Genomic DNA, 72,089 nt, shown 5'->3' with positions numbered 1-72,089 from the left:
AGTTCGCGTTAGGTTTATTGAAAACTCGAGCTTTAAAAAGCCGCTGAATAATCAATTTCTCCAAACTCCTAAGTTTTTAATCCTTATCCGAGTAAGCTAAACTTTCTCAAAAACTCTCCTCGATTATGTGCCCCCCAAGGAACCAGAATGCATAAACGTTCTTGGTTGTAATAATAAAACAAAGAAGTGGTTATTTAATAATCCATCTGTTATTGAATTTAAATGACTTTTATAAATAAGCCTTACATATATGGTAACACTATTGATAATACTTTTTTAAATGGAGAGCATTCCAGATCCGTGGGACTATTTCCCCATTTAGCCGAGCTAGCTTGAAAGTTCATTCGTGCATGACCTCTATGATATGATACGATCCTTCCTAGTTCGGGCCTAACACACCATCCTTGGGATCTTTATTTGCCAAAAAGAACCTTCGGAGAACTAGATCGCTTAATCCGAGTTTGCGTCCCTTGACCTTTGAATTGAAATAACGAGTGATCTTTTGTTGATAATGGCGAGCTGTAATTGTGATGCCTCTCGTTTTTCTTCGATCAAATCGAGGGATGCCCTAAGCAGCTCATTGTTATGATCTTGATGAAATGTCCTTTGTCTGTGAGTAGCCACCATTGCCTCAATTGGAAGCATAACCTCGCTTCCAAAGGTTAAGGAAAAGGGGGTATGTCCTGTGGAGGTTCTATGCGAGGTCCGGTAGGCCAAGAGTACTTGTGGGAGCTTCTCGGGCCATAATCCCTTGGCTTCATCTAATATTTTCTTCAGGCTTGCCTTCAGGGTCTTATTTACAGCCTCGACCTGCCCATTGGCTTGTGGGTATGCTACCGACGAGAAACTCTTAGTTATGCCATATTTTTTCACAAAATTTTGTGAAGAGATCACTATCAAACTATGTTCCGTTGTCTGACATGATCTTTTTAGGGAGTCCAAATTGACATATTATATTCTTCACAATGAAATCTAGGACTCTTTGATGTGATGGTTGCCAGAGGCTCAGCCTCTACCCACTTCATGAAATAATCGATCGCCACTACTGCATACTGAACCCCTCATTTTTCCATTGGTAGGGAACCTATCAAGTCAATTCCCCATGCTACAAACAGCCAATGGGATGAAATCATGGTTAGCTCGACTGGAGCAGCTCGGGAAACTATGGCAAAACACTGGCATTTGTCGCACTTTCGCTCATACGAGATCAAATCCTTTGTTAAGGTGGCCAAAAATAGCCTTGTCTCAGTACCTTCAGAGCTAGGTTTTCCCCCCCAGCATGATCTCCGTAGAAGCCTTCATGTATTTCTTGTAAAATATTTTTTGCTTCCTCGGGCAGAACACAACGCAGGAGGGGCAATGAATGACCTCACCAATATAAGATTCCCTCCACAATTACATATCGTGGAGCTTGATAAAATAGTTTTCTCGTGTCTTTCTTGTCATCAGGTAGCTTTCCAGTCATGAGGTACTCCTTTATAGGAGTCATCCAGGTCGGTCTTATGTTAATCATTCCGACCTCCACCGTTTCTCCCGTTACACTCGAGCTTTCTAAGAACTCCACTAGAACTACATTCAATATTTCTACTTCTTTGGTGGTTGCAAGTCGAGCCAGAGCACCAATGTTGGAATTCTGCTTGCGGAGTATCTGCTCAACGGAGCTAAACTCAAATTCAGACAACTCGACCTTTACCTTAGCTAGGTAGGTCGCCATCTTGATGCCTCAAGCTTGGTATTCCCCCAATATCTAATTTACCACGAGCTGGGAATCACTATAGCATTGGATGGCTTTTGCCTTAAGCTCTTTTGCCACCCTCAACTCTGCCAATAAGGCCTCATACTCTGCTTCGTTGTTGGATGCTTCAAATCCGAACCTGAGAGTTGTATGGAACCGATGTCCTTCAGGTGAGATCAAGATCATCCTAGCTCCTAATCCGTTCTCGTTTGATGATCCATCAATGAAGATTTTCCATAATTCCTGCATTGGCTCCCTTATTAGCTCGTCTTGAAAACCAGTGCACTGAGCTATAAAGTGAGCAAGGGCTTGACTCTTGATTGATGTTCATGGCATATATAATATCTTGAATTGGCTATGTTCGATGGCCTATTTTAATAGACAGCCTGACATTTCAGGCTTTTGCAACACCTGCCTTAAAGGTTGGTTGGTTAAGACGTGAATAGAATGGGACTGGAAGTATGGCCTAAGCTTCCTTGAAGCCAAAATGAGACAGAATGCAAGCTTCTCTATTAGTGGGTACCGTGATTCAGCTCTGAGAAGCCTCTTGCTTACGTAATATACGAGTTTCTACGCTTGGTTTTCTTGTCGAACTAACACGGCATTGACTGCATTCTCTGTCACGGCCAGGTAAAGAAATAGACACTCTCCAGACGTCAGCTTTGATAGTATGGGGGGTTCAGCTAGATGCATTTTCAGATCAAGAAATGCATGTTCGCATTCTTCGGTCCACCCAAATTTCTTGTTTCCCCTGAGCAAGTTTTAGAATGGTAGACACTTGTTAATGGATTTTGAAATGAAGCGGTTTAGAGCCACAACCTTTCCAGTAAGACTTTGTACTTCTTTACGCGACCTGGGCAAAAGCATTTCTAGCAGCGACCTAATTTTTCTAGATTCGCTTCTATCCCCCTTGTGTTGACTATAAGCCCTAGAAACTTTCCTAACAAAACTCTGAAAGTGCACTTCTGGGGATTCAGCTTCATGTCGTACTTTCTCAGTATGCCAAAACATTCTTCCAGGTCGGATACATGGTTATTGGTAGTCTTTGATTTTATGAGCATATAATCGACATACACCTCCATGTTTCTCCTGATCTGGTTAGCGAACATCTTTTTGACCAACCGTTGGTATGTAGCCCCGACATTTTTTTAGCCAGAATGGCATAACTTTGTAGGAATATACGTTATGCTTGGTCATGAAACTGATATGCTCTTGGTTTTTAGGGTTCATTGCGAACTGGTTATATCTAGAATACACATCCATGAAAGACATTAGCTCGTGATCGGCTGTGGCGTCTACCAACTGATCAATTCTTGATAGTGGGAAACAGTCCTTGGAACAAGCCTTGTTGAGGTCGGAGAAATTGATACAAGTTCTCCACTTCCTATTTGGCTTTGGGACTAGCACGGGGTTAGCAAACCAGATCGGGTTTTTTGCTTACCTGATAAACCCGCATTTTAGTGGGCGAACTACTTCTTCTTCTAACGCTTCATCTCATACTGTCCCTAAAAGCATCTGTTTTTGGACTTTGCAGGCATGCTCTTGTCCAAGTTTAAGGTATGAATTATTATACTCGGACTGATCCCCACCATAACCAAGAGTTCACTGTTTATTTCCTCGAGCTCTTCTATGGCTTTAAGCTCAGACCTGTCTTCGCCTACCCGCAGATCAATGTTGTCACGTTGGGCGACCTCACCATTTTCTTCTTGAGGTTCTTCCGTGGGTGACTTCCATTCCCTGAGACTCCTCACCTCCCTCACTTATGATCATTGCCTACTATCCGGGTTATGATTTTCCCTTCATATAAATGCTATAGCATTCTCTTGCGGCAAGCTAGTTTCCTCTTACTATGCATATCCCCAAGTTTGAAGGGAATTTCATTGTCAGATGTCGAATTGAAGTGATGGCTTCAAATTCCATTAGTGCATGTCGGCCCAAAATCGCGTTATATGTGGCCGGACAATCGATTACCATGAATTTGAGTATTTTAGAGACAGCTCGTGACTCTTCTCCCAATGTCACTACTAGTACGATTGTCCCTATGGCTGTTGCTCCTTCATTCGAAAACCCATACAGAGTCATTAAGGTCCCCTTCAAATCAGGTACGGACAATCCCATCTTTTCCAGGGTGGACTTGAAAAGTAAATTTACAGAACTTCCATTATCCACCAGTATTCTCCGCACCCTTCAGTTAGCGAGTTGTACGGTTACCACCAGTGGATCATTGTGTGGGAATTGGACATGGCTAGCATCCTCTTCCATGAAAATGATTGGTTTTTTTCCAATCGTTGTTGTTTCGATAACCGCTGCTCCAGGAAAAACTCCACACCGTTATGAGCTTTCAACTCATTGATACACCTATTTTGGGCCCTGCTGCTTGTGCTCGCCAAATGAAGTCCTCCAACAATAGTGGTTATATCTCCTCCTACTATCGGGGGAGGGTCGACCTGATTCGTTTGAGCTCTAGGTTGAATTATCGGAGCTTCTGGAACTGGCTGAGGATTCTGCCTGGCAGGTTGATTGGGAACTCAAATGAGAGTCTTAATTTCATCCTTCAGCTGTCGGCAATCATCAATGTTATGACCGATGTCATTATGGAATTGGCATAACTTTGAAGGATCTATCTTCGCCATTTGGTGCCTTAAAGTTTCTGGCTTCTTCCATTGGGGGAGATTAGAATTAGCCAGGAAGATATGCTCTCGGGTGTCTGTTAGGTCGGTGTAGGTGGCGTAAATGGGCTTGAATTTCTCCATAGACTTGTTTTTTTTTGTCCCGTTCTGGTCGCCCTCACCATTCCTCTTCCTCTTGTTATTTCCCACGTGGTTATTATGGGTAGCGGGTTGAGCCGTAGCTGCAACATCTATCACCACTCCAATGGGTTGGACATGGGCATGGCTGGTTCTTGCGACAGAAGCTCGTGCCTCCTCCAGGTTAATCCATTCCTGAGCTCGGGCCAGAAATTCGTCTACACTTTTAACTCCTTTTCGTTGGAGTTCTTTCCACAGGTCGCCTCCCACCAGGATTCTCGTTCTCATTGCCATGAGCTTGGAGCTATCATTAACGTCCCTCGCTCGCACAACAATATTGGCAAATCTTCTTAGGTATGCTTTTAGTGTTTCACCAGGTTGCTGCTTTACATTGGGCAATGAATCGGCTTCAACACAAGCTGCCTGTGAAGCTTGGAATGCTCTTTTAAAATCGGAAGAAAATTTATTCCACGAGCTTATCGAATGCTTCTTATATTGCTTAAACCAATGTTTGGCAAGTCCGACTAGAGTTGTAGGGAACAAGATACATCTTAGATCATTGGTCAAGGTTGAGGCTTCAGGTATGATGCCTACCATGGCTTTGAATTGTTTCTTGAACTCTTTTTCTAATTGTTCCCAAGACGAGATCGAATGCCTTCGGAACTTGTCGAACCAGTTTTTTGCTGGTCCCGTGAATGTGGTTAAAAGCATGCACCTGAGCTCGTAACTGATGTTGCTTGCACACATTATTGTGTTAAACGCGCTCAGATGACTGTACGAGTCTGAGGTCCCGTCAAAAGGGGCCACGTAGGGTATCTTAAATCCATAAGGAAGCAGACTGTTTGATATATGTGGAGAAAAATGCTCGAGCTCCTCATTGGAGTCGTCTGCCTTGTCCTTATTTCACTCATCTTGAAGGAGTCTGAATGCTCTTTCAAGTTGGTTAATTCTCTCTTGGATTATATCCAATGGAGGTTGAGCTTGGGCTTGGGGCAGCTGGCTATTGTTTGTAATAGCTCTAGCTCTCTGCCCTAGTACAAGGTTATATTGATTCCCGTATACTGGTTGCATGGGCTCTTTTCGGCTATTCAAATGTGCTCATCAATCTAGGATTGAAGGGTTAGCCTGCCACCAGTTTTTATTCAAGTGATCTCGAAGATCAGGGTTCTCATAATTCCCAGTATTCCTGAGTTCGGTGTTGTATACACTCATCGACCTGCTGAGGTCCAAAATTCCACTTATGAAGCTAACATTTCTCTCAGGCTATTGTGTGGCTCGATGGTTGCGAGGTGGGTCTTCCATTGATCCCCTCGCTCCAATTGTTTATGACCTCGACATATGACTTCCTGCTGGATGGGATGCCCTATGCCCTCGAGGAGCTTCTTGTTCACCTTCGTGTCCAGGTTGAGCCCTATGGTTTTTATCTTGGCTACCACTCCGAGAGGGTCTTTGGGGTGCTCGTTCCCCTGCCCGGTTCCCATTAGGAGTTGGCTGGGGTTCCTCTCGAACTGGAGATGGGTGCCTTATTGGCGACGGAGGATGCCTTATTGGTGACGAGGGGGGGGGGGGGGGGGGGGCTTCCATAGTTGGCCCTGGAAGGTCTAGAATTGGATCAGACTAGCCCCGTGTTATTTTCGACGAGCTCAGGGTTATTATTCCGAGCTACAGAGGGAGCTCAGTTATTCCTCATTCCAGCAGTTACACTCATCGTTAGGTTGCCAGTAGTAGCATTTTGAGCGTTTCTCCTAGTACGACTATTGCCGGTGTTTTCCCTAGGCCTTGGCTGAGCTTGTTGGGCCCTTTGCTTGGCCATTCTGGCAGTCGTACTCTCGTGTGGACGCCCTCTGGTCCTCCGAGGAGGTGCCTGTGCCTCAGCAACTTGCCTAGCCAATTCCTCATTACGCCGTGTCTCTTCGGCCAGTTTTTCGCACAATCTACGCTTCTCTAATTCCACAATGGGCATGTATCTTTCAGGATTATAGTATAAATCCTCATCGGGCCTGGGGGTTGGAGCAGGTGGCCCCCTGGAGTCAGATGATGCACTTCCTTCATCTGGGCCCTGATCTGCCATAGGTTACTTCCCAGGTCTTTGTGGGTAGTTCTCAGTTTGAGGAGTTCGTTCCTCAGGTATTTGTGGCAATGGTTTCCCACCAGTTCCAGGATTGTTCATAGCGACCATTAATGTTGTGCATGAGGTTTTTGATCAAACAATGCATAAATTTGTTTAATGCTCTCAATGAAAGCACCAAACTATTGACGTCATTTTTCGTCAACTTAGATAAGAATAACACTAAACAATGATTCAGAAAAAATAAAAAGATTCACCAGCTTTTTACGTGGTTCGGCAGTTAAAATCTGCTTAGTCCACAAGTCAATATTATTACTCTCGCTACTCCGTCAAAGCTTCTTCAGAAAGCAATTTGGCAGAGTCCTCTCCAGTACAATTTGTGTCCTTACAAATGAAATACTACAGGTTATTTATAGACATAGTTAAAAGAATATCTTCCCATTATTTCTGGAAGTTACAATCAAACATTTAAATTTGAAATAAATACAAATAATGCATTAATTACATAATATCCCATGATAATATGGATTTAATATCTGATAACAACAAATCCCTAGGAAATAAGGATTTACTAACAGTCATTCCGCATGCAAAACGCGCCGCTGAGTTCGATTATCAGGCTGATGCACTTTCGAGACCGATCGAGAATTCGAGGTCGTCATTCCGCCTCCTCCTCATCTAGGAACTTGGTCGAATACGTTCCTCGGAGAAGATCGGTGCTTTCGAGCCTGCAAATCAGACTCGAACAATGCAACTCATGCTCAAGTGCCATTAACTGAGCAGATATGGGGTTATGTCTATTTATACAAGTGTACAACCAACACTTGTTATTTATGAGCTTACTCTTTTCGAGCCTACATTTCGAGGTTGTTTATTTATTCTCGAAATTTGGGTGTAACAATAATATTTGTTGTTATTTAATATCAATATATATTTAGTTAAGATACATTAATTAAAAAAAAATTATATTTTCCTTATAAATATAAATGATTAAATTTTTAATAAAAATTAAGATTATGTATTATATATTATTATAATAATAATATTTTATAATATAGAAGATTTCTCAATGGTTACTACCCATAGACGGGTACTAACAATTATGATGATGTGACAATATAATGACTTGGTATAGCAAGTCATCAACAAGTAAAGATTTTTTTTCTACATTAATTTCAAATTTTCATATATAATGCTTAAATAATTTTTTTTTAATTCTTTAATTTAATAAATATGTGACCGCCATGTAATCAGGTAGTCTTTCCAAAAATTTAAAAAAATTAAAATTTATTTTTAAAAATATTAATTAACAACTATAAATATGAACTATTGATCTTAATCTAATGGTTAATATTAAAATAATCATTTATGGTAGTAATCATTAAGAGTGTTCTTTATAATATTTGAATTTATATTAATATAATTATAAAAATATAGTTTTATATAAAATATTATTATAATAATATTATAATTTTATTATATTTAAATTTATATTAATATAATTAATACATATATATATTTTTAATAACTTTAAAAAGTATATTTGGCTAAAGTTAAAAAAAATGTTAAATTTTTACACACATTTTATATAGAAAAGATATATATAACAGCTCTAGTTATTCCAATTTTCCGTTACAATAAAACAGTCGTCCACCCACTATTTTTGAGCCCAACAAAAGAAGGAAGGAAGAAAGAAGAAAAAGCAATACCAAATTAGCAAGTGGCAACCCTACCTAAAAAAGGAAAAAATATCAGACTACAGCTAAAATGTATTTTTTTTAAAATATAAAAATAAATAAATTGCTTTGGTACCTAATGCTTATCCCGCAATCAACGTCGATACGCTGTCACGTGCGAAGGCAATATGTATCAATATCAATATCACAAATATCAGCCACGTGTCATCCAAAAATGCGTTGGATCCCACGATGGTTTCGTTCTGGACTAGACTTTGCCTTTTAAGAACCATCCACCGCTCATCTTTTACTCTCTCTCTCTATATATCAGCCAAACTTTCAGATCTCCCAATCTACAGATTAAAAAAGTAAAAATACAACCCCTTCTCTCTTTCTTCTCCTCCAAGAAAATATATATAAAATGTCAGGGTTTGAGCACCAAGTGAAGCAGAGAGCCCGGGAGCTTAAGAACTTGTTTAAGAAGGGAGTCAGGGTCGTTGGAAACTCTTGCAAGAAAGGCTGGTTCAAGGTCAAGCACATCAGACGCTGATTCCTACTTCTTTCTTCTTCGCCATGCCTACGCCTCCCTGATCTCTTTCGTCGATCACATTTTTAATGTAAAAAAAAAAAAAAAAGTATGAGAAGAATATATCTGTTACTATCTTCTTTCTTTTAATTTTTATTTTTTTGGACTGAACTTTTTATTTATTTATTATTTCTATTATTATCTCTTTCTCCGATCATGGATTGTTATCTCTCTTCTGATACTATGAATTATCCGCTCTTGTAATTGTTTATTCATTTCTGGATTAATGATTATTATAAGTTTGATTTGAATAGATTTTGTGTTTTTAAGAGTATTATTTCTGATCAAATAGTTTTTTTCTTTAAAACAAATTGTTTCCTCGTTTCTGGGAAAATGAAACGGATTCAGTTTTATCAGTTTGCTGAGAGAAGCGGACAATCCTCCCAGATCAATTAGATTTGCTAAGAAAAGGTCTTCGGAAGTTGGGATCATTCTTTTCCTACTTTAGTCATATGTATTTTTAATTAATTTTTGTAGTAGGGACAATATAATCAGAGAGATTATGATGTTATACATATACATGAGAGTACTGCAATAAACCTATATTTTTTTTATATATATTTCTTTCACTTATTCATAATTAGTTATTAAATAAATTATCATCCGATCATGAAGCTATACACAACGAACCTAAGTAGTTTTTTTTCTCTTTTTAAAACTACGAAGAAGATATCTTTAGCCAATCTAGTAAGAAAACATCTTTACCCAATAGGCCATTCTAGTGACAAAACATTTACCATCTTCTTCTCTTCTGCATACGACAGTGTTTTTTTTTCTTTTTCTTTTATTAAAAAAAATATGGTATCTTTATGAAGTTGTAATATATTGGTATTTTCAAAAATCAAGAGATTACAATGTATTAATTATTATTTAACAAAAAAAAAGTATCTTAAAGGACCTTGCCAAATTCTATTAGATTATTAATGTCTTGTGTCCGATCAGTCAAATACAAGTTATTGCTCTATGGTTCACCAACAGGTGAGCTTTTCCCTCAGCGAGGTCTTTGTCAAGGAAATCCTTTACCTTCTTCATCTTTTGATTATTTCAGAAGCTCAATTTTGATTGTTACAGCATGTTGAAGTAGCACGATCTTTTTGAGGTTTTGCTCTTAGCTGGCAAGGACCCTCTATTTCTCATTTACTATTCGTCGATGATTCATTACTAATTGCAAAGCTACTCCACTTACCTGTCATACACCAAGTACATCTTGCGTCTCTACTAGATCAATTATGACAAATCTGTTGGGAATAAATTAAGTGGACTAGTATAAATTCATCAATTTATTGTTAAACATTGATATATATTTAGGCCTGATAATGGTATTATTGGGGACCATAATGAGATGGTATTATTTTTTTAAATATATATAGGTGGTCTTTTTGGACACACACTACAAAACTATGTGACCAGGGTTTACATGCACTTTTTGATCAAAGACTCAAGGCCTAATAAACATATTAATTTATTACTCTATATTTGGTATATGTCTATATACACGATATATAGAGAAGAGTTTTTGAAATAGAGTGAGAGTTTTTCAGATGGAGTTTTATAGAGCAAAGTAGTGTGATGCTAAAAAAGAGACTATCTCAGTTTTATCTTCTAATTATTGTTCTTGATTATTTACAGGGTTAAGATGACATTTGCTCAAGCTTTAAGCAGTAATGGTGGATGTGTGTATTTACTAACTCATATCTATTTTGGTATACCTAGAAAACTAAATGCATGTTGTTTTGATGAGGTTGTTTTATGTTGAATTCTCTTAATAGTTTGTTTGTTTGTTCATCTATATTTTATCAATTGGTACCAGAGCCATTACTTTTAGTTTTTAGGTTGCCTAAACTATATATATATATATATATATATATATATGTTGCCAATTTTTTTTTTATGAAATTCAGATTTGGGGTTTTATAAATAAAAATGAAACTTGGATGATATAATAATGGTGATTAGAAACTCATTTGTACCATTTTCCCCAAAATTTTCAGAGTTTTTTTTTTCTTTTAGTTTTGAGTTGGTCAAGAGAGCTTCATAGTTTTGTTCATGTTTTTAGAGAGCATTTTGATCCAAATAATTCTCATGAATCTCTTGACAATGATCCGGGGATCATTTTTGTTTTTCTGTGCTTCAAATCGTGGTCGGACTGGCATTTTTTCCGCCGGGTCACGAATCGGATCACACGACCCAACCCACCTGAAAAACGGGTAAGGAAGAAACTGGGGACCGAGAAAAACAACATGTTGTTTTTGGTCTATAGGACCCAAACGACATGTCGATTACAGAGAAGAAGAAAAAAACGTGAATCAATATTCTAGACTCTTTTTTTTTTGGGTTACTTTTGGGCCTATTACTACATGTAATCAACTTTTTTCTCACGTGTTTATTTATTTGTTTGTTTAATTATTAGTATATTGCATGATTTAATTAAATTTTTTTGTTTTGTTTAAAATTAATCTTTCTTGATTATTTTTATTGTGGCAATTTTGTGAGTAATCATTATTAATTAAATTTGATTTTATTATATTTCAATTTCTTTTTTTGTGAGATATATAATAATTTTTTTGTAATTAATATAATTAAGTGCTTAAATTCTTGCCTCTCGTAAGGATTAACATGTCAATTATGAATATCTTGATTGATATTGATATATTCCCACATTTCGTTAAATAAAATAAATAAATAAATTCTAAGATTCGTATGAATAATTTAAATTGCATAGTCGATAATTCTATTGTTTGGAAGTTTTCTTAGAATGGTGAAGGAAATTTATTGAGCATTATGAATCACACAATTTATTTTATCCTGTCGATAATAGATTGATGTATTTGATTGTAATGTATTGATAAATTATCCTTACTTGTAAAATGTTCTATTTTTACTTATAGAACTTTAGCATATAATGATCATTTTGATTATTTATGGATCATTCAAGTTGGAGTTGGAGTGCAAACAACATGATTATGTTGATCAATGTAAATTGATAATTGTTCTATAATTATTACTCTTATAGAACTTTAGCATATAATGATCATTTTGATTATTTATGGATCATTCAAGTTGGAGTTGGAGTTGGAGTACAAACAACATGATTATGTTGATCAATGTAAATTGATAATTTTTACTCTTCTGTTCCTTCAGCTTTGAGCAATCATAGACTCTCGTCTATACTGATGCTTAATGGGACTAATCATAAAGAGTGGGTTAGATCTCTGATGATGAATTTGTCAATTATGAAGATTGACACAGCATTGAAGGAAGATGCTCCTCCTAAACCAACTGAGGATAGTACAACTGAACAGAAAAATTCTTATAAGGAATGGAACAATTCAGTAAGTTGGTGATCTTGTATCACATGGATGATGCTATTCGTGATAGTATTCCTGAAACTGAGAATGTTAAGGAACTCCTCAAGGTCATTGCTGAAAAGTATGTGGAGTTTCCCAAGTCTGAGTGGGAGCACTACCTAGGTAAGATCCAAGATACTGTTTATGTTTATGATGGGGTTAGTGGCATAAGAAACCATATAAGTCAGGTGGTGTCTTTCCACATGAAGTTGAAGGGGCTTGGCCTTGATTTAGGAGATAGTTATCTAGTCTGGCATGTCATGAGGTATCTACCTCCTTCATTTGACTCAATTCGGTCTAGTTACAACGCTCAGAAAACTCCTTGGACTGTAAGTGAGATGACTGCCATTCTCTCTAAAGAGGAAGATGATATAAAAACTAGGAAGGGGAATTCAATTTCCATGGTGACTTCGAAGGATGCCCCTAAAGAAAATCCTAAGGAAAATCTCAAACAGAAAAAGAAGAAGAACTTCTATAAAAAGCCTTATGGAAAGCCACACTTCAAGAAGTCTAGTTATGATGGAAAGACTGCTGGATCTTCTAATGCACCCAAAATTGAGCGTTTCATTGGGAAATGCAACTATTGTCATAAGATGGGACACAAGAAAGACACTTGTTTTAAGTTGAAGAGAGCCTTAGAGATAAAAGGTAACAAAGTTGTGATGGTTTGTTTAGAATCAAATGTGATTGATGTGTCTTCGAATTCTTGGTGGTTAGACATTGGTGCTACAATTCATGTTACTAATTCTTTGCAGGCACTGACAAGAAGAAGGAATCCAACTAGCTTGGAGGAACATGTGTACATGGGAGATGGTACTAAAGTCAAAGTAGTTTTTTTTTGGACTGCCAGACTTCAGCTATCAACTGGACATATTTTGGAGATATATGATGTTGCTTACATACCCTCGATTAGGAGAAACTTGATTTCTGTATCTATTTTGGATAGACTAGGTTATAGTCTTTCTTTTGGAACTGGAAAAGTTTGTTTGTACCATAACTCCCTTTTAATAGGAAATGGATGTTTACAAGGAAATTTATACAAGCTTGATTTGAATGAAGTTTCATCTCCCTCTTCCTCTTCTCTTAATGTTGTTGTTGGTTCTAAACGTGTGAGATGCAATGAAAATTCGTCTATGTTATGGCATAGACATTTAGGTCACATTTCTAAGAAAAGAATAGAAAGATTGGCAAAGGATGGTGTTTTGCAAAATCTCGATTTTTTTTATTTTGATACTTGTGTTGATTGTATAAAAGGAAAGACAACTGCCAAGACTAGAAAGAGTAAAATTAGCAGATGTGTAGATTTACTTGAAATGATTCATTCATATATTTGTGGTCCTTTTACTCCTCTTGCTATGGGTGGTTACAAATATTTCATCACTTTTATTGATGATTTTTCACAATATGGTCATGTTGAGTTGATTCGTGAAAAATCTGATTCCTTAGAAGCTTTTCAAGTTTTCAAGAATAGGGTGGAACTATAAAAGGATAAGAAGATCAAGTCAATCCATTCTGATAGAGGTGGTGAGTATTATGGGAGATATGATGAGACTGGTAGAAACCCTGGGCCATTTGCTTAGTATTTGCAGGATTGTGGTATTTTTGCAACATACACAATGCCTGGGACCCCTGAGCAAAATGGTATTGTTGAAAGAAGAAATCGCACGCTTCTTGACATGGTGCGATGTATGCTTATCCATTCTTATTTGCCAGAATTTTTGTGGGTTGAGGCTTTAAGGGCTGCTGCTTATATTTTGAACCAAGTACCAAGCAAGTCGGTTCCAAAGACTCCGTATGAGTTATGGTCTAATAAGAAACCCAGTTTCCGCCATTTTCATGTGTGGGGATGCAAGGCAGAAGTAAGGCCTTATAATTCGCAGTCTAAGAAACTTGATCCAAAAACCATTCGTGGTTTTTTTGTTGGTTTTTGTCTTGGATCAAGAGGTTATAGATTTTATTGCCCTACTCACACTACTAGAGTGATTGAATTAGATAAAGTTTACTACTTTGAAGATGAGTTTGGTGAAAGTCAAAGGCCAAGAGAGATATTGTTTAGGGAAGAGCGTGTCTTAATCCCTATTCCTATTCCTGTTGTTTCTGATGCACCTACAACTGACCAACCTCAAGTAGAAGCTCACAATGAACCACATGGTGAGGAAGTAGAAGATATTCCACCTATTGGTCTTGAAGAAGTTGTTTTAAGAAGATCTCAGAGAATGCATAGACCTGCAATACCGAATGATTATGTGGTTTATCTTCAGGAATGTGAGTATGACATAGGAGATGTGTTAGATCCCGTCACTTATCAAGAAGCAATCACTAGTTCACAAAATGATCTATGGATGGAGGCTATGAATGGTGAAATGAATTCCATGTCCAGGAATGAAGTATGGGACTTAGTGGAATTTCCTAAAGGATATAAACCCATTGGTTGCAAATGGGTGTTTAAGACAAAGCGCGATTCAGATGGTCAAGTGGAAAGGTATAAAGATATACTTGTGGCAAAAGGTTACAGCCAAAGAGAAGGTGTTGATTATAAAGAAACTTTTTCACCAGTTTCCACTAAAGACTCTTTTAGGATTATCAAGGCAATTGTGGCTCATTTTGATTTAGAACTTCATCAGATGGATGTAAAAACTGCTTTCTTGAATGGAGAATTGAATGAGGATGTGTATATGACTCAACCAGATGGCTTTAAGGTGTCAGGGAAAGAAAATATGGTGTGTAAGCTTCAAAAGTCCATTTATGGGTTGAAACAAGCTTCAAGACAGTGGTATTTGAAGTTTCATAGAGTTGTCACCGCTAGTGGTTTCAAGGAGAATGTTGTTGATCAATGCATATATATGAGGATGAGTGGGAGCAGTTACATTTTTCTTGTACTATATGTTGATGACATTTTGCTCGCATCTAATGAGATAAATCTTTTGTTTGAAACAAAGAATTTATTCTTTAGCCATTTTGATATGAAGGATCTTGGAGAAGCCTCGTATGTTTTAGGTATACAGATTCTTTGTGACAGGGCTAATGGTGTTCTTAGACTATCCTAAAGAGCATATATTGACCGAGTACTGAAAAGGTTCAATGTGCAATCATGTTCTCCTATGAAAGCTCCTATTGTGAAGGGTGATAAGTTTTTTAGAGATCAGTGTCCTCGGAACAATGAAGAAAGTATTCATATGAATGTCATCCCATATGCATCTATTGTAGGCAGCCTGATGTATGCTCAAGTTTGTACACGCCTTGATATAGCCTTTGTAGTTGGCGTGTTGGGTAGATACTTGAGTGATCCTGGATAGAGCCATTGGAAAGCGGCTAAGAAAGTCATGATGTTTCTTCAGGGTACCAAGGATCTTATGTTGACATATCGGCGATCTAACCTTCTTAATGTGGTTGGATTTTGTGATGCCGATCATGCAGGTTGTGTGGATGATAAAAAGTGTACTTTTGGTTACATTTTTATGATTGCTGAAGGAGCTATTTCGTGGAAAAGTGTCAAGCATGCACTTATAGCTACTTCGTCAATGCATGCAAAAGTCATGGCATGTTATGAGGGTACTTGTCATGCAGCTTGGCTGCGAAAATTAATTTCAGCTTTGGGAGTTGTAGACTCCATTTCTAGGCCACTGAAGATGTATTGTGACCATGCTGCAGCTGTGTCTTTTTCCATAAACACTTGGAGCACTACTCGCTCCAAGCATATGGATATCAAGTTTTATTTTGTTAAAGAACAAGTTGCAGAATCTCTCATTACCATAGAACATATGCCTCCAGCCAACATGTTAGCAGATCCACTAACTAAGGGTTTGCCTATTTGTGTGTTTCAAGAACACGTATCTCATATGGGATTTTTGAGATCTTAGACCCTTTTTTTTGTGTTAGTGAGAGCTAATTTTATGTTATATTGTTTGTGATAAACATGTTGGTGTTTTTGTAAGGATTGCTTGTAATTTTACTTTATACATTACATGCACAATGTACGTATTTTGTTCACTATATTTTCCATAATGCCTTGGTTGCATTTTGGCTTGGTTAAGTGACAAATCAATGAGATATATTCCGTCTTTCTATCTCTATTGTTATTAAATACATTATTTTTGTTATGGTTGTTATCTTTTGTGAATCTTGTAAGCCTAGATTGTTAAAATAATTATATCCTGTCGATATGATATTTTACGTTATTGTTTCGGCTTTGTGTTGACTGATAGAGATTCATTATACAATGTGATGTTTGCTTTGTTTTGTTTATACTGTCCAAGTGGGAGAATTGTTGGAAATAAATTATGTAGACTAGTATAAATACATCACTTCATTGTTAAACAACCATATATGTTTAGGCCTGGTAATGGTATTATTGGGGACCATAATGGGATGGTGTTATTTTTCTAAATATATATAGGTGGTCTCCTTGGACACACACTACAAAACTATGTGACCAGCCCATTGGGTTTACATACACTCTTTTGACCAAAGACTCAAGGCCCAATAACGATATTAATTTATTACTCTATATTTGGTATATGTCTATATACACGATATATAGAGAAGGGTTTTTGAAATACAGTGAGAGTTTTTCAGATGGAGTTTTATAGAGTGAAGTAGTGTGATGCTCCAAAAGAGACTATCTCAGCTTCATCTTCTAATTATTGTTCTTGATTATTTACAGGGTTAAGATGGCATTTGCTCAAGCTCTAATCAGTAATGGTGGAGGTGTGTATTTACTAACTCATCTCTATTTTGGTAAACCTAGAAAACTAAATGCATATTGTTTTGATGAGATTGTTTTATGTTGAATTCTCTTCATAGTTTGTTTGTTTGCTCATCTATATTTTATCAAAATCTTGTATGGAGTCCAAATGCTTGGAGTGACATCTAAGAGCTTTTTTCCCAGGAATTAGGAATTAGGAATTAGGAATGGAATTAGGGGAAAGCAATGAAACTTATCTTGGACTTCCTAGTTTTAGTGAGTGCTCAAAAAAGGAATTGTTTTAGCCAAGAAAGCTTGGCAAAAAATGTGCATTTTCAAAGATATGGGTGGTATGGGTTTTTGAGATCTGGTTTGTTTCAACCAAGAATTACTAGTCAGCCATGCAAGCTTGGCATTTATTGATGGAACCAGAATCTCTTTTTTCCAAAGTTTATAAGGCAAGGTATTATACTCAAAGTACGTTTCTTCAGGCTCTCATTGGTTATCACCAATCTCAAGCTTGGAGAGCAATTTTTTGGGGACATAGCTTATTAGTTAAAGGCTAGCGTTGGTCAATTAGAGATGGAGCTTTAGTTTGTGTTCGATCAGACCCATGGCTCCCAAGAACACATACTTTCCTTCCTCTACTTTGCTCTATGAATACTCCTACAAAGCTCATTTTCCTTTATCTTCCTTTTGATTATGCTTTTCCACTTCAATGTCATTATTTGAGGGACTTATGCTCTCTTTTGTCATTTGCTTGTTCACAGTTTTATTGTCCAATATTTTGTTTCAAGTCGAGTACAAAATTCTTAGTAAGGGACTAGAATTTAACGGCATAGTTTAATTATTCATCAACTTCATATTTGTATTACTACCATCTTATGTTAGTTTTTGCATCATGTTTCATTTCTTACTATCACTAACACAACAAATATGATAGTTATAAAATGTATATCCGATCTTATGTAGTTGATGTATCATTTTCTTGATAGGTACCTTCTTTGTTCATCAACCTTCTCCATAATAATGTGAATTATTTTCCTTCTCAATAATCTAAATTGCAAGCACACTACCCTAGTTGCTCCAAAGCAGCCTAGTTCACTCACTCTGTGGATAACTGTTGAATATTATACTTAGAGAGATTTACATAATACATTTGATTTCTATCAAACCTTTGGGTCCAAAAGAGAATTAGAAAAATGCCATTTGCGCCTTCATTGTGTAAAATCAATATCTGAAGAAAAGATAGAAAAGTGTTGTCTACAAAACTAAGACTGAAGGGTTTATATAAAGGCTAGGAAAGGAAGGCCCAAACAATAACAACCTAAAACTAACATAACCACTTTGAATCAAATCAGTTGGAAATATGTTACTCCCCTTCAAGATGGGGCAAAGATATTGTGAAGACCCATCTTGGAAACAAAAGTGTGAAATTGAGTTGTAGGTAGATCCTTGGTTAAAATGTCACCTAGATGGTTGTTTGTGGAGACATGAAGAATTTTTATGACACCTTCAGAGATCTTGCCGGGAACTAAATGACAGTCTATTTCAAGTTCTTTGAGCAAGGAGAGAAGCCAAATAACTTCAGTTGTAGCGTTTGACATAGACCTATATTCGGCTTTAGCAGAAAAGCGAGATATATTGTGTTGCTTCTTTGATTTACAAGAGATCAAAGAGTTATTGAAGAACACACAAAAGCCTGAAAATTGATTGTATAGTGTCGGGACATGCTACCCAATCAACGTCACAAAAAGCTTTGAGAGAGTGGCCTGTGCACTAATTTGTGGTAGCAATGGGTTGCTTCCTGGCTGGATAGAATAGACCATGACCAGGAGTAGACTTGATGTAGTGTAAGACTTTGAGTGCAACTTGATAATGTGGCTGTTGTGGAGAGAAAAAAAATTGACTCAATTTGTGTATGGAAAATGAAAGATCAGGCCGAGTGATGGTTAAGTTACAGAGGCGACCAAGGAGTCTTCTATAAGCTTGAGGATCTTCTAGGAGCTTTCCTTCATGTGTAGATAATTTGAGGTTGGCATCCATGGGTGAAGACATGGTTTTGCAGCCAAGATTTTCGTTGTCTTCTAGGATTTGGAGAGCATATCCTTGCTGAAATAGAAAGAGGCTTGTGTTATTCCTAGCAATTTCAAGCCAAGGAAGAATTTTAGTTCACCAAGATCTTTTAACTGAAAATAAGAAGATAGATATAAAATAAGGGTAATGATGCTTGAGTATAATTGTTCACAATCATAACATCATCAACATAAATTAGAAGAGCCAAAAAATGGTATAATTATATTTAATGAACAAAGAATAATCGGTATATGAGTGCTAAAAACCATACACAAGTAAGAAAGTAGTAAGTTTAGTATTATATTGCCTAGAGGCTTGTTTAAGGCATATAAACTTTTATTAAGTTTACAAACTGGTTTTTGAAAGTTAGTTTGCTCCCCCTTAAGTGTATACCCTAGAGGTAGACACATGTAAATCTCTTCATGAAGATTACCATTTAAAAAAGCATTATCTCTAATTGATGTAAACACCAACCATAATGGGCAACAATGGCTAACAATAGTTTAATAGAGTGCATATTTGCAACTAGGGAAAAAGTGTCAAAATAATATACTCCTTCTTGTTGAGTATAGTCTTTGGCAACTAATCTAGCTTTATATCTTTCAATGTTGCCCTTTGAATTTTATTTAAGTTTATAAATCCATTTCCAGCCAATGAGTTTATGAGTAATGGGAAGGTCAACTACTGTCCAAGTTTTGTTATTTTCTAAGGCATTAAACTCTTCATTCATGGCATTAATCCATTCTAAAGAAAGGCTGGTTGATTTGAAAGACGTGGGTTCACTTAAAGAGCTAGCATTCAAAATTATTTGATGATAAGCAGGATTTAATTTTGAATAATCAAGACATCTAGATAAAGGGTATTATGCACAAGTGTTACTAGATTGATGAAGGCTATTATCAACAATAGATGTAGACAAATTATAATAGTGATATTGTTGCAGAAAAAAATGTGGTTTAGAAGATCTTCCTGTTCGAGTAATAGCTTCTTTGGAGGTGTTGTCAATGCCAGAAGTATCTTGTAGCATATTTAAAGTTGTGATAGTGTCCTTTGTGGCTGGACATGGAGTATGGGCAACAACTCATTGGTTTTTCACATGCATAGACAAAGGAGAATGAATATTAGAAAATAAAGAATTTATGTTGTCAATGAAACTATTATTGAGAAAAGGGAAAACTTTGTTATAAAATATAACATCTCTAGACATAAAGATTTTTTTAGTGACTAAAATCATAACTTTCTAGGCTTTCATACCTTGTGGATAACCTACGAAAAGACAAGTTGTGGCTCTTGGATAAAACTTGTTCCTTGAGCTAGTTAAGGTTGAAGCAAAACACAAGCATCCAAAACATTTTAAATGATCATAAATTGGAGATAATACCTCATATGGAGTGATCTTATTTAGGGGCTTTGAAGGAATTTGATTGATCAAATGAGTTGCTGCGAGAACAAAATCACCCCAATAGACTAAGGAAATACCTAACTGAAACATTAAAGCTCTTGTAACATTGAGTAAACGTTGGTGTTTTCTTTCAACAACTACATTTTGTGTTTGGGTTTGTTCCCTAAAAGCATATTAAAAGACATTTTATTGATTTAAATAAAAGTACAATTTTATTATATTTGAATGATATAATTATTGTTTGAATAATTTATATAAATTTCATAAAATTCTATATTCATTTATGAGAATATGATTGTAACGCCCCGTGTTTTGGGCACCGGGTTGAATATTAGTTGCGGGAAGTTTAATTCTCGAGAAATCTTATATTTCCAAGTTTGTGAATACTTGTAAGGGATATTGTATGTTTTGTATGAATGCTATGTTGTTAAGTATTAACCATTATGTGATAAGATTGATTTTTCGATTAAACCAAGACCTTCAGTCTTAGATAGGGTCAAAAACCCTTAACGGGTAACAATCTCGAATAAAATATTATGTGAGAAAAAAATTATGAAAAATTAAAAAAATTGAGCAAACACTATTATAAAGTTGGAAAATGAAATTTTATGGAAATTTCCAATTTCTGTGGCATTTTGAGTAAAATGCTCAATTTCACCTTAGTATGTGATTAGGACAAAATAAATAATTTAGAATTAAATAATGGGCATAAATTTTTTTATCTATGTGCGTGACAATATTTTAAAAATACAGTCACCAATTTTTATTAGGATTAATTTTTCCAAAAACTATGTAATAGTAGGAAAAATTAAAAATAAGAGGGAAATAAGAAGAAAAAAAAGGACTTGTGTTTAAAAGCTTGGCTTGGAGAGAAAAAAAATGGGACGACACTTTGGTCTTTCTATAGGGGGCGGCCACAAGGGAATTGAAGAGTCTTTTGTATTTTTTTATTTATTTATTTAATTGTGTAATCAATACACACATTTTCCTAAACCCCAAGTTAAATTTGAAGAGTCTTCTACTCATTTCCCTTCTTCGTCTTCTCTCTCTCTCTTCCACTCCAATCACACACACAAAAAAAAAGTCAGACCCTTTTCTCTCCATTTTCTCTCAAAATTTCGTGCTCTCTCTCTCTCTCTCTCTATAAGGAAAGGAAGAATCTCCATTGAAACTCCTAGGCTCATCTTGAAGAAACAAGTCACAAAAGAGGTAATGTTCACGAAAGTTTCTTTCTTCTCCCTTATGCCGAACCTAGGGCTCTATTTTTCATCTTTATTTCTGAGTATCCACTCTTAAAAACACTCTTTGATCTTTGATATAGAACTTAGGAATGTTGCATGCAAGATCCAGGAGCTTCTAGGGCATACTTGGAGCTTTAGACACTAACAAGGTAAGCTCTTGTTAGGGTTTTGAAATCTTGGAGTTTCTTCCCTTTTTTCTTCTTTTGATTGAATCAAATCTGATATTGAAGAGGCATTGGAGAGAGGTTTGAAGTTGGAAAGCATTTGGGAAGCTTAGAGCCAAACCATAGAAGCTAAACTCAAAACTTTATTACAAAGGTAAAATCTCGACTCTTTACCTTAAATCTTTTTAAATGATCCTAGCATCTGAGTTTTTGGGTTATGTTTGGTGTTAAAACAAGTGAGTTGATGATTATTAATGCTTTTATGACTGTTTGGTATGCATGCATGCAAGTTGTGGTTGTTTGGTAGTGAAAATCCAAAGTTTCCCTAGGCTTTGTTGAAGATAGCTTGCTGCCAAAAACGTTACAGTAGCTTCCAACTAGTTTTACAGTGCCTAAATGACCTGGTTTATAAATGGGGTTTTCAATAATTTATTATTTTGGAAGAGTGCATGATTTTAGCATCTTTAACCACTGAAAAACATTTTGTATAACTCAAGTTATGAGAATTTTGGGATTTCGTGTTCAATCTGAAATGTTGACTGATAGTTTTAATACTCAGATTTTGAGTAATGATTGAATAGATTAAACTAATTATTTGTGGCTGAAATTTTAACAGAACACTTTTAGTATATTAAATATTAATTCTATGAAACAATTTATAAAAATTCACTATAGGTTGGGAGATATAATTTTTCTAAGTTGGAATATTAAAACTGCAATTTTTGTAAAATGTGGACAACTTAAACTAGAGTTTTGAGAACGAGTTTCACCTTGAAGGAGAGCTCCGTTTTTGCCGAAATTTTGTATAAACATTTTGTTATATCAATGTTTAGACCCATATAGTCTCATAGAAAAGCAGTAATTATTTTAGGGATGGCGGCGTTCCAAAGTTGGGAATTCCTCATAAAATGGATGTTATCAACACTTACAAAATATTAGGGGTTTCTACAATAATTGGTTATAAAACTTTTTTCCACAATTTCATCATAAGTGGATTTTCAATTTATTCTTAAAAATGATTAAAAAAAAATTTCTTTCTAAATTGTTTGTCTTACGATTTTCTTTAAATTAAGTAAAGGGGTCCAATTGCCCACTTTTGAAAAATAACATTTAAAATTGGTTTTCTTTATAATGAACAAACTTATCTTTCAAAAAGGGCTACCATTTTGATTAGGTTTACCTTAAAAGAATATTTTTTCTTCTAAAAATCATTTAATAATTTAAATCAGTCTTAATTGGTAAAAAAAAAAAAAAAGGTATTTTGACATTTCTTTACACAAAAAGCTTCAAGTAGAGTTTATTGGTGTATTCAGTAATTTAACCAACTAAGTAAAGCCAACTTTTATTAAAATAAATTATCTCCAAGAAAAATTTATATAATGGAAGTTGTAACTAGTTTCTTAGAAATAATCATTAAGCGGTATTTTTTTAAGAGAATAAAATGGATATTTCTTAGAGAGATTAATTAATGGCAGTTTTTACAAAAACTTGTAAGAACGTTGTAATTAGACCACGTCACCATTAGAAGTAGGACTCCACGAACTCGTTAATGACTTCGAATACTAAAGACTTTTACCTTGAGGACTAAGAAATTCATGGATCAAATTTCGGAAGTGGTTTCAGAAACCAGTTTTCCCCGACACTTAGAGGTTGTATTTTTAATTGTTTTAAATGCATGTTAGAAATATGGTATGACTTAACAAGAGTTGAGTGTTATATTTTCAATGCCCAAATTGTTAAACATACTATATGAGATAATTTTCATAATTAATCTGAGACACTATGGATTTAGTACAGTGTCACCTAAGCGAGAAGGCTCACCTCTTGATAAAGAAATATCGCTGACAAACGCTAAGAAATCCAAGTAAGTTAATCTTGACTTTGATGGCTACAACATGAAACATGCTAGTGTATTGTTTGTTATAGTTCTTTACACTAGATTAATTAAGGGCTGAATTAGTAATGGCTAGGGGGTAATATTAAGTGTATAGAATGTTCCAATGAAATCCAAGGATTACTAGATCGTACTGGTATACGAGGTGATGACTGGGGTAGGGGAAACACGGTCGAATGTCTGTTGATTTGTGACCAGGGTAGGGGAAGCACGGTCGAATGTCTGTTGATTTGTAACCAGGTACTCAGGGGGGAGTCTAGTTTGTGTGTGAATAGATTATTGATATGTGAATCCGGCTAGCTACCAGGATGTTTAATTGTTGTATTATTGTGAAATCCAGTGTGTGCACTGGGACCGCGATATTGTAAATTGTGTGATTACTAGTTAATACTGGCCCTCGAGATGGTGACCGTGGTAAGGGGAAATACGATCGACCAATGAAATGTTTCAATAGGTAGTAAACACCCGATGAATTTTAGTGGTTGTGATCTAAGAGGTGCTCGAATAACTCATCATATTTTTGTAGCTCTTCAGTGATTTTTGTAGCCATTGGAGAATGGTGTTATATATTTATATCTTATATCTGCTTGTTCTGGGATTTTCTGGTTGATTTTGAATTTAGTTGGTTGTTCGGTACAACTAAGTTAATGAACTACTTTGAATTTTATTGCTTGTTTGATAGGGTTCGGAAGTTATCCAATACCCTAGTGACTTATGCTTCGATTAATCTTAGTAGAACCCCGTCCTTGGGTCATAGTATTGTTTTGTTTGAAAGATTAATCTTACTAAGCTTAATTGCTTACCTAGTTATGCATGTTGTAGGTAAGGGCAAGGTGCAGTAGTGAGCGCCAGAGTCTACTTGTCAAAGTGTACATGTGGCCCAATGTAACAACCCAAAAATGCTAATATGGTTTAGAGCCTTGATTAGCGTGTCGGGAGGGCATAATTAGATATGTATGTGATTATGTGGTTTAAATGCGTGACTATGTGGCATGCATGATTACTATGATTATGTAAATATATTATATGCATGTTTTTTAGTATTAGATATGCATGTGGGTCCTTTACTGTTTATAAGGGCATATCTATAATTTTGGCCCGTTAGGGCATAAATGCGATTATATGTGATAAATGGTTGAGACCACATTACTATGTGGATATATATGTAGTATATGGCTCGAGATGATCCTGGTGAGCAGATTAGCGAAATAGTCACAACGGGGTTTAATATCCGGCTCGGAGTGAGCCTATGGGTATTTTAGGAACTTAGAATATAATTTGAGGTTTATTGAGTAATGAGTAAGTATTTGGTAATTATTTGGGTATGACAGGATTAATTGGGAATTTATAGGATGACTCGAGGAATTAGTGGGAAATTGGAGGGGGGGGCGGGAATGACCATTTTGTCCTTAAGAGCAAATAAGAGGCTAAGTTAACACCATGGGCAGTGTGGACTTTTTGGTCAAAGGATAAGCTTAATATGATTTAGGAAAAACAGCCAGAACTTACCTGATAACTACTGAACTCTCTTTCTCTCTCACCAAAAACGTTCTCTCTTTCCCTCTCTAGAACTCAAGGGGAGATTATGAAATTTGAAAGAGAAAAGCCAGGGATTCAACCTGGGAATTTAATTGAAGATAATTGGGAAATTACAGCTAGGACAACTGAGTGATCTTCGAAAGTTAAAACTTTTAATTGAGGTAAGGTTTCTGTAGCGTCCCAAATTCACTAATAAGGCTTAGGGCTTTGATTAGCGTGCCTGGAGAGAAATAATTGATTAATTGTGTTAATATATGAATTTGATGAGTATGTGATTAGAAATGCATGTTTAGGTGAATTAAATATGCATGTGGCCCTCATTTGGTTGTTAGGGGCATGTTTGTAATTTTAGCCCGTTGAGGGCATAAATACGATATTTGTGAATATTGTGATTTATATCACGTGTGAGGGGAGATATATTTGAGATGCATGATCCGAGACGGTTCTAGGGAGCCAACTAGCTAGAAAGTCACAACGGGGTCAGATACCCGGCTCGGGAGGAGCTAAGGGGTATTTCAGGAATGTAAAATGAGTTCGGGATTTATGGAGTAACGGGTAGTAGTTTGGTAAGGAATTGGACATGTCGAGATTAATGGGGATTTATAAGACTACTCGGGGACTTAACGGGGTATGACAAATGACTAAATTGCCCTTGGGTTACCCAAGAGGTTAGGATAAGCTTAAGGGGCAATTGGGTCTTTTGGTGAGGATATACTTGGTTTAGGTAGGCTGAGGAAGTCATTGGAAATTATGGGATTGGAAAGAAAAAGAAGCAGAAACTCTCTCTCCCTCTCACTCTCTTGAGGCTTGGAAGGTTTTGGGGATTTTTGAGGAGAAATCTTTGAAGTTAAGGCTGAGAGTTGGGGAATCAAAGCTAGGAGCAGGATTATAGACAGCTGAGGGTCAAAACCATTCTTGAGGTAAGGTTCTTTGCTCTGGTATTAATGAATTCCTACCATGTTTTAAGAGTTTTCTTCTAGGTTCAAGCTTAAGTTTTGATTTTGAGTTTGATGAAGTTGTGGAATAGTTCCTGGGGTTTTAGAGTTGCTTAAAGTGTATTAGATTGGTTATGGGATTCAATTATAGTGTTGGGGTGCGTTTGGAATGATTTTCAGGGAAGTTAGCTTATAAAAGTTGAATTGAATTTCTGGGTTTTGGGGTTGAGCCGCAACCCTGTTCATCAGCGCCACGGCCCGCTTGAGTGTATATGCTAGAGAGGCTTCGAGGAATTTCTAAGGCACTGCGGCGCAAGGTTTTGGCGGTGCGGCCCTAGGCTATCAGATGAGAGGCAATTTTGCCTCTGATTTGGGGCGCGGCACGGCGCTTAAGGGAGGTTGGGCCGCGGCCCAAAAGTGGATTTTTGGCAAAATAAGGGTTTTTAGCTCAAGAACTTGAACGTTAAGGCTCGGGAAAGTTTCTACTACCCAGTTTAGTAGAAACCAAGGTCCCGGAGGTTAGAATTATGTCTCAAAACTATTTAATGGATTAGAAAGTGTTGGTTGATTATTATTCATGCATTGTGACTAGGATCTCTCTTCAAGGCTCAGGTTAGAGGACTCTGCTCGTGATCGCAGTGCTCGGGTAAATTGGGACACAGGTAAGAAAACTATTGTACCCGTAGAGTAGGGTGAGGCCCTATAGTCTGTGTTGCAGGGCACAACCCCACATGATTGTGTTGCAGGGCGTAGCCCCATTGAATATGTTTATATGTGTTTAAGTATTTGTTTAGTTATGCTATGTGTGCATATGTGTGAATGAACGACAAGAGCCAAGAACAGTGAAGGCCGAGAACAACGAGGGTCGGCAATGACGAAGGCTAAGAACGGCAAGGGGCCGGGAGCAGCGTTTAGCACGCGGAGTGCTAGTTGCCAGGGTGAGACCCTATAGGATACCTGGGATATCCTTACGGTGTAGATCGCGAACCCAGGGCCTGGTAAAGCACCTAGGATTGCATGGACGTATGTGTTTAGCCTGTTGGTAGCTTGAATATATGTTGAATGATAAGTGTGCATATGTTATTTGCTTGTGTGAGTTTTCTTGCTGGGGTTTGGGTCACGGGTGCTCTATGGTGCAGGTAAGGGCAAGCGGAAGGTCGACCAACCATGAGTACGGAGAGCATGAAGCGACGCGTATATGTTTGGCCTGCTTGGCTGCCACGACTAGGGGTATTTTTCGGAAATGTTTGTATTAAACATAGTTTTGTTGTTTAGTCGACTTAAATCATATTTTGGAATTGTAAATATATTTCTAAACAGTAATTTGGGATCCCGGATGTTAAACGCTTTATAATTTTTAATGAATGAGTATATTTTCAAATGATGTGACTTTGTTTATGGTTTAGCCACACTTTTGTCTTAAAACCTTGATTAGTGAGTTAATTGCACGTTTATAACCCACTTAGTAACGAATCTAAGGAAGTAGGGCGTTACAGCTTGGTATCAGAGTGAGCCAAGATTTATGGTTCCTGGAGATTGACCGAACATGTACGCTTGCTGTCAGTGACAAGCTCGACTAAGGGTTGGTTGGTAATGATTGAATTATATGCTTGAATATATGCTTAGCTGCCATGTTTGCCTGCTTATTTTATATAGAGCATGATGAATGAGTTAACATATGCATGATGTCAGGGCATGGCCCGTCGAGTGTTATATGCTATTTGTATGTTATGTGGACTGTTGTTTATGGTTGGATAATGTGATTGGGAGGTGGTTTTGGATGTTGTTATCATGCCTGATGAGCAACGTCATTGATTGCAGGCATATTGTTGAGATGCCTCAACAATCATCGAGACCCCGCGGCAGTAGGGCCAAGGATGACAACCAGGGTCAAGACCTTCCACCTGCCCCATAGAATTGGCAACAGATGTTTGCTGAAATGGAAGCAAGAATACAACGAACAGTGGAAGAACTTCGATAGTTGAGGCAGCAGGCCCCTCCTCAGGTCATTGGGTTGTTAGTTCAGCAGGCTGTGGTGCCAGTGTCGGTTCAGCCTGTTATGGAGAACAGGTGGGAACCTTTGTATGAGAGGTTCAGGAAACAACATCCTCCCATCTTCGAGGGTGGACCAGACCCACTGCGAACAGAGCAGTGGATGAAAATGGTTTCCTTTATCCTGGATTTTATGAGGGTTGAAGGGAACGAGAGGGTAGCTTGTGCTAGCTACATGTTCAAAGAAGATGCCCACATCTGGTGGGATGTAGTAGCTCAGAGGAGGAATGTGGCAGTTATGGCTTGGGAAGAGTTCTGAAACACCTTTAATGAGAAATACTACAGTATTGCAGTCCGAGCTGCGAAGGTTGACGAGTTCATCAACCTGACTCAGAACCGATTGACAGTTACAGAGTACGCCTTGAGATTTGACCGATTGGCAAAGTTTGTGCCGGATTTAGTGCCGACGGATGCGGCAAGAAGGGATATATTTGTGCAAGGATTGAATGTTATGATCACCCATGATGTGAAGATTACTTTGGATCCAGAGACTACTACTTATGCCCAGGTGGTGGACAAGGCCCTTACAGTTAAGGGGGTCGAGGATTAGATATGGAGAGAGAGTGTTGTTAGGCGCAATGCCAGGAGGACGGTGCCTCCTTTTGTAGGATCTACCCGGGGTAGTGGCTCCAGTGAGTAGAAGAGAAAGGCCCCAAATTCTTTTGTTCCTCCCAGCTCGGATCGGAGGGCACAGGGTGCTTTTGGCGGCCGTCAGGGCAGAGGTGACAATTGGAGGAGTTTTCCAGTGTGTCCTCGGTGCAGACGATGACATCAGGGTGAGTGCAGGATTAGGGTCTGCTTTATCTGTGGGAGTGCCAATCATCTGAAGAAGGACTGCCCATAAGCCAGGAGAGAGGAGCTGAAGCAGGGCGACAATCTCGCTCCTGCCAGAGTGTTCACCTTGACTAAGACTGAGGCGGAGGCTAGCCCCTCAGTTGTGATATGTCAGATTTCTAGTGCTGGGTTTTCTTATATTGCATTGATTGATTCAGGAGCTTCTCATTTGTTTGTATCTGCTAGAGTGATAGACCAACTGTGTATACCTAGTGTTTTGTATGCTAGGGGTTTTCAGACTTTGCTGCTGACTGGGGAACTGGTAGTCTCTAGGAGATGGATTAGAGCTTTTCCAGTAAAGGTAGATGGTATAGAGTTGTCTGTTGATCTGATTGAGCTTGTGATGGATGAATTCGATATGATCCTAGGGATGGATTGGTTATCGAAGTATGGGGCGACGATTAATTGCAAGCGCAGGATGGTAACTTTTGAACCAGAAGGGGAGGTACCCTTTGTATTTGAGGGGACAGTTAGTGGACCGCGAGTACCTATGATTTCAGCACTGAAGGCTAGAGACCTGATGCAAGAAGGTTGCATAGGAATCATAGCGAATGTTGTGAATACCTCTAGGGTTGTGTCGGTTGGACTGGGGGAGACCAGATTGGTATGTGAGTTTCCAAATTTATTTCCAGTAGATCTACCAGGGTTGCTGCCACAGTGGGAGATTGAGTTTGTTATAAAGTTGGTGCTAGGGGCGGAGCCAGTATCTAGGACACCTTACAGAATGGCTCCTGCGAAGTTGAAGGAGTTGAAGATTCATTTGCAGGAGTTATTGGATTTGGGGTTCATCAGACCGAGTTTCTCGCCATGGGGTGCTCCAGTGTTGTTTGTCAAGAAGAAGGAAGGATCTCTTAGGATGTGTATTGACTACATGGAGCTAAACAAGTTGACCATTAAGAACAAGTATCCACTGCCTAGGATCGACGATTTATTTGACCAGCTACAGGGAAGGACAGTGTTTTCCAAGATTGATCTCCGATCAAGTCACCACCAGTTAAGGATCAAAGAAGAGGACATACCAAAGACCGCTTTCTGCACGAGGTATGGACATTATGAATTCCTGGTTATGTCCTTTGGATTAACCAATTCCCCAGCAAATTTTATGGATATGATGAACATGGTTTTCAAGGACTACTTGGACAAGTTTGTAATTGTATTTATCTACGACAATCTGGTGTACTCTCAGTCAGAGATAGAGCATGAGCCGCATCTACGTTTGGTATTGCAGCGGTTGAGGGAGCATATGTTATATGCTAAGTTTAGCAAGTGAAAGTTCTGGCTACCACAAGTTACATTTCTGGGCCACATCTTTAGTAAGGAAGGGATTCTGGTTGACCCAAGTAAGATTGAGGTAGTGAGAGATTGGCCTAGACCGAGCAGTGTTCCTGAAGTTAGGAGTTTTCTGGGATTGGCAGGGTATTATCGGCTATTTGTAGAGGGGTTCTCTAGGATTGCTACCAAATTGAAAAGGAAGAAGACTAAGTATGTTTGGACAAACAGATGTGAGAATAGTTTCAAGGAGTTGAAGCGACGACTAATCACCGCGCCAGTGTTGAGTCTGCCAACAGATAATGAGAAGTTTGTGGTTTATTGTGATGCTTCTAGATAGGGTTTAGGGTATGTGGTGATGCAAGCTGGTAAGGTGATAGCCTACGCATCGAGACAGTTAAAGGAGTGTGAGCAGAGATATCCCACGCATGATCTGGAGTTGGCAGCGGTGGTATTCGCACTTAAGATTTGGAGACATTATATATATGGTGAGAAGTGCGAGATATACACTGACCATAAGAGTTTGAAGTACTTCTTTACTCAGAAGGATCTGAATATGCGCCAGAGATGGTGGCTAGAGTTGGTTAAGGATTATGATTGTGATATCTTATACCATCCTGGGAAGGCTAATGTAGTGGTTGATGCATTGAGCTGAAAAGGCCCAGGACAGTTGTTCAGTTCGAGTCAGATATCCAATAAGCTAGAAGAGGAGATGACTAGAGTGGGTATAGAGTTGGTGGTTGGTCGGTTATCCAACATCACTCTTCAGTCTACATTCCTTGAGAGGATCAAGGAGGCGCAGGGGAAGGATTCCCAGTTGAGAGGGCATAGATAGAATGTATTAGTCGGAGCGGCTAAGGACTTTTCTATCTTGGAGATGGGATTACTGAAGTACAAGGGCCGGATATGTGTTTCGATGGATTCTGATATCCAGTGGGAGATCTTGGATGAATCGCATACCACTCCCTATTCCTTACATCCAGGTGCGACAAAGATGTACCAAGATTTGAGAGCTTTGTATTGGTGGTTGGACATGAAGAAGGATGTGGTGGATTATGTGGACAAGTGCTTAACTTGTCAGCAGGACAAGCTGAACATCAGAGGCCAGCAGGGTTGTTGTAGCCTCTAGGGATTCCAGAGTGGAAGTGGGAAGATATCACCATGGACTTTGTGGTTGGTTTGCCGAAGATCATGGAACAGCATGATTCAGTATGGGTGATTGTGGATAGGTATACCAAGTCTGCCCACTTTTTACTTGTCAGGATGACTTATACTGTGGAGCAGTATGTCGAGTTATATGTGAAGGAAATTGTTCGACTTCATGGGGCTCCAAGGTCGATAGTATCCGACAGGGACCTCACCTTCACCTCCATGTTTTGGGAGAGTCTGCAGACGGCTATGGGCACGCAGTTACAGTTTAGTACTGCTTATCATCATCAGATAGATGGACAGTCTGAGATGACCAATGAGGACCAATGAGGCGATTGACAAGATTATAGCTCGAATGCTTGCCTCCCAGAGTTGCTAGAAGTGTTACTTGGACTTGAGACGCAGGAGCGTAGAGTTTCAGGTCGGTGACCATGTGTTCGTTAAGGTTTCACCTTTGAGGGGAGTGAAACAGTTTGGTGTTTGGGGCAAGCTGAACCCTAGGTTTGTTGGCCCCTTCGAGATTTTGGAACGGATTGGAGAGGTAGCTTACAGGTTGGCGATGCCTCCAGCTTTATCATGGGTTCATGATGTTTTCCACGTGTCTATGCTCTGGAAGTATGTATCAGATTCGATGCATGTTCTGAGTTATGGGAATCTGGAGCCGGACCAGGATTTATCTTATGAGGAGAAGCCGGTTCAGATTCTCAACCGGAAGGATAAGATCTTGCGGAACAAGACCATCGCCTTGGTGAAAGTGATGTGGAGGAATAACAAAGTTGAGGAGGCGACATGGGAACTTGAATCAGAGATGCGGGAGCAGTATCCCGGGTTGTTCAGGTAATTTCGAGGATGAAATTTCTATAAGGAGGGGATAGATGTAGCGTCCCAAATTCGCTAATAAGGCTTAGGGCTTTGATTAGCGTGCCTAGAGGGAAAAAATTGATTAATTGTGTTAATATATGAATTTGATGAGTATGTGATTAGAAATGCATGTTTAGGTGAATTAAATATGCATGTGGCCCTCATTTGGTTGTTAGGGGCATGTTTGTAATTTTAGCCCATTGAGGGCATAAATATGATATTTGTGAATATTGTGATTTATATCACGTGTGAGGGGTGATATTTTTGAGATGGATGATCCGAGACGGTCCTAGGGAGCCAACTAGCTAGAAAGTCACAACGGGGTCAGATACTCGGCTCGGGAGGAGCTAAGGGGTATTTCAGGAATGTAAAATGAGTTCGGGATTTATGGAGTAACGGGTAGTAGTTCGGTAAGGAATTGGACATGTCGGGATTAATGGGGATTTATAAGACTACTCGGGGACTTAACGGGGTATGACAAATGACTAAATTTCCCTTGGGTTACCCAAGAGGTTAGGATAAGCTTAAGGGGCAATTGGGTCTTTTGGTGAGGATATACTTGGTTTAGGTAGGCTGAGGAAGTCATTGGAAATTATGGGATTGGAAAGAAAAAGAAGCAGAAACTCTCTCTCCCTCTCACTCTCTTGAGGCTTGGAAGGTTTTGGGGATTTTTGAGGAGAAAGCTTTGAAGTTAAGGCTGAGAGTTGGGGAATCAAAGCTAGGAGCAGGATTATAGATTGCTGAGGGTCAAAACCATTCTTGAGGTAAGGTTCTTTGCTCTGGTTTTAATGAATTCTTGCCATGTTTTAAGAGTTCTCTTCTAGGTTCAAGCTTAAGTTTTGATTTTGAGTTTGATGAAGTTGTGGAATAGTTCCTGGGGTTCTAGAGCTGCTTAAAGTGTATTAGACTTGTTATGGGACTCAATTATAGTGTTGGGGTGCGTTTGGAATGATTTTCAGGGAAGTTAGCTTATAAAAGTTGCATGGAATTTCTGGGTTTCGGGGTTGAGCCGCGGCCCTGTTCATCAGTACCGTGGCCCACTTGAGTGTATATGCTAGAGAGGCTTCGAGGAGTTTCCCAGGCGTCGCGGTGTAAGGTTTGGGCGCCGCGGCCCTAGGCTGTTAGATGAGAGACAATTTTGCCTCTGCTTTGAGGCGAGCTGCTATGCTTAAGGGAGGCTGGGCCGCGGCCCAAAAGTGGATTTTTGGCAAAATGAAGGTTTTAAGCTCGGGAACTTGAACGTTAAGGCTCAGGAAGGTTTCTGCTACCCAGTTTCGTAGAAACCAAGGTTTCAGAGGTTAGAATTATGTCTCGAAACTATTTAATGGATTAGAAAGTGTTGGTTGATTATTATTCATGCGTTGTGACTAGGATCTCTCTTCAAGGCTTGGGTTAGAGGACTGTGCTCATGATCGCGGTGCTCGGGTAGCTTGGGACACAGGTAAGAAAACTATTGTACCCGTAGAGCAGGGAGAGGCCCTTTAGTCTATGTTTCAGGGCACGAACCCACATGATTGTGTTGTAGGGCGTAGCCCCATTGAATATGTTTATACATGTTTAAGTATTTGTTTAGTTATGCTATGTGTGCATATGTGTGAATGAATGACAAGAGCCAGGAACGGTGAAGGCTGAGAACGTCGAGGGCCAGGAACGGCGAAGGCCGAGTACAGCGAAGGTCGAGTACGGCAAGGGGCCAGGAGTAGTGTTTAGCACACGGAGTGCGAGTTGCCAAGGCGAGACCCTACATGATACCTGGGATATCCTTACGCTGTAGACCGCGAACCTAGGGCCTGGTAAAGCGCCTGGGACGGCATGGCTGTACGTGTTTAGCCTGTTGGTGGCTTGAATATATGTTGAATGATAAGTGTACATATGTTATTTGCTTGTGTGAGTTTTCTTGCTAGGCTTCAGCCCACGGGTGCTCTGTGTTGCAGGTAAGGGCAAGGGGAAGGTCGACCAACTATGAGTACGGAGAGCGTGAAGCGGGGCGTACATGTTTGGCTTGCTTGGCTGCCACGGCTAGGGGTATTTTTGGGAGATGTTTGTATTAAACATAGTTTTGTCATTTAGTCGACTTAAATCATATTTTGGAATTGTAAATATATTTCTAAACAGTAATTTGGGATCCCAAATGTTAAACGCTTTATAATTTTTAATGAATGAGTATATTTTCAAATTATGTGACTTTTTTTATGGTTTAGCTACACTTTTGTCTTAAAACCTTGATTAGCGAGTTAATTGCATGTTTATAACCCACTTAGTAACGACTCTAAGGAAGTAGGGCATTACAATTGTTGCGAAAATTAAGCTATGCAAGTGCACATAGTCGCAATTTGTAATAAAATGGTAAAAACCAAGTATCGTCCTCAAGGGCTGATTTATCAGTTACCAATCAATCAATCTTTTTAATTCTATTTGATTAAGCAATTTCAGAGATTTCAAACAAAGAAGAATACTAACGAATCACAATGAAAATTTAAACAAAATAACAGAGAGAATGAAATTAGGACAATTATGATCCTCTATTTTCCACCCTTTTATTTCCCAATGCAAGAATTATATCCCCCTCTCCCTATTCAAGAACAAGTTGCAAAAACAATTCATAATCTGGTTAAGATTTACAAAATTCAATCTAAATGACAACTTCGTATATTTCTATGGTAAGTTGAATCATGAAGAAGGCATTAAACACGCAACATCAGAAAAATAGGCAAACAATTTAGATACTTTCGTTCTAAATTGAATTTGCATCCAAACAATCAAAGCATATCAAATTTCACTTTTCAGATTTCAATTTGATTCATGAAATAACAATTAGAGGTGATCAATCAATAATTGCACAAGTAACACAGATTGTAAGGAATTGAAAGAGATGAAGAAGAACATGAATTCTGCATTAATCCATAAAAAAGGTTTCCAAAAGATTCACATAATAGCCCTAAAGGAGAAATTAGCCCATAATATTCATTCTAGCAATCATAGAATTCAATTACAAACATAAAAAAAAAAAATTTAAGATAGATGATGAAAAACACAAGAATGGATCCTCCAATGGTGTTCTCCACTCTCAGCCATCTTCTCTCTCCGTTCAGCCCCCTTCCAGTCGCCACATTATGTTTCTAAAATATCCCTACAAAGTTCCAAGTGAAAAGACCAAATTGCCCATCAAAAAGTGATCAGAAATGTGAAAATCGCGTCACTAGCGCTGTAGCGCTATTAACAGTGGCAAAATGCCTCAAAATCTGGTGCACTAGCGCTGTAGCGCTCTTATTATGGCGCTGTAGCGCTAAAGTCAGAATAGAATGAAACTCGTTTCGAACAGCCTGCAGCGTCAGCTCATCGTATTTTGATCATAACTCCTTCGATATAACTCCGAATTGAATGATTCAAAAAGATATGGAAATCTAAGAGAAATATCTACAACTTATATTTCATTAAGTGTTTCCAGAAAGTGAATAAATCATGGTCAAAATGCGGCTTGAAGTCTCAGACTTGCGTTATAGAGCATAAACGACGTGTGTTGAGCATCTTCAATGTAGTATTTTCCACACATAATGTCTTGAGACTCCACAATCTACACGAAATCCATCTTAAATATCATATTTAACATGTTTCTTCTCATTTCACTCCATATTATGTACTTGACCGTTAAAGCCTGAAACAAGAAGAAAACAAGCATAAAACTGCGCTAAACAATCCTAAATAACTAAAAACATAACATAAAAAAATCTCTAAAACAAACCTAAAATGAACCTAAAAACAATTTCAAGTCCCGATGACTGGATTTTTCTGCTGAATTGTAGCAAGAACTTAGAGCTTGCATGAGACTGATTTTGGGTGTTAAGGAGAGGTACAATTGTTTATAAGATTGGGTATAATGTTTAGGTTATAGGTTTAAGAATTCTGGGTTCAATTTTGAGTATGGCTGAATGTTTGGGTTTAATTTTAAGGCTTGGACTCAATGGAAACACTGGAAAAAATGTGGTTTTTCTGGGTTTGGGGCCTTGGGTCGCAGCCCTGTTCTTCAGGTGCCGCGGTCCGCGTGCTTGAAGAGGCTGGGGTGCCTCTGATTCGCCTGGCGCGCCGTGACCCAGGGGTTTCAAGTCGTGGCCCGTGTCCTCTAGTAGGGAGGGATGGGCCTTTCTCTAAGGGGCGAGTCTCGGCCCTTAAGGGAAAGTCGTGGCCATAAATAGAAAATAAGAGGCATCCAAGGTTTTAGGCTCGGGGACTCAAACCTAGGCGCTCGGGACAAATTCTACTACTTGGTTTAGTAGAATTCGAGGTCACAGAGGCTAGTTTTTGTTTCCTAAAACATTTATTTGGATTAGAGATTGATAATTATCCATGGTTATTTGTGACTAGGATTATCGTTAAGGCTTAGGACTGAGGATCGTTCTCAGGACCGCTCTTTATTTATCTCTCTGGATTCGAGGTAAGAAAACTGCACCTATGTGGTTGTCATTGGGACTGAGGTTCCCTGTAATTGAATATATGTATTGTGTGACTGTATGGTTGTTGTATGCAATATGAAAGTGCGACCTAAGGGTGCCGAGGCTAATGATAAGCGTACTGAATGCAGCTCGACCTAAACGAGTCGGGGTCAGCTGTATAACCAGAGGGCTCGGCCTGTAACGTCCCTAAGGTAGGGTACGTTCGCCACATACTCGTAATTCTAGAGTTTACGAGTATGTTAGGCACTTGACCAAAAGAATTAAATAAAATGATATGAAGAAATACAGAAAAATTTAAAACTTTTATATAAACTTATTAGTAGAAATTATTACACGTATGAATACTTTAAATTCAATGCAGCCACATAAAAACTCTAAACCACTATTGCATTGCTACTGATTCCGTGCTCCACAAGTTGCTCAACAGCTCAAGCCACACCTGGAAAAATGTTGGAAAATAACATAATGAGCTAACGCTCAGTAAGTAAATCTCATGCATACACATACACATGAATGTCGTGAGTTTGTAGTGCACATATACTAATATGCTGACTTATATACTTATGCATTTCATTTATTGCTCATGTACTTTCAAACTTTACTTTTATGCTCTTTCTTTTAGTTTCACATTTTTATGGGCCCGATTTCACTTGTGCACACTGTTTGATTCAGCCAATGCCTACAGGGCTTGTTACACATATCATATAGAATCCCATGGGTTCTCCTCCGGCTAGCCATCATCGCAGCTAGGCTCATCATAACACTCATTTCATCGTTGCCAGAGCTGCCATACTTATTACACATATGGAGGAGAAAGACGGGAACATGGAAAGCATGTCTGAATGGTCAACTCTGACCTAGCCCATACTAGTGGGCAGCCACTATTAGTCTTATAGACCTCCGTCTTCTTTGCTGAACTTACTTAATTGCTTCATCAAAACAGTGACACCCTTTTTAAACATATTATTATCACTTTGCTTAAGTCTTGTGTCATTAAAATGTTTAATTTTACATAAGACTTTTCAAGGCATTTCATAACTTTTCTCATATTTATATGCATGGTCTTATATCACATAGTAATGTATCACATAACTGTACATGCCATGCATACATGCTGATGCTGAAATGTCAATGTTCATGTTCATGTTTGATGGTATTCAATCAAGGCATTGTATCACATCTCATATAACTCAAAACATCTTTAGTCATAATACATGAAGCATTGGGTTGGTGGCGTTGTTATACCTTAACGTAGAGCTATGGCTCAGGTCTAAGGTTTCCAGCCTAAAAACTTAAACGCTTCATATATCATAACATATAACAAATCATGAAAATAAAGTAATCCACATATCCATCAACATAAGAACACATACTTGCACATAATTCATATCATTCTTAACCAAGTAAGACATCTTTCACATATCACGGAATTCATCAATTACATATCACACAACACCCTTATGGTGTTCATATAACCCTTCTTCACATACTTATCATATGCATCATCATCATACCATACTTAACTCATCAGATGTACACAATCAATGTAGTCATGCGTCTTACACTTAAGCACAAAAGGTGAGATTTACTTACCTTAGGTCCTTAGCTTATTTTAAAATTGCTCAGCAAGAGTCAATCAATCAAATCCATACAAATCCTATTCAAGGCACATCATTTATTAAATTCTATCAAAATCGTAAATATACACTATTGATAGTGTATATTAACAACATCATAAACTATATGAATGATAATAATAATTATTATCAACGTAATACAAATAACTTTTCATATAAAACATTGCTCATTTAATAATGTACTCTCATGATAATAATAATAATAACAACAACAATAATAATTATCATCTATAAATAAACTTATTTCAATAATAATAACAAAATACCTCAATAGCAATACATATATGAATGTATATATATATATATATTCAAATAGTCATTTTATAAAAGAAATCATATTTTTAACATAAAATTGTAATAATCAATATAATGATAATAATATAAATATAAATATTTATATTATTATTAATTAGTCATAATATCAATTCCAGTGATATAATAAATATACTTTCTCCAAAATTCACTGGTCTTACAAATATCAATAACAGTAAGAAACTAATATTTGATATTATTTTAATATTCAAATATTAATAAAAATATTAATATACCATAATAATGGTTAAATAATAGGTTTACTATAAATCACACTTTTCATATATATATATATATATATATGAATCTATATTATTGATTTACTTAACAAAACAATAACAATAATAATTAAAATTAATTAATCATAATAATTTCCATATTAATGGAAAATCAATTAAATATGTATTTTTATAATTTATTTAATATTTAATATTTTCTAGAAAATTGGACAGCACAACGGCTATAAAGTGGACAATCCCAAAATCAAAACCTGTATAAAAAATACATATAATCCCAGACAGCCAGTAAATTATAGAAAATATTCCATATATCAATAATATATAATTATATACTATAAATACACATAATAACAATTGCTCTAATCAATCACAATTAAATCACAATATATGTCAAAGAAATTATACCACAATGATCGGGTTCCACAACAAGTCAAACGGTGATTTTCTGAAACTCAAAACGTACTTCGGAACCTCGAACACTAAGTTTCGACCGTCGGTCTACGGTGGATCGCGGTGGCTCGTGGTGGGCCCACCACCCAACTATGGTAGATGCAGGAACAAGTTATTGGGTTTTGAAGCCCACAACACGAGGAACACGATGGTGGTGATGGATCGGCAAACGGATGCCCGAGGTGGCCGAATCGCAACTTTGAAGTCGCGGGGTGGCCGAACTTAAATCGACCAGTTGAGGTGTTTAATCGGCGAGTGAGCTCTAGATTCTCGCGTGGGTCGATAGTTCGGAGGCTTCTGAATCCAACGGTCTGGCGCATGGCTATAAACAGTGATCACCGATGGACGTTCGGTGGTTGGGCAGACGCACGCACGAGAGAGAGAGAGAGAGAGAGAGAGAGAGAGAGAGAGATTTTCTGAGGAGAGAGAGAGGGGCTCGGGTAAAAAAAGAAAGGCTGAAGCCTTTTCTTTTCTTTTTTTTTTAAATTTATTTTTAAAATTACACTTGGACCCAAAATACTACAATTCTTTTCAAATAAGCCCTTTAGCAAAACTTTCTTAATTTTATAAAAATCCCCAATTAAAATTATATGACATTTGGGTCCAATACTTGACTACTCAAGTTTCTCTCTCTTTAATCTCATTAAAACATAAAATCATATTTTAAACACTATTTTTCCATTACTATTTCTTAAATTTGTAAACTTGTACATTTTATGTATTAAAACTCTGATTTATAATAAATAAATGTATTATGAAAATGTTGGATATTACACGGCCTTAGGGCACTAACACCTAATTGTTGTGTTATTGATTGAAATATATGTTGGAAGTATATGTTTATCGCGGTATAGCTTTACATCTGTATTCTGCTGATTAGTTGAACTAATTGGATTAAAGACGATTACATGTTCTTGTTGCTATTCATATTTGTTGTTTATGGTTTTCTTGCTGGGCCTTGGCTCACGGGTGCTACGTGGTGCACGTAAAGGCAAAGGGAAACTGGACCAACCATGAGTTGGAGAGCTCTGGGGGTGGAGTGTACATCGTTGGCTTCTTGACTGCCATGACCGAGGAAAAGTTACAGGAATAGAGCTCTAAATTGTATTTTTCCATTAGACTGGCTTTGGTTGTATCGGCTTTTGAGAGTTGTATTTACCACATAAACCCTGTTTTTGGGATCCCATGTATTAAACATTTGTTTTAATGAAAAGTAACTGTTTATGATCAAAATCTTTTTAACTCTAACCTGTTAGTGACTTTATAATCACATTTATGTTCAAACGACTTGATTAGCAAGTCTTGCACTATTTTAAAATACATAGTGAACGGTCTTGGTTATCCAGGGCCTTACAACTTGGTATCAGAGCGGTCTAGGTTTAAGGGTTCCTGAAGACTGGCTGGGCATGTACACTCGCCTCTAAAGATAAGCTCAACTCAGGGTTTGGTAACGATATATATATATATATGTGATTGTATGCCTAAATTCTAAATAAAATGTAAATGTTTTATCTGCACGTTTATTAGGGAGCATGAGATACTGATAGGGCTTAGCCCTTGACTACTATGTGAATATGATGTGGCATGCTTATTAGCATTGCTACTGTATGTGAATAAATGTTTAAATGCTTATTTGCATCTTGATTGCATATTGTTAGTTGAGTTTTGATATTGGACCATGGAAGGAATGTTAACCTGTCATCATTGCCTGATTGTCGAGTCGTTGATTGTAGATAAACTTGGATAGATATGCGTCCAAGGAGATCGATACAACTAGCCGACATAGGGGTCGAGTCTAGAAATGATGAGTAGAGCCTGAACCCTCCGCTAGTCCCTGAGAACTGGCGGTAGATACTTGCTGATATGCAAGCTAGGCTACAGAGTCAGGAAGAGCGAATTTGCCTTTTGAGACAATAGGCTCCGCTAGGGAGTGATGCACCTATTGTGCCACCTGCTGTAGCACCAGTTGTACAACCACCTGAGGTTGGAAACAGGTAGGAGCCACTTTATGAACGATTCAGAAGACAACATCCCCTAACCATTGAGGGAGGACCAGATCCACTGAAGGTTGAATAATGGATGAGTATGATCACCTCCATTGTGGACTTTATGAGGGTTGAAGGTAATGACAGGGTGGCCTGTGCCACCTATATGCTTAGAGAGGATGCCCGTATTTGGTGGGAGGTGGCATCACAGACTCGAGATGTTTCTACTTTGAGCTGGGATGGGTTCAAAGATTTGTTCAACTAGAAGTATTACAACGTTGCCATCAGGGCATCAAAAGGTGAATGAGTTTATGGGGTTGGTACAGGGCAGCATGACAATTACAGAGTATGCCTTGAAGTTTGATAGGCTGGCAAAGTGTGCACCAGACTTAGTGCCTATAGATGCTGCCAGACAAGACAGATTTGTGTGAGGGCTTAATAATATGATAGCCCGAGATGTGAGGATTACATCAGTATCTGGGGAGACGACTTATGCCCAGGCTGTTGAGAAGGCTCTTACTGCTGAGGAGGTAGAGAATAAGATCTGGAGGGAGAACTTTGCGAGACGGGATGTTCGCAGGGCAGTGCCTCCATACACAGGGTCTGGAAGGGGCAAAGGCCCTAGTGATCTGAAAAGGAAGACCCCTAATATCGCAACCACTATTGGTCCTTATAGGAGGGGTCAGGGTGCTTAGGGTGGCTGCCACGGAGGCAGTGAGACATGGAGAAGTTATCCGAAGTGCGCAAGATGCAGGAAGCGCCGTTCGGGTGAATGTCAGGCAAAAGCTTGTTACTTGTGCAGGGTGGTTAGGCACCTCAAGAATGATTTCCCAATGTCAAAGAAAGGGGAACCAGGGAAGGTGGGCAGCTTGACTCTAGCTCGAGTGTTCACCTTGGTGCAGGCAGAGGCTAGTCCCTCGGTAGTGACAGGTCAGTTTTCTAGTGCTGGCTCTTCATATACTGTATTGATTGACTCTGGTGTTACACATTCGTTTGTTTCTAGTAATGTAATTGATATATTGTGTAGAACTAGTGAGTATTATGCTGCAAGGTTTGGGACTATACTGCCTAAAGGGGAACTGGTAGTTTCTAGGAGATGGATTAGAGAACTGCCAGTGATGGTAGATAGTAGGGAACTATCAGTAGAATTGATTGAGTTAAGTATGGATGATTTTGATATGATTCTATGGATGGATTGGCTAGTCAGATATGAGGCCACTATAGATTTTAGGAAGAAGATGGTGACTTTTGAGCTTGAAGGTGAGGACCCCTTTATTTTTGTGGGTGCTATGCATGGACCCTGCATTCCCATGATATCGGCATTGAGGGCTAGGGACCTGTTACAAGGAGGATGTATAGATTTTTTAGATAGTGTGGTGGATACCACTAGAGTTACGCCAGTGGGGCCAGGAGAGACTAGATTGGTACACGAGTTCTTGGATGTGTTTCTTGAGGATTTTCCAGGACTACTGTCGCACAGGGAGATTCAGTTCGTGATTAAGTTGGTGCCGGGTATAGAACCAGTGTCGTGGGCACCATATAGAGTGGCTCCGACAGAGTTAAAGGAGTTGAAGATACATTTGTATGAGCTTCTAGATTTTGTGTTTATCAGACCTAGCTTCTCGCAATGGGGTGCTCCAGTTTTATTTGTGAAGAAGAAGGATGGGACTCCGAGAATGTGTATAGACTATAGGGAGTTGATCAAGTTGACCATTAAGAACAAGTACCCCTTACCAAGGATCAATGACCTGTTCGATCAGCTGCACGGTACGACAGTATTCTCGAAGATTGATTCTGGTTATCACCAGTTGAAGATCAAGGATGAGGATATTCCGAAGACGACCTTCTGAATGAGGTATGGGCATTATGGGTTCTTGGTCATGTCGTTTGGTTTGACAAATGCCCCAGCAGCGCTTATGGATTTGATGAACAGGGTGTTCAAGAACTTCTTAGATCAGTTTGTGATTGTCTTCATCGGTGACATCTTAGTTTACTCCAGTTCAGAAGCAGAGCATGAACAACATCTCTGACAGGTATTACAGAGATTAAGAGAGCATCTGTTGTATGCCAAGTTTAAAAAGTGCAAATTCTAGCTACTAGAAGTGACATTCCTTGGACATATCTTCAGTGGAGATGGGATTGAGGTAGATCTGGCCAATGTTTAGGCGATTAGGGATTGGCCGAGGCCAAGGAATGCCTCGGGGGTTAGAAGCTTCCTTGGACTACCAGGTTATTACAGACGGTTCGTGGAAGGGTTTTCGAAGATTGCTGCATCGATGAAGAAATTGACACGAAAGAATCTGAAGTTCAATTGATCAGATAAGTGTGAGAATAGCTTTCAGGAATTGAAGTGACGACTGATTACCGCTCCTGTGTTGAGTCTTCCTTCGGAGGGAGGAAAGTTTGTAGTATACTGTGACGCATCGAGACTGGAATTGGGATGCGTGTTGATGCAAAATGAGAAGGCTATTGCTTATGTGTCACAACAGCTGAAGGAGTATGAGTAGCGGTATCCTACCCATGATTTGGAATTGCCAGCAGTGCGAGATATACACTGATCATAAGAGTTAAAGTATTTCTTCACCCAGAAGGATTTGAACATGAGACAGAGACGTTGGTTGGAATTGGTGAAGGACTATGACTGTGACATCCTTTACCACCCAGGGAAAGCCAATGTAGTGGTACATGCATTGAGCCGGAGAGGCTCATGACAACTATTTAGTTCAAAGTAGATATTGAAGGAATTGGCAGAAAAGATGACCAGAGCGAGGATAGAACTGGTTGTGGGTCGATTGGCCAATATTACTTTACAGTCTACCCTCATGGAGAGGATAAAAGAGGGTCAGTTGGATGATGCGCAGTTGTAGGAGGTTAGAGGGAATGTCCTAGGTGGAGTGGCTAAGGATTATTCTATTTCAGAGACTGGTTTACTACGATACAAGGATCAAATCTGTGTTCTGATGGTTATGGGTATTAGACGAGAGATACTTGATGAATCCCATACTACACCATACTTGCTCCATCCGGGCACCACGAAGATGTATCAGGATCTACAGACTTTATATTGGTGGCTTGGGATGGGAAGGACGTAGTTGAATACGTGGCCAAGTGTTTAACCTGCCAGCAAGTGAAGGCTGAGCATCAGCGACCAGCAGGGTTGTTGCAACATTTAGGTATCCCCGAGTGGAAATATGAGGAAATTACCATGGATTTTCTAGGAGGTTTACCCAGGACAGTGGGGCTACATGACTCGATGTGGGTGATAGTAGACAGATACAATAAGTCAGCTCACTATCTACCGGTGAGGACGACTTGTACTGTAGATTAGTACGCAGAGTTATATGTCAGGGAGATTGTGCATCTTCACAGGGTTCCTAAGTCTATAGTATCGAACATGGATCCAATATTTACCTCTAAGTTTTGGGGTGGTTTGCAGACGGCTATAGGGACTCAGTTGAAGTTCACTACAACCTTTCATCCTCAGACAGACGGATAGTCTGAGAGGACAATTCAGGCATTGGAAGACATGCTTAGAGCGTGTGTGTTAGACTTCGAGGGGACTTGGAATAAGTACCTACCGTTGGTTGAATTTTTGTACAACAATAGTTATCAATCAACAATTGGAGTAGCTCCATACAAGATGTTGTATGGAAGGAGATGTAGATCACCCATTCATTGGGATGAGATGGGTGAGAGGAAGTATTTGGGACCGAAGATGGTTCAGAAAACTAACGAAGCTATTGAGAAGATCCGAGCTCGAATAGAAAAGCTATGCTGATCCTAAGTGTAGGGACGTGGAGTTCAGGTAGGGGACCACGTGTTTCTTCGAGTTTAACCATTACGATGGGTGAGGAGGTTTTGGAAAAAGGGCAAGCTGAGCCCTAGATTTATATGACCTTTTGAGATCCTGGAGAGGATCGGGTAGGTAGCCTATAGATTGGCTCTGCCACCATCATTATCAGGAGTTCACGACGTATTTTACATCTCTATGCTTCAGAACATCTTAGATGCGACTCTTGTGTTAAGATATGAGGATATGGAGTTACAGAATAATTTGTCGTATGAAGAGCGATTAGTTCAGGTCCTAGACAGGAAAGATAAGGTTCTACGGAACAAGACGATTTCTCTAGTCAAGATATTATGGAGGAATAGCAAGGTCAAGGAACTGACCTGGGAGCTTGAGTTAGCTATGCGGGATCAGTATCCCGATCTATTCAGGTAAAATTTCGAGGACAAAATTCTCAGTAGGAGGGGATAGTTGTAATGACCCATGCTAATAGGGTTTAGAGCCTTGATTAGCGTGCTGGGAGGGCATAATTGGATATGTATGTGATTATGTGGTTTAAATGCGTGACTATGTGGCATGCATGATTAATATAATTATGCCAATATATTATATGCATGTTTATGAGTATTAGATATGCATGTGGGCCTTTTACTGTTTATAAGGGAATATTTGTAATTTTGGCCCATTAGGGCATAAATGCGACTATATGTGATAAATGGTTGAGACCACATTACTATGTGGATATATTTGTAGTAATAAAAATTTGGGCACTATTTATTTTTATTTAGAACAAATGTTTAAGTTGATGAAAACATTGTGATTGTCTATGTGTGCGCACACGATTTTCAAAAGTTTTTTTTACAATGATTTTTGGAGACTATTAAAATTTTAAAATGTAATTTTCCACTTTATTTCGATCTTGTAAGTTGTGGGTCTTTACAAGTCGTATCAAAGCTCGAGTTAAGCCGGTTCTACAGACAAACCCACATGTAAATTCTTCAAGATAGATCGGCACTCACTGTAAGTATTGTTCCTGTTAGACCCAAATTTCAAGAATGAAAGGAATAGCCTCAAAATTTCGGCTTGAAATAGGTAAGCTCGAAATAGTTAAGCTCATGTATACGGATACTAGCAAAAACACTTGTACGAATTATTAACTGGTTCCAAACTTGCTATCAACACTCTAGTCTACCTACAGGTCTATTACTAGCACTTGAGCATGAGTCACATCGTTCAAGCCTGAGTTGCAGGCTAGAAAGCACCGACCTTCTCCAAGGAACGTACTTGACGAAATTACTAGATGAGGAGGAGGTTATAACTAGAACGGTGAGCTCGAAGCCTAGACCGGTCTCGAAAGCACGTTAGCAATACTAGATGCGAGAATGCTGTTATGAAATCCTTATTATGTAGGGATTCGTTGTTATCAAATATTAAATCCTTATTGTCGTGGGAAATTATGTAATCAATGCATTTATTATATTTATTTTAAATTAATATGATTTATTGTAACTTCCCTAAATAAGAGGAAGATATTCTCATGACCAGGTCTATAAATAGCCTGGTCTGATTCATTTGTATTCATGCACAAATGGTACTAAGGAATACTCTGTCAAATTTCTTTATGAAAATGATTTGAGAGAGTAGTGAGTAATAATAGTGACTCGTGGACTAGACATATTTTAACTGTTGAACCATGTAAAAAGCCTATGAATCCTTTATTTTTTTTTTGTATCTGTGTTTGGAGCTCTTCATATCTAAGTTGATGAAAAACAACGTCAACAGTTTGGTGCTTTCGTTGAGAGCATTAAACAAATCTCTGTATTGTTTAACCAAAATCCTCCTGTATATCATCAATGGCTGCCACAAACAATCCTGGAACTGGTGGACGAACATTGCCACAAATCCCTGTGGAACGAACTCGTCAGACTGAGAACTACCTGCAAAGGCTTGGGAAGCAGCCCATGGCAGATCAGAGCCCCAATGAGGGAAGTGCCTCATCTGTCTCCAGAGGGCAACCTACCCAACCCCCAGGCCTAACGAGAATTCATACTATAATCCTGAAATGTACATACCCATTGTGGAATTGGAGAATTGTAGATTGCGCGAACAACTGGCCAAAGCTACATGACGAAATGAGGAGTTGGCTAGGCAGGTTGCTGAAGCCCAGGCACCGCCTCAAAGGACTAGGGGATGACCCCGTGGGAGTACGGCTGCCAGAATGGATGAACAAAGGACCCAGCAGGCCCAGCCAAGGCCCAGGACAAATATCGGCAACGATCGTCCTAGGAGAAATGCTCAAACTGCTACTAGTGGCAACCCTACAGTGAGTGTAACTACTGGAATGGGGAATAATCAAGCCCCTCCCATAGCTCAGAGTAATAACCCCGAGCCTATCATGAACAATCCGGAGCCAGTTCGAGCCAATTCTGGACAATCCAGACCCAATAATGGAAGGCCCCTGCCATCACCAATAAGGCATCCTCCATTTCCAATAAGATACCCTTATCCATCTCGAGAGGCACCCCATCCTGCTCTCAACAAGAACCGAGCAGGGGAACATGCACGTCAAAGACCCTCTCGAAGTGGTAGCCGAGATAGAAACCATACGGCTTGACCTGGACACAGAGTTGACAGAGAAGCTCCCCGGGGACATAGGGCATCTCAATCAGCGAAAAGTCATATGGTGAGGTCACAAAAAACTGGAGCAAGGGGGCCAATGGAAGACCCACCTCGCAACCATTGAGCCACACAACAACCTGAGAGAAATGTTAGATTCATAAGTGGAAGTTTGGACCTCAGCAGATTGGTGAGTGTATGCAACACTGAACCCATGAATACTGGGAATTATGAGAACAACAATCTTGATCTTCGAGATCACTTGAATCAATACCGGGGGCAGACTAACCCTTCAAACCCAAATTTACGAACACATTTGAATAGCCAAAAAGAGCCCATGCAGCCAGTAGGCGGGAATCAGTATAACCCTGTATTGGGGGAGCAAGCTAGATTTTTCACAAAAAATAACCAGCTCCCCCAAGTGCAAGCCCAACCTCCGGTGGAGTTGGTCAAAGAAATAATTAACCAACTTGAAAGATCATTTAGACCCCTTCAAGAGGAGAGAAATAAGGACAAGTGTAACAACCAAAAAATTATTGTTATGGCTTAAGGGCCATGATTAGTGTGCCGGGAGGGCATAATTGGTTTATGTGTGAGTTTATTGATTTAATGCATGATTATATGATAAGCATGCTTGAATGATTATATGAGTGTAAGTGTGGTTAAATGCTATATCTATGAAAACCACATTATTATGTGGGTAAATTGCAGCGAGTGACTTGAGGCGATTCTAGGGAGCTAGATAGCTGGAAAGTCACAACGGGGCTTAATATTTGACTTGGGGCAAGTCAAGGGGTATCCCGGGAACTAGATAATTATTTGGGTTATCAGGTTATGGAAATAAATATATGGAGATATATTTGAGGTTAGGAAGCTTAGGCAGGAATTCTGGGGAAATTTTACCATTTTGCCCTCGGGGACGTTTCCAGTACCCCAAGCCTCGGGATTGATTTAATTAACCAAGGTGAGACTTAACAAAACAGAAACTAGTGGAACAAAAGAGATAAACCAACCCTTTAATAGTTCTTCTTCTTTTCTCTCTTCTCTCTTAAGAAAGCTATAGGAAACTAAGGTGAATTCAGCTGGAAATCTTGTGATTTGAGCTGAAGTTTGAGGAATTAGCTCAGCTCTAACCAAGGAGCACTCAATCAAGGCCAAGGTAAGAATTTAGTTTTGTTCTTGGGTGTTAGAATTCTGAGTTTTGGCTGAATATTAAGGTGTTTATGGTTTTGATGTTTAAGGGCTGAATTGAAGCTGAGAAGCTTGGGTTTTAGCTCAGAAGTTGTTAAGGAAGTGGTCCATCAAAGAAGGTAAGCTTCAATTCGTAGTTAAGAGCTTAAATTATAAGTTTTCATGACTGGTTTTTGAGTTCTTTAGTTGCTGGGTTTCAGAAATCAAAGTGGAGTTTTAATGAGTTTTAAGCTAGATTTCTGTTGGATTATGCTGTTAGGATCATGCTATAAGTCTTGTGATTAATTGGTTTTGGTGTTAGGGTGATTTGGGGTGGTTTTGAATAAGGTTAGGATGTTAGATATGGTGGATTTTCTGGGCACAAAGGGTTGGGTCGTGGCTCTGTTCTAGAGCGCTACGGCCCTACGAAGCAAAGGAGCCAGGGAGGCTCGGCCGAAAGGGAGCGCCAAGGCGCCATAGGGCAGGGCCGCGGTGCGTGTCTGTCTTCAGAGAGGGTTAGCCTCTGTTTCAGGGGCGGGTCGTGGCTATGTTTCAGGGGCCGCAGCCCTTAGGTGTATCTTTGATCTTTTGGGGATTTTAAGCATGGGAACCTAACCTAGGGGGCTCGGGATCGATTCCACCACCGTGTTTGGTGGAATTCGGTGTCCCGGAAGCTAGCATTGCACTGGAAAACCTTTATTTGGATATTAATGGAATCCATTACCTTGGTTGTGACTAGGTGTTAAGCTAGGGCTCGGGAAGCGGATCGTGCTCGAGAGACGTCGCTTGTAGACATTGAATGTGGAAATTAAGGGTAAGAAAATTGCACCCGGTTGTGTATTTGTAATGGGACTAAGGGTTCCCTAATATGTGTGTACTTGGAAGGATGGTATCATGCCATGTAAGCCTAAGAGTGCCCAATGTTACTCTAGCGCACAGGGCGCGGCTCAGCCACAGGTAGCCGAGGACAGCTTATTATGCACTAAGATCGGTTTAAGCGGGCTGGAGTCAGTGGGGTAAACAGAGGGTGCAGCCTAAGTTGTCGGCCCTAATTATCATGTGACTTGATTGCTATTAACATTTAATTGCATCTCTGTTTCTGCGTACGTGTTATGTGATTAATATGTGTGTTTGATCATGCTTAATGGGTTATTCATCTGTTATTGTTGTTTATGATGCATATTATGTTTTCTTGCTGGGCCTTGGCTCACGGGTGCTACGTGGTGCAGGTAAAGGCAAGGACAAACTCGATTAGCCCTGACTTGGAGAGCTCTGCGAGCTGAATGTACATGACCAGCTGCTCAGCCGCCACAGTTGAGGGGAAAACAGGAACAGGGGAACTAGAAATGTTTGTTTTGCCTTAGGATGGCTAATGGTTGTCTAAACCTTGTCAATTCTGTAAACTGACTTTTGAACGTTGTTCATTTTTGGGATCCCACGCATAAAATGTTTTGTTTTATGGAATGTACACTTTTGAGACCAAATCCTTTAAACCCTAGTTCATTAGTGGTTTTAGCATCACATTTTATCTAAATGACTTGATTAGCAAGCCTTGCGTCTTTATAAACACACAGTGTAGCAGTCTTGGATATCCAGGGCGTTACAACTTGGTATCAGAGCATCCTAGATTTAAGGGTTCCTGAAGACCAGCTGGGCATGTACATTCGCTGCTAGAGACAAGCTCAATTCAGGGTCTGGTAATGTGTATATGTGCATATATGCTTGTATGTCTGGAATGAATTATGAATGTTATAATTTATTGGATCAATAGGAAGCATGAGATACTGATAGGGCCTGGCATGCATATCAGCATCGCAGTGCATGTAAATGAATATTTGAATGATTAACTGTATAATGTGCATGGATGAATGCTTTTATCTTAGCCGTCATGTGGTAATGTTGGGGCATGCTTATCAGTAGCCGGTGCATGTGGATAAATGCCTATATTCTGATTGATTGTGATTGGTTATGTTCCTTTGATGGATTTTGGAGAAGCTTTTGCCCTGTCATCATGGTTTGATTTCCAGGTCGTTGATTGTAGATTGACTTGGATAGCTATGCGTACAAGAAAATCTACGCGAGTAGCCGGCACTAGGTTTGGGACCGGGGGTGATGACCAGGGCCAGATTACAGAGCCAAGATGAATAGATTCATCTACTGCGACAGCAGGCTCCATCAGGGAGGGTTGCCCCTATTGTACCACCTGCAATGGTACCAATTTTTTAGTCAAGAGAGATTGGGAACAGGTGGGAGCCGTTATATGAGCGGTTCAGGAAGCAGTAACCCCCAATCTTTGAGGGAGGACCTAATCCACTAAAGGCCGAGCAATGGCTGACTATGATTACTACTATCCTGGATTTTATGAGGATAAAGGGACATGACAAAGTGGCCTGTGCCACATATATGTTGAGGGAGGATGCCCGCATTTGGTGGGAGGTGGCTTCACAAACCAGGGATGTCACTACTCTGAGTAAGGAAGGATTTAAGGACTTGTTCAGCCAGAAACATTATAATGTTTCCGTGAGGGCAGCAAAAGTTAATGAGTTTGTGGGATTGGTGCAGGGCAATATGACTGTTACTGAGTATGCCCTAAAATTTGACAGGCTTGTGAAGTTTTCACCATATCTTGTGCCTACTGATGCTGCTAGGCAGGATAGGTTTATCAGGGGGCTTAATGCTATGATAGCCTGGGATGTTAGGAATACAACGGTACCTGGAGGAATAACTTATGCCCAGGCCATTGAGAAGGCTCTTACTGCTAAGGAAGCGTAGAACAAGATTTGGAGGGAAAGTACGGTGAGGCGCAAGGGCCGCAGAGTGGTGCCTCCTTATTTAGGGATAGGTAGGGGCGGAGGCCCCAGTGACTTCAAGAGAAAGACTCCTGACACTTCGACCGCGGCTGGTCCTGATAGGAGGGGTCGGGGTGGTCATCAGGGTGGCGGCAAGGCGTGGCAGACCTATCCAGAGTGCCCAAGGTGTAGAAGGCGTCACCTGGGTGAATGTCGAGCCAAAGCTTGTTTTGTGTGCAGAGTAGTGGGCATCTCAGGAAAGACTACCCAGCAGTGAAGAAAGGTAAAGCAGGAAAGGTGGATAGCTTGACTCCAGCTCGAGAATTCATTTTGACACAAGCAGAGATCGAGGCTAGTCCCTCGGTAGTGACAGGTCAGCTTTCTAGCGTTGGCTCTCCTTTTACTGTATTGATTGATTCTGGTGCTACACATTCCTTTATTTCTAGTAAAGTAATTGATAGATTGTGTAGACCTAGTGAATATCAGACTGCGGGGTTTGGGACTTTATTGCCTACAGGGGAATTGGTAATTTCTAGAAGATGGATTAGGGCACTGCCAGTGATGGTTGATAGTAGGGAACTTTCTGTAGATATTGAGTTAGACATGGCGAATTTTGACATGATCTTAGGGATGGACTAGTTGGTCAGATATGGGGCTACTATTGACTGCAGGAAGAAGATGGTGACCTTTGAGCCTGAGGGCAAGGATCCTTTCGTCTTTGTAGGTGCGGTGTGTGGACCCCGCATACCCATGATTTCTGCATTGATGTCCAGATACTTGTTACAGGGTGGATGTATAGGTTTTCTGGCTAGTGTTGTGGACACTACCAGGGTTATGCCAGTAGGGCCGGGAGAGACCAGATTGGTGTGTGAGTTTTTAGACGTATTTCCTGAGGATCTACCAGGGTTGTCGCCGCGCAGGGAGGTTCAGTTTGAGATTGAGTTAGCACCGGGGACAGAGCCAGTATCAAGGACGCCATATAGAATGGCACCAGCAGAGTTGAAGGAACTAAAGATACAGTTGCAGGAGCTTCCAGATTTGGGATTCATCAGACCTAGTTACTCACCATGGGGCGCTCCAGTATTATTTGTTAAGAAGAAGGACGGGACATTGAGAATGTGTATAGATTACAGGGAATTGAACAAGTTGACTATCAAGAATAAGTACCCTCTACCAAGGATTGATGACTTGTTCGATCAGCTGCAAGGAAAGACGGTGTTCTCAAAGATTGATCTATGATTTGGTTATCACCAGCTGAGGATCAAAGACGAGGATATACCGAAGACGACCTTCCGGACGCGATATGGGCATTATGAGTTCCTGGTCATGTCTTTTGGTTTGACCAATGCCCTGACAAATTTTATGGATTTGATGATTAGGGTGTTCAAGGACTTCTTGGATCAGTTCGTCATTTTCTTCATCGAAGACATTCTAGTATACTCCAGTTCAGAGGCAGAGCATGAGCAGCATCTTCGACAGGTTTTACAGAGATTAAGGGAACACCAGTTATATGCTAAGTTTAAGAAGTGTGAATTTTGGTTACCAGAGGTGACTTTCCTTGGGCATATAGTTGGTGCAGAAGGGATTAAGGTGGATTCGTCCAAGGTGGAAGCGATGAGAGATTGGTCGAGGCCAAGGAACGCCTCGGAGGTGCGGAGTTTCCTTGGGTTGGTAGGTTATTACAGGCGGTTTGTGGAGGGATTTTCAAAGATTGCTTCACCGATGACAAAATTGACAAGAAAGAATAAGAGGTTTATTTGGTCAGAGAAGTGTGAAAACAGTTTCCAAGAGTTGAAGCGACGACTTATTTCTGCACCTGTGCTGAGTCTTCCTTCGGAGAAAGGAATGTTTGTGGTTTACTGTGATGCGTCGAGGATGGGTTTAGGTTGCCTGCTGATGCAGAATGAGAAAGTTATAGCTTATTCATCGCGGCAGCTGAAGGAGTATGAACAGCGGTATCCTACTCATGACTTGTAACTAGCAGCAGTGGTATTTGCACTGAAGGTGTGGCGTCATTATCTGTATGGGGAAAAGTGTGAGATATACATTGACCATAAGAGCTTGAAGTACTTCTTCACCCAGAAGGATCTGAATATGAGGCAAAGGTGTTGGCTAGAGTTAGTTAAGGCCTACGATTGTGATATTCTGTATCACCCAGGGAAAGCCAATGTTTTTGCAGATGCATTGAGCCGGAGGGGCCCAGGACAAATGTACAGTTCCACGCAGATCTCGAGAGAATTAGCTGATGGGATGGCCAGGGAAAAGATAGAATTGGTGGTGGGCCAGTTAGCTAATATTACCTTGCAGTCGACCCTGCTAGAAAGGATCAAGGAGGGACAATTGGTGGATGCACAGTTGCAAGATGTTAGGTAGCATGCCTTAGCCGGGACAACTAAGGATTATTCTATTTCTGAGACTGGTATGATTCGATATCAGGGATGCTATCCAGGGCGTTACAACAATGCTAACAACTCCGATTAGGAGCTCGAGCCTCTTTCTCCACACACATCGAGCACTCCATTTCCTTATGGATTCAAGATACCCCATGTGGCACCTTTTGACGGGACCTCAGACTCGTTCAACCATTTGAGTACATTTAACACAATAATGTGTTCTAGCAACGTCTGATACGAGCTTAGGTGCATGGTTTTTCCAACCATGTTGACGGGACCAGCAAAAAACTAGTTTGACAAGTTACGAAGGCATTTGATCTCATCTTGGGAACAATTGGCTAAGCAATTCAAGAAACAATTCAAGGCCATGGTGGGTGTCAGGCCCGAAGCCTCGACCTTGACTAATGTTAGACATCAGTCGGGAGAGTCATTGAAAAGCTACCTGGAAAGGTTTAACATAGAGGTGGCATGAGCTTAAAATGTTGATGACAGTGGTCATCTTATGGTAGTACGAGCTGGGGTATTGCCAGGAAGTCCCCTTTGGGACGATAGACAAAGGAAACCTATAAGGACAATAATTGAGTTCAACAATAGGGCTAAGAGATTTGTCAATTTAGAAGAGGCAAGGTCAGCATTAAAAATGACCCCTCATCCTGTTAAAACTACAATGGCAAACTTCAACTTAGCCTCGACCTAGGCTACCCTCTCAACATCGCGACCCTCGGGGGACAACCCTTCAAAAAGGAAGAAAAATGAAGGGAATAACTCAGAGGCGGATGGGGGGAAAAAGAAAAAAGGAGACAAATACTTCTCCATGTACACAGTTTATACCGTGCTTATAGAAACTAGGGAAAACATTTTTATTGGGAATGAGAATTAGGTCCCGTTTAGACGACCTGACCCAATGCAAAATCAAAAGTCGAAGAGGGGTACCAATAAATTCTGTAGATTCCATAGAGACATCGGTCATACCACCAAGGAATGCAGACAACTGAAGGACAAGATCGAAGGTCTGATCTCGAGGGGGTATTTTGGGCAGTATGTAAGAAACAGAAATCCGCCCCAAGTGTTGGCTAGATAGAGAGTAGCTCCTACACAGCCTGCCCAACAGAACACGGCCCCACGCAGAAGGGAGGATGACCGACCTCCCCCGATAGATGGGGATGATGTGGTAACCATTGTCGAAGGACCACATATCGCTAGATCGGGAAGAAATGCCTACAAAAGATATGTCAACGAGCTCAAGACGGGGGACGGATCTCCCTACGAACCTAAACCACGAGCTTCAAAACAGTAGAGGGTTGAAATTCAACCCATTACTTTCACATAAGAAGATGCCTCGCATGTCCAGTTTCCCCACAATGACCCTTTGGTCATCAAACTCCAGTTCGCCAATAAAAGGGTGCGCCGGGTCCTGATTGATAATGAGAGCTCGATTTTATAAGGCCACTTTGGAAAAGATGAGACTTATAGTTCGAGACTTGGCAGCCTGTGCGATAACGTTGTATGGATTTTCAGAAGAAGGAATAGCCAGCACAGGTTCCATCGAGCTCCTGATAACCTTGGGAGACTATCTAGTCTATGTAACCAAGATTATAGAGTTTATATTGGTGGCACCCCATCAGCCTATAATGTACTGCTCGGAAGACTAGCCCTGATTGGGCTGGGGGCAGTGTCATCTGTGAGGCACTTGGCCATAAATTTCCCAACATCTAGTGGTATAGGGATGCTGAAGGGAGACCAATTGGCCGTTCGAGAATGTTATAGCATTTCCATGAGGGGGAAGGGCCAAACAAGCGCACTATCACTTGTTGTCATCCAGAAAATAAGAGGGACAGTCTTCGAAGTTGAAGTAGAGATTGGCCTCAGAATAGAAGAGGATAGGGATGATCTCGGACCAATCGAGGAGCTCGAGGATGTAGAGATTGATGAAAAGGATATCACTAGGGTAGTAAATAGGGAAGAACCTCCCAAAAGATGCGATATAGCAATTAATTCACTTTTCGAGGGAAAATAAAGATGTGTTTGTATGGTCGCACTCAGACATGGTTGGGATCAGCCCAAACATTATATGCCATGAACTCAACATACGCAAAAGCTTCCCCCCAAAGCAACAGAAAAGAAGATTCTTGGACGATGAAAGGAAGAAATCCCTGAAAGAAGAGGTCGAAAGGTTTAAGGAAAATTGGTTTATCCAAGGTGCTTTCTATCCCGATTGGATAGCCAATCCTGTGCTAGTTCCAAAGCCCAATGGCAAGTGGCGAACTTGCATTGATTATCTGGATCTCAGTAAGGCATGTCCAAAGGATTGCTTTGCCTTACCTCGAATTGATCAGCTCGTAGATGCCACCGCAGGTCACATCATCATGTCATTCATGGATGCATACTCTGGATATAACCAGATAGCCATGCATGCACCTGACCAAGAACGTACAAGCTTTATGACCAGTAAAGGCTTCTATTGCTACAATGTGATGCCTTTCAGCCTCAAGAATGCTAGGGCCACATACCAAAGATTGGTGAATAGGATGTTTTCCGAGCAAATAGAGAATAACATGGAAGTTTATATGGATGACATGCTGGTCAAGTCCAAGCATAACTGTAGCCATGTAGATGATCTCGCTGAATGCTTAGCAGTACTCTCGAAGTACAATATGAGGCTTAACCCTTAGAAATGCTCATTTGGGGTATCCTTGGGAAAGTTTCTCAGATTCATAGTAAATGATTGGGGCATAGAGGCAAACCTAGATAATATTAAGGCATTAATAGATACGCCCTCACCTTGAAAACATACAGTTGTCCAGAGCTTAACTGGACGAATGTTGGCCTTAAGTAGGTTCATCTGGAAATCTACAGATAGACGCCTCCCATTCTTTAATCTTTTGAGAGGGGACAAGAAATTTGAATGGTCAATGAGTGTGAGCTTGCTTTTCAAGCCATTAAGAAGCACCTCACCGAACCACCGTTCTTATCCAAGCTAGTCACAGGGGAAATATTATACTTGTACCTCGCCACAACCGAGCATGCAATCAACGTAGTACTTGTTCAAGAGGATAAGAAAGTGCAAAAACCTATTTACTATGTTAGTAAAAGGTTACTGGGGGCAGAGTCAAGATATCCATAAATGGAAAAGCTTGCTTTGTGCCTAATACATGATCTCGAAAGCTTCGACCCTACTTCCAAGCACACCTTATGCATGTGTTGACTGATCAACCATTAAGGAAAGTACTATCAAAGCTGGAGGCCTTTGGGAGATTTTTAAATGGGCTGTCAAACTTGGGTAGTTCGAGATCACCTATCATCCGAGAAAAACGATCAAAGGGCAGGCCTTAGTAGATTTCATAGTTAAATGTACAGGAATCACCGACGAGGAAGTGATAACCCCAGCCCGCGAGCTGTGGAGATTTTACGTCGATGGATCTTTTAATGAGAACAGGTTGGGGGCAGGAATCTTTTTGATCACTCTGATGGGAAATCATTTTCATTCAGCTTTACGGTTTGGCTTCAAAGCATCGAGTATTGAGGCTTCATACAAAGCATTATTTTCTGGACTTCAGATAGCTTCCGAGCTCAAAGCAAAGGCTATTCACTGCTATAGTGATTCCCAATTATTCGTTAACTAGGTTTTAGGAGAATAACAAGCTTGTGGCATTAAAATGGAAGCTTATTTTGAAAAATTGAAGGCGATGTTAAAAAAATTTGAGTTCTATGCCATTGAACAAGTTATGCGGGAGTAGAAGTCAAATGCGGACGCTCTAGTCAGGCTCGCAACAACAAAAGAAGCTGATGCACTAAATGTGGGGCTAGTCGAATTTCTATGGGTCCCAAGCATAAATGAGCCTAAAGAAGATGTCAACATGATTGAATAACAACCTACCTAGATGACCCACATAATTGACTACCTAGAAACCGAGAGCCTCCCAGCATACCAGAACAAGGCTAGAAAACTTATGTACAAGATACCAAGATACACCATCCTTGAAGGGAATTTGTACTAAAGAGGGTACTCTATGCCAGTACTAAGATGTGTAACTTCGCCTGAATCCAGAAAAATATTAGACAAAATCCATGAAGGATTTTGTGGAGGCCAAACCGGGGGGCATAGTCTGTCAAAAAAGGTGATTAGGCAAGGATACTTATGGCCTATAATTAAAGCATAATCGTTTGAATACGTCAAGCGCCGTGACAAGTGTCAACAGTTCGCTTCAATCCTGCGAGCTCCATCTATCGAGCTAACCATGATGAGCTCCCCATGGCCATTTACAGTATGGGGAATCGACCTCATAGGATCCTTACCAACAGGAAAAGGGGGAGTAAAATATGATGTAGTAGCTATTGATTACTTCATAAAGTGGACTGAGGCCGAACCTCTAGCTACTATAACCTCAAAGAAAATCTTGAATTTCGTGGTGAAAAATATAATTTGTAGATACGGGGTACCAAGGAAAATAGTGTCAGACAACGGGACCCAATTCGACATCGATCTATTCACCCAGTTTTGTGAAAAGAATGGGATAATTAAAAGTTTTTCCTTTGTGGTCACCCATAGGAAAACGACCAGGTCGAAGCAGTAAATAAAACATTGAAGAGTTCTATTAAGAAAAGGCTCGAAGAAGTTAAAGGAAGATGGCCAGAGGATTTACCACAAGTCCTATGGGCATACAGCCCGGACCTCAACGGGACATACCCCATTCTCCCTGGCTTATGGTTGTGAGGCTATGTTACCTATTGAGGTCAAAATCCCAACAATAAGATGCGAAGTATACGACTAGAGCTCAAACTAATCCCAGCTCAAAGAAACTCTAGACCTAATTGAAGAAAGATGAGATGAAGCCCAACTAAGGAACGCTGCATACCAACAAAGGGCTGCAAGATACTTCAACAAGAGGGTTCGAGACAAAAAATTTGGATTGGTAGATTTGGTGCTCAAACGTGTGTTTTTGGCCACACGAGACTCCTCAGCAGGTGTGCTAGGGCCTAATTGGGAAGGACCATACCAAATTGAGTCCATCATTCGACCTGGTGTTTATAAACTAGCGAGATTGAATGGAGAATTGATTCCACGGGCTTGGAATGGTGAAAATCTACGACCTTGTTATCAGTAATGTAGGAATGATGTTTATTCATTTGTAACCCAAGTTGTATTTAATTCCTGTTTTTTATCAATAAAGCATCGATTTTTATTCAATTTTTTTTTTTGTATTTTTGTAAGCTCTCAAAATTCAATAACCTAAGATTGCAATCATGTGATATTAAGGGGGAATACGTGGTGTACAATAATACCATAAGCTCGAAAATATAGCATCAATAAAAATGAAATAAAATTAATCAAAGAGTAAAAAACAAAAAAGTATGCATTATTAACCAAATATGAAGTAAACAATAACAGTATATGGATCATTAACCTAACACAAATTAAACAAGTTTGGAACAAACTAGCAAACTCTAATCAACATGATTACAAGTTGGAATTCTAGATAAACCAACAAAAGTTTATAAGTCGAGACAGAGCTGGAAATTCTTTGCAAACAAGTTTCGATCTTGCAACCCCGAGACCATACTCGACGATGAGGAAAAGTTACTATCAATAAGAGAGAAATAACTACACTAACGAGAGGGCATAAAAAAGAAATCTTTAATTACAAAAAAATAGAATAATAAGGGTCGTAGCCCTTTTTAATAAGTGAGATTCATTCTTGGCCAGCAGGAGTAGACTCAGCCTCTTTGCCTTTCTCCTCTTCACCTTCGCCTTCCAAGGTGGTGACAGTAACCACCTCCTTGGTCAATCAAGCCTTCCATTTGGAGAAGAACTCCTCTTCCTTATCCAGGAGGAACAAGGTGTCCATCTTGGGGTTTAGAGTCCACATTCTGTACATGGCCCAGTTGGTATCCCAATCCTTCTCAACCTTGAATTCCTCAAGCATGCGTTTCTTCTCATCCTCAAGGATCTTGAAGGCGGTGCTCTTTTCCTCCTTGAAGTGTTCCGTCTTGGCCTTGGCAGTGCTCGTTTTTGGCTTCAGACGATCGATCTCGGCCCTAGTGGTGTCAAAATCAGTCATTTTAGTTTCGAGCTCGACCTTCAAGTTGTTAATGTTGGCCTCGGAAGAAGTGAGTTTGGCTTGGGAAGCCTTAAGGGCATCCGCGACCTTGGCTTGGAGTGATGCTACAGCGCGGGCTTTGGCCTTCGTGGCTTCCTTGAGTAAACCCTAGACTTTGGCCTGGGCTAGCCCCTTTCAAGTCGTTCTTGACACGGATTCGAGCCTGCTGGGCATCGTGAACCAAGGCCTCGACAACAGCTATTTTTGAGAAGAAAAAGGAGCTTTGGTGTATGACACCAAGAAAGGTCTGAATCACAAAGATTATAATGGTATATGCTTAACCAGCTATCGAACCTATGAACCTTAAAATCTACCCCTGACCAAACAAGGAAATTGTTCTGGGGATCGTTAAATAAAACTATCATATTGGGTTCGTGTCTAAGCAAAGTGGGAGACCAGTGGGATAAGTTGAGTACAACTTTACCTCCAGACGAGCTCGCTAAGGCCTCATCTGTGCATCATTACCCGAGCACGAGGGTTCGATTGGGCGAGGTATAGGGCCACGCGAGCTCGAGCCCTCGTGTTTGCCTCTCACGGGGAGCCTGGCTATGGGCACTGGGACGTCTTCCCACCTCGCATACTTACGGATGCCCGAGTCGTCAATGGACTCGCCCTCCTTAACAATGTCACAAAGCTGGAGCTTGTCTTCGTGAAAGAGATAGCTGAGGGATCGTTGATAGTAGGGAAGCTTGAGGATTGTTTCCCTATGTTCTTTCATGGCATCTGTAGGCTGTGGATGGTGGTAGTTGGCTACATGCAATATTTGAGTGAGCAATGAGAGCTCAAAAATGAAAGGAAAAGAGAATCAATAAGGCCATGGCAAAATACTTACGAATCCGCTGGAAGGAGTAAAAGAGAGAGGGAGCGAGACCATCCGTCCAAAAAACTATGGGGGGTGGTAAGTGTTTACCCTAAAAAACGACTCATGATGACGTGGCAGAATTGACCTGCATGTGGAAGACACGTGGAGACTTTAAATGAATAAGTCCTGTTTGACTATCAACCAGATAATATTTGATTCGTCAAGTCTCGTGATTAGGTGCGACCAGTCTGGTTGCATACTTTCATTTATTTCCTTTTGGATACGCAATTCTTGTAATAATTGCACTAATGATATTTTCCTTTATCACCTTAATACGTGAATCCAATTGTAATTATGGCCCATAGGCCCATGTAACCTCCTTGAGCCTATAAATAAGAATCAAAGGGCTCAAGGGAGGGGACTTTTGGAATTTTTGATCTTTGTACTCAGAGAGAAAAAATATAGTGTGATTATCCACCAAAATTGTAATCTTCTCAAGGCTTGTGAAACTCGTGAACACTGGTTCATTGATCATAGTGTTGAGATTCGAGATCAATAAGAACACTAAGTGGACGTAGGTCATTTCCATCTAATTGGGGCTGAACCACTATAAATCGTTCGTGTTATTTTCTTTCCATTTGATTATTTTCTTGTTTTCATCTCATTTTCTGTCGTTATTTTGACTCCGTGTTGTTGGCTAAATTGAGGGTCAACATTTTGGTGCTTTCATTGAGAGAATTATTTCGAGACTTCAAGAAGATCAAATGGCTAAGACATTCAAGAAAACTGGGCAGACTTCTGGCGTTGCATCCACTCAGCCTCCTCCTCCAAATGTGGCTGAAAATGAGCCACACTTGGATTTTGAGGAGGAAGAAATGGATCCTGAAATGATGAAGGCAACACTGAGTGTGTTGCCGAACGAGTTGGAAAATTTGAGGGCCAATCAAGAGAATGTGGCGGAGACCTTGGCACTACAGTAGAGGGAAATAGAGCGTCAGCGTTAGGAACTGAATGAGTGGCAGGAAAATATGGACCACCGACAGAGAGATGCCACAACCGCCTTAGAAGCAGTCATTCAGTTGGCTCGGGGACAAGCTGCACCAGCTTCTCAACTGGATCAGCCACCAAACGCACCACCAAACTGGGCCCCAAACCCAAGTCCCCCACTTCAGTCGTCAAGCCCTCAAAAACTAGCGCAACCACCTGCTACTCAACAGGATATCCCAATTCAGGATCCTGAGCAGCAGCCACCTTCTCAAGCTGGTCGAGGCAATCCCCAACGCCAGAGCCAGAATAGGGCCGGGCAGCCTCCCCGAAGCCCTAGACGCCTAAGGGCCGATGAGCCAAATCCACCAAGCAGGGGGCAACGTCCTTCTACTAACAGAAGGCACACCGAGTCAGGCTCTGCGGTCAGGGGATCCCCACGACATAATAATGCATGGGGACCCACCGACCAATGCAGGCCTCCCCTTGACGCTCGGGAGATGCAACCTAGAGGAGGAAACATCATGACCAGCCGATCGCGCTATAGTCAGTTGCAGTTTAGAGATGGCCATGATTATAATGAGGTTGACTCCGGCAGGAGAAATGCTGGTCGAGGTCATGAAGGAAGAGGCGGAGATAGGAACCCCCCACCAAGAGAAAATAGGCCTACGAGCCAAAATGCTTGGGGGCAGTCTAGACACATAACATCTTTGATCGGCCAGCTCAACAACAGGTGCGAGAGGCACAATGAGTACGCTCCTCCGGCACCAGTTGCCCCAGCGATCCCAGACGTTGTACAGGCCTAAATTGATGCACTGAATCAGGCTGTGCAGCAGCTGGTGGGAAGCTGGACATCCCACATTAAGTATGATCAGAGGAGAGGGACTCCGTTTGTACAAAGGATTGCTATAGCAGAAACTCCCAGCAAATTCAAAATGATGGTACTGCCGAACTTTGATGGGTATGGGGACCCAGTATCTCATGTAAACAAATTTGAGATACAGATGGACAACCAGAAGGTGTCGAATGATGCACGCTGCAGAATCTTCCCCGCCACCCTATCTGACAGTGCTCAGGAGTGGTTCTTTAAATTCCCTCATGCTAGTATAGTATCATGGGAAATGTTCGTGAAGGAATTCTACGGACAATTCTACATTGGTCGCGTACACCCCACTGAGGCCAACTAGCTGGTCGAGATATGACAGAAGGAAGGAGAGCCCATAAAGGAATACGTCCAGTGTTTCATGCGAGCAGCTGCTGGAGCTAAAACAGTGGGCAACGAGGGAAAATGATGGCCCTAACTGCTGGGGTAAGGCGCCATTCTCCCATCTAGAACAGCCTAAGAAAGAATGGGGTAAAGAGTACCCAGGAGTTTCTTGATCGATACATCAAGCTCGAGGATGCGATTGCCAACGAGGGGAAATCACCTGCGAAGGAAAAGGGACCAAAGGAAGATCCCACCAAAGCCACCAACGGGTCGGATAAACCCAATGGCAACGGCAAAGACAACGGGAACGAGAATGGTAAAAATGGTGGGAAAAGGGTGAACAATGAGCCATCAACGTCCAAAAATAAATGCCCCAAAGGCAATAGATATTAGCCAAGATTCACCAATTATACGACCCTTGTCGAGAGCAGGGCAGAAGTCTACCAGGCGACCAACTCCAATGTCCCTTATAAGCGACCAGCACCTATAAGGAAGGATATCTCCAAGCGAGATACAACAAAAGTCTTTTGTTTTCACAACGACTATGGTCATGACACTAATGAGTGTAACCAGTTGAAGGACGAGACTGAGTTCCTTATCAGGCAAGGACACCTAAGGAGATACGTGCGAGCCATAAGAGGTTCTCAGCAAGAGGCTCCTGGAGGCAATGAGCAGGCGCCTGCACGTCAATGCTCGTTACCTTTACAGCCAGCTCCTGTGGCAGGTACATTACTCACCATTTGTGGTGGCCCATACCTTGTAGGAGATAGTGGGAAGGCAAGGGAGAAGTACGCTCGGACCTTATGCCACAACCAGGACATCGAGATGATGAGTGTGGAGGATCGAGCGCCTAAAAAAGCTCATACAGAGGAAGAGCTAATAACTTTTACTGAGGACGGTGCTCAGCATATTCGATTCCCACATTCAGATCCGCTGGTCGTGGACATCCAGATTGCCAATATCATTGTCAAGAGGGTGTTGGTTGACACAGGGAGCTAAGTCAACATCTTGTACAAGTCTTCATTAGAAAGGATGAAGTTGTCCGGGAAGGACTTAGAGCCATTCAACCAAACCATATATAGTTTTTTCGGCGAAGGGCTCACGCTAACGGGGTCGATTAGGCTTCTAGTTACAGCAGGAACTGCGCCTGCGAATAGGACGTTACTCACTACCTTCATAGTAGTTGATTATCCTTCAGCGTACAATGCTGTAATTGGGAGGCCTATTCTGGTCAACCTACTAGCTATGACCTCAGTTTGGCACCTTGCCATGAAATGCCTAACTGACGCAGGGATAGGATGCATATTGGGGAACCAACGAGAAGTGAGGGAGTGCTACAACTCCTCGATATATAAGATGAAAGGTGGATCAAGAGATGCCGCCAGAAAAGAGTTGCAAACGGCAAAAAAAGTACAAGCCCAATCAGGTGATTGCTTCACCAAATAGGGTGTTTCCCAAAGTGAAAATAGAGATTTGGATCCTCGCTTTGGGGATTTTGATGAAGAAGTAGGACCCATCGAGGACCTCGAAGAGGTTCAACATGATAAAGCAGATCCAACCAGGGTTGTGAAAGTCGGTAAAACCTTAGAGACAACAACAAAACAAAAGCTGGGGGAATTTCTAAAGAAAAACTAGGAAGTCTTTGCCTGGTCACATAAAGACATGGTTGGAATAGACCCAGCAGTTATCAGCCATGTCCTGAACATAGACAAAAGCTTTCCACCAGTGCAACCAAAGAGAAGGCTCCTCGACAAAGACAGATCGAAGGCTCTGAAGGAAGAAGTCGAGAAGCTAAAGGAGAGCGGATTCATCAGGGTAGCGTTTTATCCATCGTGGGTCTCTAACCCCGTATTCGTTCCAAAGCTGAATGGAAAGTAGAGAACATGCATGGATTTCATAGACCTTAATAAAGCCTGCCCTAAAGATTGTTTCCCACTCCCTAGAATCGACCAGCTGGTCGATGCCACTGCAGGACATGAGATCCTGTCGTTCATGGATGCGTACTCTGGGTACAATCAAATTTGTATGCATCCACCTGATGAGGATCACACTAGCTTTTGGACCGATACCAGACTTTACTATTAGAAGGTAATGCCTTTCGGTTTGAAATACGCTGGTGCGACTTACTAGCGATTGGTTAATCACATGTTTAAAGAGCTGATCGGTACAAACATGGAAGTATATGTTGATGACATGCTGGTTAAGTCAGTTATAGAAGGCAAAAGAACACATTGGGGACTTGCAAGAGTGCTTCAACATCTTAAACAAGTATCAAATGAAGCTGAATCCCCTCAAATGTTCCTTCGGAGTTGGATCAGGGAAATTTTTGGGATTTATAGTGAACTCACGAGGAATTGAAGCTAATCCTGAAAAGATCAAGGCCTTGATCGATATGAAATCGCCAACGAAGATCAAATATGTTCAAAGTTTAACCGGAAGAATTGCTGCTCTAAGTAGATTTATCTTTAAATCGACAGATAAGTGCATACTATTTTTTTATCTACTTAGAGGCAATAAGAAATTGGAATGGACGGAAAAGTGCGAACAGGCTTTGAAGTCTCATATGTCGCAGCCACCGATTCTATCTAAACCGGTTGAAAATGAAACTTTGTCCATCTATTTGGCGGTCACAGAATATGATGCAAATGCTGTCTTGGTAAGGGAGGAGGAAAATGTGTAGAAGGTCGTATATTATGTAAGAAAAAGGCTAATAGGAGCAGAGCTGCAGTATCCACCCATTGAAAAACTAGCCTATTACTTGATCTTAGCCTCCAGGAAGTTGCAGCCGTACTTTTAAGCTCACCCCATCACAGTTTTAACCGACCAGCCTCTACAGCAAGTTCTGCAGAAGCCAGAAGCAGCAGTATGATTATTGAAATGGTCAGTTGAACTTGGGTAGTTTGAAATCTCTTACTTACCACGAGCAGCGATAAAAGGACAAGCTCTGGCCGACTTCATCGCAGAGCTCACTGGGTTTCCAGACAGTGAACAAATAGAAGAGCCTGAGCCTCAAAGCCAAACTCCCTCTTGGAAGTTGTTTACAGACAGTTCTTCTAGTGAGCACCACGCAGGAGCCGGAGTGTAATGCCCTAAAATCCCTAATGCGGTTTAATGGCCAGATTAGTAGGTCATGAGGGCCATAATTGTTTTATTATGCCATTAAACTATTATATGCATGTTTATGTGAATTATATTATAATATGATGTTAAGTGCATGCATGTGGGTCCACATTTCATCACAGGGGTATTTTGGTAATTTGGCCCGTTGAGGGTGTAATTGTACATCTGTATGCATGTCGATGATCTATTGTTGAAGCCACATTATAATGTGGATTTGTTTGAGCTATTCGACATGAGATGATTTTTGAGTAAGGTTGCTTGGGTTTTGATGAGGTTGGGTTATAGATGAAGTTTTGGGGTTAAAGGGCATGTTTGGGGCTGGTTTGAAGGTTTGGTTTTCAGGGGAAATCGTAGGGGAGGAAACCAGAAAAAAAATCTGGTCCTACAGGTGGCTCCCCAGTGCTAGGCAGAGCAGAGAGTTGGGTCTCTCTGACTTGGGACGGCACCCCAGCGCTACCAAACAGCGCCCCAGCGCTAGTCCACTTTCCAGCAAACCTATTTTTAGGGTTTGGGATGACTTTAGGGGCTCGGGGATTGGTTCCTTTACCCCGTTTGTGTGGATTGGGAGTCCCTAGAGTGCGGGATTGATCCCGAAAGTGAGGTTTTAGATTGTGAACCTTTTTATTAATTTACTTTATTGATGGATTCCAATTGGTTATGACTAGGTGACCGCTAAGGAATTAAAAGTCAGATCATTCTCAAGGGTCGTTCTTTTACTAATTCTTGCTCGAACCCGAGGTAAAAAAACTGCACCTTATATGTGACATGCATGATTATTATTGAGGCATGTTGAGTGTTTAAATGTGGACGTGGATTGTATATCAAATGCTTAGCAAATCTTGCTTACTTGTGAATGGCACTGACTTACTAGTCAGAATCGGCAATGGTGTCAGAACTAGCTGTGAAGCTGTGACTTACTAGTTAAGTTCAACAATAGTTTTGAGCACTAGTCGTATGACATTGACTTATGAGTCAATGATAGTTTTAACATGTTTAATGCAAGCCAATAAAGATTATATCTAATCGACATCTACATTGAATGACTCATCATGAGTATTAATGTCGGACCAACCCTAACTTTGATGAAAACTAAAAGTGCTTGCCTAGTTCTATGACTAGTTACTTATAGTTGGGGCCAGAAGGCCCAAGTGACCCTATCTTCATATGGCTAAGGGTACGAAACCCACAGTAGTGACTCCATGGTCACTTCCTTGGTTTACATTGGTGACTCACTCATTAGTCACATATCCTGTTTACGCTAGTGACTTGATCACTTATTTGTAAAGGGTGCGGAATCCCATGTTAGTGACTTATACATCTGTCACTCATCAGTTTAGGATTAAAAGTCCTGGATGATTATCATGATCATCGTTTGATATTATATACATGCAGTATTGAGTTTTCCTGGTGGGGTTTGGCTCATGGGTGTTATGTGGTGTAGGTAAAGGGAAAGAAAAACTCACCCAACCTTGAGTGGAGAGCTTAGGTAGTGATGTGTACATATGCGGCCGCTTGACCATCACGGCCAAGGAGTTTCTCAGAGGGACTAAGGGTTAATCATATTTTTTGCCGCTTAAGTCGGCGGGTTGTATTTTTCAAACTGTAATGACCATTTTGGATTGTAAATAACTTGTAAATGTTTTTATGGGCCCATGAATAGTTCCATGTTTTAAATAAAATATATCCTTTCCTTTTGATTGGTTTTCCACCTTAACCTATTAATAACACCTAGAAGCACGTTTTTAACCAAAGAACTCAGTTAGCGAGTTAAATCACGGTTCAAAGTTCACCGTAACTGTCTTTGGGTAACCAAGGCATTACACGGAGTGATTTTGGTAACGCCTGAAGGACATCGATTCCACTACGTGATCAGATTCGACTTCACAGCGTCCAACAACGAAGCTGGGTATGAAGCGCGGCTTACCAGGTTACGATTAGCCAAAGACATGAACATAATGTTGCTTGAAATGTATAGTGACTCCCAGTTGGTGGTTAATCAAATTACTGGACAATATCAGTCTGAAGATGGTTGCTTACTTGAATAAAACAAAGGATTTGTTGGCACAGTTTGAAAGATATACTCTCCAGCAAGTACCTCGCGACCAGAATTCAAACGATGATGCTTTGGCCAAGTTAGCGAGTGCCAAAGATGCTGACACCCTGAATATAGTACATGTTGAACGGCTGTCCCCACCAAGCATCAAAGCAGAAGAAACCTCTCTGGTGATTCAGGCGGCGAATACATGGATGATACCTTTCATTGAGTACATGACACGTGGCGTGTTGCCGACGAACAGAAACAAAGCCAGGACTCTTCAGCGACAGGCTACAAGGTTTATCCTGGTCGAAGGAATTCTGTACCGAAGAGGGTACTCTATGCCACTCCTCAGGTGGATTTCAAAAGAAAAGGCCAAAGAATTAATGAGAGATGTCCATGAAGGTTTTTGTGCGGACCACGCTGGGGGGCAGAGTTTATCGAAGAAGATCCTAAGACAAGGATACTTCTAGCCAACAATGAATGAAGACTCGATGGAATTTTTTCGAAAATGCGACAAGTGTCAGATATTCTCCAAGATTCTGCGAGCAGCACCTAGTGAGCTATAACTGATGCAAAGTCCATGCGATTCACAGTATGGGGTATAGACCTAATTGGATCTTTGCTCACAGGACAAGGTGGCGTCAAATACGCCGTGGTGGCTGTTGATTACTTCATGAAGTGGGACAGAGCTGAGCCACTTGCAACCATAATGACCAAGAAAGTACTGGACTTTGTGGTAAAAAACATAGTGTGTCGCTATGGATTACCAAGAAAAATTATCTCAGACAACGGCACGCAGTTTGATAGTGATCTGTTCACGGATTTTTGCGAGCGGCATGGAATTATCAAAAGCTTTTCTTCAGTTGGTCACCCGCAGGAAAACGGGCAAGTCGAGGTTGTCAATAAAACACTGAAGGATACTCTAAAGAAAAGGCTTAAGGAAGCAAAGGGGACTTGGTAACAGTCAGTTATTGATCCGCCATCACATCGACGGATAGCATACGATCAAGACGCTAACAGTCATTTATTGATGGAATCTCTGGACTCGATCGATGAGAAGCGTGAACAAGCCCAACTCCGAGTAGCACCATACCAGCAAAAGGTCACCTGATATTTCAACTCTGAAGTACGTGAAAGGAAATTTAATGTGGGAGATCTGGTACTTAGAAGAGTCTTCCTTAACACCCGCGACCAAGCTGCTGGAGTACTCGGACCTAACTGGGAAGGACCCTACCAAATCGAAGAAGTCCTCCATCCAGGCACTTACAAGCTAGCTCGCTTAAATGGAGATCTCATTCCTCGTTATTGGGATGGAGAACACCTACACAAGTACTATTAATGAACAATTCTTCTTAGAGAATTGGCTTGTATTAAATTTACTTTTTACAAGTTTATGAACAAGGGTTAGTCATTCTTGTGACTGATCGCTTATAAGTGTAAGATCGTATTCTTGATCACTCGTACAAACATGATTGTCCATTTATTACGAGAAATAAAAGGGATTGTGCGCAGCCAGTCAATCTTGCCAAACTATTGTATTTATTACAAGTATTTGCTCATTAAGTGTGTTTTGCTATATTATCATTCTAAAATCTCTAATACGAGCAGAAATGTTCGAACAAGTTTTTGGTCAAGGCAAGTGACCGAGGATCTAAAGCTCCTCAATCGCTTGGGGGCATATAAGATATCTAGTAAGCAAAGCATATCAACAGGTATGTAAACACATAAGCAAAATAAGTGAAAGCATGTTACGGTACTTAGAGTATTTTTCACAAATTTGTTATTTTGTTAAATCAAACTAAAGTACTATGATAAGTTCGGTCAATCGAACAGGTGTTATAACATAATGCAAATATTATAATATCAAAAAGGAAATCCTTTACACCGCGAGCAGTTACTGCTCAAATGTAATTATCTATTAAAAGGAAAAAGTTGCACGTGTAGCAATAAAAATAAAAATTGTCTTGACCATAGGATTAAATTAAAGAAAAACAAGAAAAATTAGGAAGCAGTAGGAGGGTCCTGAGGTGTTGGCTGATCGACAGAGGCCTCGGCTTCCACTTCTGTGCCTTCAATGCCCGTAGCCAAGGAGATTTTCACAGAGGTTGGGATTTTCGCTCTCTCCTCTTCCTCTAAGCGAGCAAGGCACCAGGCTATTTGAGATCGCCTCAGGCGGGTGTGCTCCCAAAAATCGTAAAAGCAGTTGAAGGTGGCACCCTTGTACCTCTCCAAATTACTGGCATTAGTCTCCTCGAGCTCTTTGATTCACCCCTCCAGCTTTTCGGTATCCTTTCTGCTAGCGACCAGCTCAGCCTCAAGCTGTTTGGCTTCCTGGAAGTTAAGTTTGGAAGACTCTTTAAACTTCTCTTTTTCATCAATGGCTTTGGTAAGGGTAGCCTGGAATTGCTTCAGCTCTTCTGCCAGATTGTTCTTCTGATCGAGCGGCTCAGCGTTAGTCTTCTCGACTGCTTTCAGCTGCTCAACATGCTTGGCCTTGGTTGCTTCAAGCTGCTCGATATGTTTGGATTCGACCGTCTTGAGCTCCTCAGCATGTTTAGCCTCAGACATTTGGAGTTGAGTGATCAAAGCCCCCAAGCGCCGCCAACTGGTAGTCATAAGTAGCATTCCCTGCAACCAAAGAAGAGGATTAACTGATAATTGAAATTGACAAGATAAACGATCAAAGCTCAGTAAAAGATGATATCTTACACTGGCTATTTCATTTAGCGTGCGATTGATGATATGGTCGACTTCCATGGCGTCAATACCAGTGATAGCCTCTTGGCTGCGGCGATGCCTCGATAGTTTAGTCAACCTTTCCTTGGCTGAACTAAGCACGATGCTCGTCAATGTTTGGGCAGGAGGCGTCTGGCTGGTCGGTGCCTGAGGAGGTGTCTGATTGGGTACTGCAGGAGAAGTCTGATCGGTTGGAGCTGGAGGAGATGTCTGGTCAAGGGGGGCCATAGGTGGTGTGGTTTCTTAAGATGGAACCGCTGCTGGAGGATCCCCAGTCCGAGCCTTTTTCGTTGGAGGAGCCTTTCTGCTCTCTCCACGGTGTCACCTGCTCTCCTTTTTCTTGCTCGAAGGTACAACAGGTACGTTGTAAAGCTCGAACAGATCTTCAGATGACATGGCTACAAAAAAGAAATGAACAGTCAGATAATGTGGATGGAGGTATCTACTAAATCAGGAAAATAAGTTCAAAGAAATTATGAGTAAAATACCCAAGCTATAATTACTGGTCACTATACTATTTATTGTACTACTGCTACACTCACTCTCAAGCTTGAAAAAGTTTGAATTTAAAAAGGGAGTGTATTTAAAGCTGTCGTCCCCATCAAATAAATGACAGGGAATTGGCAAATTATCTAGGAGCAAAAGGTCAGTACCGTTTTCATCTGAAGATTCATCAATGGGCGCAGGGTGTTCAGAAACCTTCTTTTTACCCTTTCCCGAAGGAGCAGGGGGAGCAGTTGCTTGCGGGGTGCTGGAGGGTTCCCTGATTGTCACCCCAGTTGTCCTTCTTCTCGGAGGTTGTGACACGTCTTGGTACTTCTCGGGAATTTCCCCACCAATGGCACTCCCCGCAGTTGTCTCCTTCACGTCCTGGTGAGGGGCCAAAAGGCCAACTAGCCTTAGATTGGCCTCCGTGACCAGCTCTTTGACACTTTTTTCTATGTCCTTCATGCTGGCCAGGGAAGCTGCTCGTATCTCGATTTCTGGAGTAGGAGCTAGTCAGCGCCATGGACTTA

Source organism: Humulus lupulus, chromosome 2, assembly GCF_963169125.1.
Source record: "Humulus lupulus chromosome 2, drHumLupu1.1, whole genome shotgun sequence".
Classification (NCBI taxonomy): domain Eukaryota; kingdom Viridiplantae; phylum Streptophyta; class Magnoliopsida; order Rosales; family Cannabaceae; genus Humulus; species Humulus lupulus.
This window is presented reverse-complemented; position numbering follows the sequence as displayed.